At 44.6% G+C, this 67,540-nt stretch overlaps 3 protein-coding genes across 3 annotated transcripts; 2 read left to right on the top strand and 1 right to left on the bottom strand.

Annotated features, from left to right (window-relative positions):
• The first annotated feature begins 11,218 nt into the window (after window positions 1–11,218).
• On the top strand, window positions 11,219–22,061 carry LOC311114655 (myelin expression factor 2-like). The gene is made up of 17 exons (XM_084189897.1): window positions 11,219–11,382; window positions 12,787–13,181; window positions 14,018–14,070; window positions 15,053–15,060; window positions 15,979–16,072; window positions 16,406–16,603; window positions 17,187–17,340; window positions 17,652–17,701; window positions 17,869–17,929; window positions 18,157–18,258; window positions 18,620–18,664; window positions 18,780–18,842; window positions 19,422–19,526; window positions 19,940–19,984; window positions 20,236–20,384; window positions 20,665–20,716; window positions 20,922–22,061. The coding sequence occupies exons 1-17, from the start codon at window positions 11,297–11,299 to the stop codon at window positions 21,083–21,085; spliced, it is 1,824 nt and encodes a 607-aa protein (XP_084046023.1). The 5' UTR covers window positions 11,219–11,296; the 3' UTR covers window positions 21,086–22,061.
• Window positions 22,062–23,674: 1,613 nt separating this feature from the next.
• Window positions 23,675–37,727, bottom strand: LOC311114656 (sodium/potassium/calcium exchanger 5-like; the record flags this gene model as incomplete). Its single annotated transcript, XM_084189898.1, has 9 exons — window positions 23,675–23,997; window positions 25,415–25,516; window positions 33,495–33,701; window positions 33,863–34,134; window positions 34,738–34,838; window positions 36,571–36,674; window positions 36,884–36,967; window positions 37,068–37,247; window positions 37,568–37,727. 9 exons carry the CDS (start codon window positions 37,725–37,727, stop codon window positions 23,675–23,677), a joined length of 1,533 nt encoding a protein of 510 aa, XP_084046024.1.
• A 13,650-nt stretch (window positions 37,728–51,377) lies between these two features.
• Window positions 51,378–52,689, top strand: LOC311114654 (RING finger protein 148-like; the record flags this gene model as incomplete). The annotated part of the gene is made up of 1 exon (XM_084189896.1): window positions 51,378–52,689. The coding sequence occupies exon 1, from the start codon at window positions 51,532–51,534 to the stop codon at window positions 52,687–52,689; it is 1,158 nt and encodes a 385-aa protein (XP_084046022.1). The 5' UTR covers window positions 51,378–51,531.
• Window positions 52,690–67,540: the final 14,851 nt, after the last annotated feature.

The raw sequence follows: 67,540 nt of genomic DNA, 5'->3' as shown, positions 1-67,540 counted from the left end.
CAGACTGTTAAATAGCCATCACTAGCACATTAGACTGCATATTAGCATATTACTGGCCACTTTAAGAAATGGAACACTAGTCACTTAACATACGTTTCCCATGCCAATAAAGCCCTTAAATTGAAATTGAATTGAGAGAGAGAGAGAGAGAGGGAGAGAGAGAGAGAGAGAGAGAGAGAGAGAGAGAGAGAGAGAGAGAGAGAGAGAGAGAGAGAGAGAGAGAGAGAGAGAGAGATGGGGCATACTGTGAGTACAAAGGAGAGCAGGAGAGAGAGACAGAGAGAGAGAGAGAGAGACAGAGAGAGAGAGCGAGAGAGAGAGAGAGAGAGAGAGAGACAGAGACAGAGAGAGAGACAGAGAGAGAGAGAGACAGAGAAAGAGAGAGCGAGACAGAGCGAGAGAGACAGAGCGAGAGGAGAGAGAGAGACAGAGAGAGAGAGACAGAGAGAGAGAAAGAGAGAGAGACAGAGAGAGACAGAGAGAGAGAGAGAGACAGAGAGAGAGACAGAGAGAGAGAGAGAGAGAGACAGAGAGAGAGAGAGAGAGAGAGAGGAGAGAGAGAGAGAGAAGAGAGAGAGAGCAACCCCCCAGTCAGACACCCTGATAGCCCTCATGACGACCCCCCACACCCACTGAGGACATACACAAGCCACAGATTGTACTCCTTATGGACTCAAACGGGAATACATACAAGAAAATAAACTTTTTCCAAAACACACAGTGTCTAAACTCTGGTGTCCAAATACCCAGCGCGCCCTAGACCTTCTGTCTAAGGACCGACTAGGATCACCCAGCCACATAATAATACACACAGGCACAAACGACCTGAGAACACAGCAGGAAAGGGTGGCCACATCACTCAAGGGCGTGATAGAAAAAGCTTCTTCTACTTTCCCCAACGCACAAGTGGTTATCTCAACCCTGTTACCACGAAAAGACTTCCACCCTGCTACCATACAGCGGGTAAACGCAAGTATTTCCCGTGACTGTGCATCAAAACCAAATGTCTTCCTGGCCCACCACTCCACCCTGGACGTGAACAGCCTTTACGACCAGGTCCACCTATACAAGGCAGCAGTGCCCACCTTCGCCCGGACCCTAAAGGATATCGCCCTCAACCGCAGACCCAACACCTCACACAGGAGCAACAGATCAACAGACACCCCGCCCAGACCAGCGAGACACTCTCCCAGACCTGCGGGACCCCCCCCAGGACCTACACATAGAGGACCCCCGCAGAGAGGACCTACATCCAGACCACAGCACCATCAACCACATCTACACCCCCACCCCAACCAATTAACTCCCCCCCAAGTCAACCATGCCCACACCCCATTTAGGCCCACTCAGATCAGACCTATGCCCCTCCTACCCACCCCAAGCCCCCCACTCCCACAAAGAGGGCCTCAACATGAAAGTCACACATACGCCCAGGCCGTGAGCAGGCAAACAGGCCCAACACCCACTCTTACACTAGCCCAAGCCAATGGCATGTACCAGATGCTCAGCAGGCTCTGCTCACAATTACTGGCCTGAGGCCAAACCACACAACCAACAACATTAGACACTTTATGGAACACAAAGCCTTCACTATTTCATCCTGGAATATCCAAGGCCTGAGGTCATCTGCCTTTGGCCTAAAGAGCAGGAATCTGGACTTCACCAAAGAAATCGGAAATACAGACATTGTCATCCTACAAGAAACATGGTATAGAGGAGACGGACCCACTGGTTGCCCTCTAGGTTACAGAGAGCTGGTAGTCCCATCCACCAAACTACCAGGTGTGAAACAGGGAAGGGACTCAGGGGGTATGCTAATTTGGTATAGAGCAGACCTAACTCACTCTATTAAATTAATCAAAACAGGAACATTTTACATTTGGTTAGAAATTCAAAAGGAAATTATCTCAACTGAGAAAAATGTCCTCCTGTGTGCTACCTATATCCCCCCACTAGAATCCCCATACTTTAATGAAGACAGTTTCTCCATCCTGGAGGGGGAAATCAATAATTTCCAGACCCAGGGACATGTGCTAGTCTGTGGCGACCTAAATGCCAGAACTGGACAAGAACCTGACACCCTCAGCACACAGGGGGACAAACACCTACCTGGAGGTGACAGCATTCCCTCCCCCATATGCCCCCCTAGGCACAACTACGACAACATAACCAACAAAAATGGGTCACGACTCCTGCAGCTCTGTCGCACACTGGGTATGTACATAGTCAATGGTAGGCTTCGAGGGGACTCCTATGGTAGGTACACCTATAGCTCATCTCTTGGCAGTAGTACTGTAGACTACTTTATCACTGACCTCAACCCAGAGTCTCTCAGAGCGTTCACAGTCAGCCCACTGACACCCCTATCAGACCACAGCAAAATCACAGTCTACTTGAACAGAGCAATACTCAATCATGAGGCATCAAAGCCAAAAGAACTGAATAATATTAAGAAATGCTATAGATGGAAGGATAGTAGTGTTGAAACCTACCAAAAAACAATTAGGAAACAACAAATTCAATCCATTCTAGACAACTTCCTGGACAAAACGTTCCACTGTAATAGTGAAGGTGTAAACTTGGCAGTAGAAAACCTAAACAGTATATTTGACCTCTCAGCTTCCCTATCAAATCTAAAAATCTCTAACAGAAAACCAAAGAAAAGTAATAACAGTGATAAATGGTTTGATGAAGAATGCAAAAACCTAAGAAAGAAATTGAGAAACCTATCCAACCAAAAACATAGAGACCCAGAAAACCTGAGCCTACGCCTTCACTATGGTGAATCACTAAAACAATACAGAAATACACTACGGAAAAAGAAGGAACAGCATGTCAGAAATCAGCTCAATGTAATTGAAGAATCCATAGACTCTAACCACTTCTGGGAAAATTGGAAAACACTAAACAAACAACAACACGAAGAGCTATCTATCCAAAACGGAGATGTATGGGTAAACCACTTCTCCAATCTTTTTGGCCCTATAACAGAGAACAAACAGCAAAAAAATATACATGATCAAATGCAAATCTTAGAATCAACTATTAAAGACTACCAGAACCCACTGGATTCTCCAATTACATTGAATGAACTACAGGATAAAATACAAACCCTCCAACCCAAAAAGTCCTGTGGTGTTGATGGTATCCTCAATGAAATGATAAAATATACAGACCACAAATTTCAATTAGCTATACTTAAACTCTTTAACATCATCCTTAGCTCTGGCATCTTCCCCAACATCTGGAACCAAGGACTGATCACCCCAATCCACAAAAGTGGAGACAAATTTGACCCCAATAACTACCGTGGGATATGTGTCAACAGCAACCTTGGGAAAATCCTCTGCATTATCATTAACAGCAGACTAGTTCATTTCCTCAGTGAAAACAATGTACTGAGCAAATGTCAAATTGGCTTTTTACCAAATTACCGTACGACAGACCACGTATTCACCCTGCACACCCTAATTGACAAACAAACAAACCAAAACAAAGGCAAAGTCTTCTCATGCTTTGTTGATTTCAAAAAAGCTTTTGACTCAATTTGGCATGAGGGTCTGCTATACAAATTGATGGAAAGTGGGGTTGGGGGAAAAACATACAACATTATAAAATCCATGTACACAAACAACAAGTGTGCGGTTAAAATTGGCAAAAAACACACACATTTCTTTCCACAGGGCCGTGGGGTGAGACAGGGATGCAGTTTAAGCCCCACCCTCTTCAACATATATATCAACGAATTGGCGAGGGCACTAGAACAGTCTGCAGCACCCGGCCTCACCCTACTAGAATCTGAAGTCAAATGTCTTCTGTTTGCTGACGATCTGGTGCTTCTGTCACCAACCAAGGAGGGCCTACAGCAGCACCTAGATCTTCTGCACAGATTCTGTCAGACCTGGGCCCTGACAGTAAATCTCAGTAAGACAAAAATAATGGTGTTCCAAAAAAGGTCCAGTTGCCAGGACCACAAATACAAATTCCATCTAGACACCGTTGCCCTAGAGCACACAAAAAACTATACATACCTCGGCCTAAACATCAGCGCCACAGGTAACTTCCACAAAGCTGTGAACGATCTGAGAGACAAGGCAAGAAGGGCCTTCTATGCCATCAAAAGGAACATAAAATTTGACATACCAATTAGGATCTGGCTAAAAATACTTGAATCAGTTATAGAACCCATTGCCCTTTATGGTTCTGAGGTCTGGGGTCCGCTCACCAACCAAGAATTCACAAAATGGGACAAACACCAAATTGAGACTCTGCATGCAGAATTCTGCAAAAACATCCTCCGTGTACAACGTAAAACACCAAATAATGCATGCAGAGCAGAATTAGGCCAATACCCGCTAATTATCAAAATCCAGAAAAGAGCCGTTAAATTCTATAACCACTTAAAAGGAAGCGATTCCCAAACCTTCCATAACAAAGCCATCACCTACAGAGAGATTAACTTGGAGAAGAGTCCCCTAAGTAAGCTTGTCCTGGGGCTCTGTTCACAAAAACAAACAGACCCCACACAGCCCCAGGACAACAACAACAACAACACAACTAGACCCAACCAAATCATGAGAAAACAAAAAGAGAATTACTTGACACATTGGAAAGAACAAACAAAAAACAGAGCAAACTAGAATGCTATTTGGCCCTAAACAGAGAGTACACAGTGGCAGAATACTTGACCACTGTGACTGACCCAAACTTAAGGAAAGCTTTGACTATGTACAGACTCAGTGAGCATAGCCTTGCTATTGAGAAAGGCCGCCGTAGGCAGACCTGGCTCTCAAGAGAAGACAGGCTATGTGCACACTGCCCACAAAATGAGGTGGAAACTGAGCTGCACTTCCTAACCTCCTGCCAAATGTATGACCATATTAGAGACACATATTTCCCTCAGATTACAGCGATCCACAAAGAATTCGAAAACAAACCCAATTTTGATAAACTCCCTTATCTACTGGGTGAAAAACCACAGTGTGCCATCACAGCTGCAAGATTTGTGACCTGTTGCCACAAGAAAAGGGCAACCAGTGAAGAACAAACACCATTGTAAATACAACCCATATTTATGTTTATTTATTTTCCCATTTGTACTTTAACTATTTGCACATTGTTACAACACTGTATATATACATAATATGACATTTGAAATGTCTTTATTCTTTTGAAACTTCTGAGTGTAATGTTTACTGTTAATATTTATTGTTTATTTCACTTTTGTTTACTATCTACTTCACTTGCTTTGGCAATGTTAACACACGTTTCCCATGCCAATAAAGCCCTTAAATTGAATTGAAATTGAATTGAGAGAGAGAGAGAGAGAGAGAGAGAGAGAGAGAGAGAGAGAGAGAGAGAGAGAGAGAGAGAGAGAGAGAGAGAGAGAGAGAAAGATAGTCTTTATCAGAGAGAGCTGGTCAGCAGGACACTAGAGAACACAAACATAATCAACTGTAAAACAATCACTGCAACATCACCTGCTGCTTCTTACAATACTATGCATATTATCATGCCCTGACTTTCTTCTCTAGGTCATTAGGCTATTGTACGAGAGAATGTGCTCTCACTCAACTTTAACCTAGTAAATTACCTTTGGGGCTTGAGTAGGCTACTGTATTCACATCCTCAATCTGGTGTGTGACCAAAGCTTTACTGCTGTTCCCGTTTTAAGATGTCATTTTTCGATTTTCACTGCATATTGTAGCCTACTCCAGGAAAGTCCAATCCAAAAGTAATTACAATAAAACATTAGTAGATTGAGATTTGATCGTGCCAGACACCTTTGCAGAATGAGCAGATATTATATATACTGTATGCACACATAGCATATTATCAGCAGTGGAAATATTGGGTTGTCATCGACGAGATTAATATCATAATCAGTAGAAGATACACTATATATACAAAGGTATGTGGGCACCCCTTCAAATTAGTGGATTTGGCTATTTCAGTTACACCCGTTGCTGACAGGTGTAGATAATCAAGCACACCGCCATGCAATCTCCATAGACAAACATTGGCAGTAGAATGGCCTTACTGAAGAGCTCAGTGACTATCAACGTGGCACTGTCATAGGATGCCAATTTTCCAACAAGTCAGTTCGTCAAATGTCTGCCCTACTAGAGCTTCCCCGGTCAACTGTAAGTGCTGTTATTGTGAAGTGGAAACGTCTAGGAGCAACAACGGCTCAGCCGCGAAGTGATAAACCACACAAGCTCACAGAACGGGAAGCAACGTCAGCACAACAACTGTTAGTCGGGAGCTTCATGAAATGGGTTTCCATGGCCGCGCAGCCGCACACAAGCCTAAGATCACCATGCGCAATGCCAAGCGTCGGCTGGAGTGGTGTAAATCTCGCTGTCATTGGAGCAGTGGAAACACATTCTCTGGAGTGATTAATCACGCTTCACCACCTGGCAGTCCGACTTACAAATCTGGGTTTGGCAAATGCCAGGAGAATGCTACCTGCCCGAACATATAGTGCCAACTGTAAAGTTTGGTGGAGGAGGAATAATGGTCTGGGGCTGTTTTTCATTGTTCGGGCTAGGCCCCTTAGTTCCAGTGAAGGGAAATCTTAACTCATACAATGCATACAATGACATTCTAGACAATTCTGTGATTCCAACTTTGTGGCAACAGTTTGGGGAAGGCCCTTTCCAGTTTCTAATCGTATAGTATCCACGTTGTGAGCGTCACATGTTGCATTTATATTTTGCTCAGCGGGCCATATGTTTGACACCCCTGCTTTAGCCCCTCTGCGTCTCTCTCTCTCTCTCTCTCTCTCTCTCTCTCTCTCTCCCTTCCTTTTCTCCAGTTTTCTAGAGCTGTGTCATTAGACTATATTCCCGAAAGGGCAGCAGTATCTTCCTTAATTCTCCCTCGAGACATTCTGATTTTTTTCATGATGAATGTAATCACATCATTCTCTGGCCTGTGTCCCGTTGGGCCATTACAGAGAACCCTGGGGTAATGGTTATTTGGTTATTGACTTACAGAGACAGAGACATTAGGAACAGAGACGCAGTCTGCACTCTCTCCAATCAGAGCCCTGTTGCTGAGACATCTTTATTAGGCTGACTGGTGTTATATCTGCAAAATACTGCCACACCCCTCATGCTCCTCTCTGACCACTTACATTCACATTATTCTACAGTGGGCCTTCAGTGGTATCACTTCACTGTTATTAGTGTATGTACAAGGTACATTACACAAGTCACATTCAGACCTCAAAAAGCATATTGCTACTGTGAGAAGTGTCACTGTCACTGAATGTACCTGATCAGGGCAGGACTACCGCATTTAGGGCCCCAGGGCAGCTACCTCCTTTTTCTTTAGGAAAACATATTTTTGGGGTAAAACAGATAACTTCCTGCATTTCAACACATTTTACCATGGGGCAGAGAGAAACATTTGTAGTTTCATTATGCTATTCTACACATTTTGCAATAAGGCTGAGAGATAAGTTAGCAGTTTTAAAGCCTATTTCCTGCATTTCAACACATTTGACCATGGGGCAGAGAGAAACATTACTGTTTTATAGCTCATCTCATGCTATTCTTCACATTTTGCCATTAGGATGAGAGAAAATGTTTTAGTTTTAAAGCAACTTTCCAGATATTCTACAAGCGTGGGGCCCACAACCCTGGAGGTCTGGGGCCCCTGGGCACGTGCCCCACTTGCCAAACATCTCTGGCTCCCTTTCAGAACCCACAGATACCAACTTGATGTCACAAGCACATGGTCAGAGATATATTTGGGCTTCTGACTGTTCAACATGACACTTTGGACCTGGCTAGTTTGATCATTATTACATTATTGATGTTCAGTTAATGAATCATATTTATATGGTTAGATGGATTGGAAATATGTTATCAATTCATAGAAGAAAGAGCTCTTTATGGACTGTTATGGATGTACAAAGTTAAAGGGCCTTAAGTTCAGAGAGAAAGAGAGAGAGAGAGAGCGAGAGAGAGAGAGAGTGTGTGAGAGAGACGCAGTGGGGCAAAAGCAGGGGTGTCAAACATATGGCCCGCTGAACAACATATAAATGTAACATGTGAAGCTCACCATGTGGATCCTATACGATTAGAAAGGTTCAAAATGTATGTAAAACATCACAGCACAGCACAAAGATATATGGCAGTGTTGGTCCCATGTTTCATGAGCTGAAATAAAAGATCCCAGAAATATTCCACACGCACACAAAGCTTATTTCTATCAAATAAGGTGTGGCATATCAAGAAGCTGATTAAGCAGCATGATCATTACACAGGTGCATGTTGTACTGGGGACAATAAAAGACCACTCTAAAATGTGCAGTTTTGTCACACAACACAATGTCACAGATGTCTCAAGCTTTGCGGGAGCGTGCAATTGGCATGCTGACTGCAAGAATGTCCACCAGAGCTGTTGCCAGAGAATTTAATGTTAATTTCTCTACCATAAGCTGCCTCCAACATTGTTTTAGAGAATTTGGCAGTACGTCCAAACGTGGTTACACGTGTTTATAGACCACCTACTCCCAGCTGCCCACTGCACTGAGGCTAGGAAACACTGTCACCACCGATAAATCTACGATAATCGAGAATTTCAACAAGCATTTTGCTACGGCTGGCCATGCTTTCCACCTGGCTACCCCTACCCGGCCACCAGCTCTGCACCCTCTGCTGCAACTTGCCCATGCCCCCCCTTCTCCTTCACCCAAATTCAGACAGCTGATGTTCTGAAAGAGCTGCAAAATATGGACCCCTACAAATCAGCTGGGCTAGACAGCTGGGCTAGACAAAGACCCTTTTAGACAAAGACCCTTTCTTTCTAAAATTAGCCGCCAAAATTGTTGCAACCCCTATTCTTAGCCTGTTCAACCTCTCTTTCGTATTGTCTGAGATCCCCAGAGATTGGAAAGCTGCCGCGGTCATCCCCCTCTTCAAAGGGGGTGACACTCTAGATCCAAACTGTTACAGACCTATATCCATCCTGCCCTGCCTTTCGAAGGTATTTGAAAGCCAAGTTAACAAACAGATCACTGACCATTTCGAATCCCACCGTACCTTCTCCGCTATGCAATCTGGTTTCCGAGCTTGTCATGGCTGCACCTCAGCCACGCTCAAGGTCCTAAACGATATTATAATCGCGATCGATAAAAGACAGTACTGTGCAGCCGTCTTCATTGACCTGGCCAAGGCTTTTGACTCTGTCATCACCGCATTCTTATTGGCAGACAAAATAGCCTTGGTTTCTCAAATGACTGCCTCGCCTGGTTCACCAACTACTTCTCAGATAGAGTTCAATGTGTCAAATCGGAGGGCCTGTTGTCTGGACCTCTGGCAGTCTCTATGGGGGTGCCACAGGGTTCAATTCTCGGGCCGACTCTATTCTCTGTGTATATCAATGATGTCGCTCTTGCTGCTGGTGACTCTCAGATCCACCTCTACGCAGACGACACCATTTTGTATACATCTGGCCCTTCATTGGACACTGTATTAACAAACCTCCAAACGAGCTTCAATGCCATACAACCTCCAACTGCTCTTAAACGCTAGTAAAACTAAATGCATGTTCTTCAATCGAACGCTGCTTGCACCCGCCCGCCTGACTAGAATCACTACTCTCGGCGGGTCTGACTTAGAATATGTGGACAACTACAAATACCTAGGTGTCTGGTTAGACCGTAAACTCTCCTTCCAGACTCACATTAGGCATCTCCAATCCAAAGTTAAATCTAGAATCGGCTTCCTATTTCGCAACAAAGCCTCCTTCACTCATGCTGCCAAACATGCCCTCATAAAACTGACCATCCTACTGATCCTTGACTTTGGCGATGTCATTTACAAAATAGCCTCCAACACTCTACTCAGCAAATTGGATGTAGTCTATCACAGTGCCATCCGTTTTGTCACCAAAGCCTCATATAGTACTAACCATTGTGACCTGTACGCTCTCGTTGGCTGGCCCTCACCACTGGCTCCAGGTCATCTATAAATCACTGCTAGGCAAATCCCCACCTTATCTTAGCTCATTGGTCACCATAGCAACACCCACCCGTAGTATGCGCTCCAGCAGGTATATCTCACTGGTCATCCCCAAAGCCAACACCTCCTTTGGCCGCCATTCCTTCCAGTTCTCTGCTGCCAATGACTGGAACGAACTGCAAAAATCTCTGAAGCTGGATTCTCTTATCTCCCTCACTAACTTTAAGCATCAGTTGTCAGAGCAGCTTACCGATCACTGCACCTGTACACAGCCCATCTGTAATTAGCCCACCCAACTACCTCATCCCCATATTGTTATTTATTTTGCTCATTTGCACCCCAGTATCTCTATTTGCACATCATCTTTTGCACATCTATCACTCCAGTGTTAATCCTAAATTGTAAATATTTTGCACTATGGCCTATTTATTGCCTTACCTCCGTAACTTACTACATTTGCACACACTGTATATAGATTTTCTATTGTGTTTTTGACTGTACGTTTAGTTTACCCCATATGTAACTCTGTGTTGTTGTTGTTTTTATCGCACTGCTTTGCTTTATCTTTGCCAGGTCGCAGTTGTAAATGAGAACTTGTTCTCAACTGGCTTACCTATGTAACCACGCCAGCCCAGGACCTCCACATCCATTTTTATACACCTGCTGGATTGTCTGAGACCAGCCACCCGGGCAGCTGATAAAACTGAGGAGTTTGTGTCTGTAATAAAGCCGTTTTGTGGGGAAAAACTATTTCTGATTGGCTGTGCCTGGCTCCCCAGTGAGTGTGCACGGCTCCCAAGTGGGTGGGCCTATGCCCTCCCAGGCCAAACCATGGCTGCACTCCTGCCCAGTCATGTGAAATCCATAGATTAGGGCCTAATTAATTTAGAAAGTGTATGCACTCACTACTGTAAATTGCTCCGGATAAGAGCGTCTACTAAATGACTCAAATGTACAATTTTAATTGACGCTTTCCTTATATGAACTGTAACTCAGTAAAATCGTTGCGTTTATATTTTTGTTCAGTATATATATATTTTAAAAAATTTGTATTTTATTTAATTTATAAATATATATTTATTTATTTTCGGGGGAAAACAATCTTAGTCGACATTGAAATTACTAAAACCAAATCGAAAATGTGTAGAAATATATCAATTGTATGTAGGAAAACTACAGTTTTTTAGGCTTTAGACATCCAGGCCAAATTCTCGCATTTTCTCGCGTTGGTGGAGGCCTGGAGCGTTACTTATTTTAAACTGCGCAGTGTGAGCGGAGGCGCATCTCTCGATTGAATTAGCTTTCTCTGCAAACAGACGAATATGGCAGATATTGCCCAGGAAACTATTGAACCCATCGAGGCTGAGACCGAGGGAACATCTCAGGATGGCACGAATGGCCTGAAAATGTAACTAAAACATCGTATTTTTCTGGCACAATCTGTGCTGCACTCACCGGCAAGATGGAGGCTAGCTAACGTTAGCAACATTAGCCTAGCATTAACGCTATCATTAAAACTAGCTAACGTTTGCTAGCTAGTTGCTACTTTGCTTGCTAACTAGCTAACTTGTTGGTTATCGTCTTAGTTGGTAATCAAAAAAATTTAAGATTTGTGTAATATGTCGTTATTTTACTAGCTAGTTATGCAGACAACTAAATGGTTTTTAGCCATCCAACCATGTGTAGCTAGCTAAATTTACTATCTGGCTAGTGCGTTTAACTCATAGAATTAGGAAATAGAACACTAGAACGGGCATGAACCTTATGGGGGGATAAAGGTCAGCCATTTTGGGCAGGGAGTTGGTCAACCATGGTTTTCCAGTACTGTGATGAGACATTGTGTAAAATAATGAATTTGAGGAATGTTTTCGCACTGTATGTTAGTTAGCCATTTTTTTTTACTGACAATGACAACATTCCATTCAAACAATGCAGTCAATCCACAGCCAACTGAAATCAGTTGATGATGGGACTTGGACAAGTTGTCAATTCAACAAGTACTAATATTGCTTTCCAAGAAAAGAAACATTTAGACATTTTAAGGTTTATCTATCTATATATATGTCTATTTATACCAAACATTTGTATGAAGTCCATATAAACTGTAATTTTAAGACTATTTTAAGTTGACAATTCTATTACAATATTTCTGATATGTCACATGCCTTTTATTTGACTACATATTTAAAATCAGGATTATGCCTCTACTGCCATCCATTCCAATTAGATTAGTTTTGATTTCTCCCTGACCAATATGGCTGCCATTTTCATCCCATTCTGGGATCCATTCTGGGACTTTGAAGGTTTATGACATTTACATTTTAGTCACTTAGCAGGCGCTCTTATCCAGAGCGACTTACAGTTAGATGGCCCCTCTAGTAATTTAATAAGATTTATATGGTTTAGGTGCACAGTCCCTTAATGGAGATTTAGCTAGCGAACCGTTAGCTAGCCAACAGCAGACAGTTGGTGGTAATGTAAATGTAAATGTAATGTATTGCCAGTGCGGAGCCGACAGTTTGAATGGAGTCAATTTGTAGTTGAATCCAGAGAGTTGCCTACAGTAACTTTCCTCTCCTCTATTTTCCACCCTCCAGTTGGATGAAAATATGACTTTGTAGCTAATTAGCCGTTTGTGTCCATAAATCCATGTTAGTTAGGGGAGATTGAAGTTGCATAAACTGTTATGTGCACGTCTTTATTATTTGGCACATCAGTGAAATTACCATGCCATGTAGGTTTAGGTAACATTAGCTATAACAGACAAGCTAGCTACATCCATTAATACTGTACTCTTCTGTGTTTTCTTCAGAGAGCCAGAAGAAGACGAGGTTCTTGGCGAAGATGCCCCTGCAGAAGAAGAGGACCTAGGCCTGGGTGATGACGAGGTCCTTGGAGATGAGGTCCTTGGTGATGATGATACCCCTGTAGATGGTGACCCTATCGATGACGCCCCTATCAATGATGCCGAAGCCCTCGCAGACGACCCCACTGATGCAACCGCCCCAACCCCGAATACCAAGTCTGAGCTCAAAGAAAAGACGTCTGGAGGAGGCCGCAAAGGGAACCGCTTCCACCCCTACAAAGAGAAGCAGGTCACCGGGGACAAGAAGGGTGGAGGAGGGGGTCACAGGAACCGCGTGTTCATTAGCAATATCCCCTATGACACGAAGTGGCAGGCTATTAAAGATCTGATGAGAGAGAAAGGTAATCCATCCACACACAGGGTCAAGCTGCTTCTCCCTATAGAGATGGGCCCCTTCTCGCCAGCTCAACAGGAGCTTTCTCAGTCCTCTCTTTGTGACCAGAACATAGACCTAGCCACATCTTCTCGTAGTTCCTTCTGAGGCAGAATGTTATTGTATTGCAGATATTACTAAGTCAGTAGAATAGAGACATTTCTGGATTTATTTCATTTTTTACTCCTGGGTGGACACCAATTTAGCTTGGATTGAATTGAAATGTCTGTGCTTGTTAAAGTTGATTTTAGTTATGTAGTTAGCTACTATTGGTTTTATGATATTGACTTATAGCTCCAAAATGTAACCTCAGACAAGTAGTAGTATTGACTACTTGAGCACTTGATTCAGTTGAACCTGTGTTAAGGTGACAAATTATTGTTTTGTATGAATGAAACCATTGTCTTTCTGTGCACTGAACTATTGGGTCTTTAGCTCTTCAAAAAGTGTTTTTTTGCAAGGTGAAAAGGACACCTTTTTAAACTGTAGTGACTTATTGCCATGTTGACAGGAACCGTGTTGACCAAACTGTTCTTTTATACTGAAGTGTGATCTGAATTCCCAGGTTGACAGTAGTTGACTGACTGTGTGTCTGTCTCAGTCGAGCCCAGGAAGGCATTGGAAGGGGGTTGTGTGGTGACTGTTGGTCTGGGCTCACTGTTGACCAATCATGGGGAAGCATCGTAACGGCATAACCAAGGCAACGGCCTGCCCTGGAGCGAGAGAGTGGTGGTTCAACAGTCGACTGGTGATTTTAAATGCCTTTTGTTCTCTTGGTATTTTTCCTTTGTATGTCTCATGAAGTTGGTGAGGTTACATACGTGGAGCTCTTTAAGGATGCTGAAGGAAAGTCAAGGGTAAGTGATGTGGACCAACTCACTGCACGAGGTTTTAAATGCCCTCCACTGCAGTATCTCTTTATTTACCAAGTGTTCTGTAAGGCACTGATCCAAGGGGTTCTCCATGTATGTCTATGGGATGATATGTTGGTGGCTGTTAGCTAGAGCCTGTTATAGCCTAGTTGGCTGTAGAGTGATGATGGAGGATGTCTTCTTGTTGATTCTGGAACACTAACTTGAATTCATCTGAAACTTAGTACACATTTGTTTTTAAGTTGTTGTAGTTTTCTCAATTGGTGTCAAAGTTTGGCAGTTGACCATTTCTCAAAGGGATTTTGTGATGTCTTATTGATTGACATTTGACTTTTTGGTCTTCAAATTTTGTTACCTTTTTATTTGGATCAATGGCACAATTATCTCTTCATGAACAAAACTAATTATTTCTAAAATATTGTAGATATTGTATAAAATAACTTTCTTCTTTTTCCAGCGGCTCACAAGAAAATCTCACCATCGTTTATTAATCTTTAGTATTATGATACATCCAGGAATTTGCAAACTAGGTTGTGAATGCATTCAACTCAACCATTTAATGTAATATGTACTTTAACTCAAACTGACTGTTTAGTGTTAACTCTAAAACAAACGTAGACAGAACGGACATATTTGCTATTTGTAAGTATATCCTGAGTCCTTGTTATTCCACTGAAGATGGTAAGGATACTATGTCTCCACTGAGAACAAGAAAAACGAGTCTATAGCAACCCAAGTCAATGTCTTTTAAATTCACTTAATTTTTTTCCTTGGATACAAACAAAACACACTCCCCACACCAAGGCCTGTTAGCTGGCCCTTCAAGATGGATTATGTAATCCACTAATAGCATGATGTCAGATGTGTAATAATGATGTTAACTGTTGTCAGTCTAATCACTGTCTTTGTTCATTCCCTCTGTTATGGATCTGTGTTGTCTCTGGATCCCCTGGTGTTACCTGTACAGGGATGTGGGTAAGGAACCAGACTTTACCTGTCTAACTTTGCAACATGGTCTCAGTGCATTTCGTATTATTCTGTATGTATAATGGGCTCCCGAGTGGCACAGCGGTCTAAGGCACTGCATCTCAGTGCAAGTGGCGTCACTACAGACCCTGGTTCGATTCCAGGCTGTATCACAATCCAGCCGTGATTGGGAGTCCCATAGGGCGGTGCACAATTGGCCCAGCGTCGTCCGGGTTTGGCCGGGGTAGGCAGTCATTGTAAATAACAATTTGTTCTTAACTGACTTGCCTAGTTAAATAAATAAATGTCAATCACAGACAACTCCCTTTAGTATGACATTTTACGTTTCGTATGGTGTGTATTAATTTCTTATGAAATGTTACTAATTACAATTCGCATATGTTATGAATTGCAGTTTGTACAATATGTTACGAATTTGCAATACGTATGATATGTTACAAATTCCAATTTGTTGTGGCTAACGTTAGCTAGGTGGCTAATGTTAGCTAGGTTTAGGGTTAGGTTAACGTGTTAGATTTAGCTAAGTAGCTGAAAAGTTGTAAGTAGTTGCTAAAGTTGTCCATGATGAGATTCGAACACGCAACCTTTGGGTTGCTAGACGTTCGCATTATATGCCCACCATCTAACCCAACCAACCACCTTTTCGCTTTGGCCTTAAGTAAACTTCTGTTTTATGTAACTATACCAAACTTGACAAGTCATACGAATTTCAGTGTCCCGGATTTACTTTTTAATATTTTAAAAGTACACTACTTTTGACCAGAGCCACATGGGGCTGGCTCATACGGTTCTGGTCAAAAGTAGTGTGCTATTACATGGGGAATAGGGTCCATTTGAGACGCACCTAACTTCCTGAGTCATTGTTATACATGTCTTCATCCACTGACTGTCCTGTCTGTCCTGCAGTGTTGTGGAGTTCAAAGATGAGGAGTTTGTGAAGAAGGCCATAGAAGTCATGAACAAACATGACCTGAATGGAAGACCCCTCAATATTATGGCGGTAAGGACCCATTCACATTCTGTAGGCACCACACGGTGATGAGAGATTAAACTCAGTGGTGTGCTAAATCTGCACTTAAATCCAGCCTGCTGGGAATGTGGTTGCATTAACATGGTTTGTAATGTTTATCCTCTTGAGACTGTCTTAACTGTATTCACTGTGAACTAGACCTAGTTAAAGTCAAAGGTTAGAGTTGTAATTATAGGTCAAAGGTTTGGGGCCATCTGTGTTTAACCCCTTGTTTCCCTGCTCCAGAACCCTGATGTGGAGGGTTAAAGCTCAGAGTTGAAGTTCTAGGTAAACGTTTAGCGGTCATCTGTTTCCATCTTCCAGGATCCTGATGGGGAGCGTGCTCGGCGCGTGCTACAGCGTACAGGGGGGATGTACCCTGGAGGGGGAGGCAGGGGGCAGGAGGGTGGACCGGGGGGTGTAGGTGTACCCCCTTCCATCGCTAACAACCCAAACGTCCCCCATGAGGTCATCAGCTCTCTACGTGTCGGACGCCTAGGGACCACTGTGTTCGTAGCCAACGTGAGGACAAACATACATACTGAACTCTTACATCTCATTCTCCTCTTCTCTCTCCCTAAAATCAAATCACATTTTATTGGTCACATACACGTGTTTAGCAGATGTTATAGCAGGTGTAGCGAAATGCTTGTGTTTCTAGCTCCGACAGTGCAGTAATATCTAACAAGTAATATCTAACAATTTCACAACATATACCCAATACACACAAATCTAAGTAAAGCAATGGAATTAAGAGTATATAAAGAAATATATTGACACGCAATGTCAGAGCGGCATAGACTAAGATACAGTAGAATAGTATAGAATACAGTATATAGATATGAGATGAGTAATATTTATATCTGATGTTTTGAAGTCTCAGAAGTTAACCTACCAATAATTCTGTTCACCAATTGAAGAGAACTTGAGCTGTGCGCTCTAAATCTCAAGTCCAACTGCGTCGTCCTAGAACTTGAAGTACCATGTTAGTTTCGCTGTGCCGAATGCTATTGCTAATTCGGTCCCCTCCTGTCTGTTTAGATGTGTTGTATGGTAATGGTTGTTTCTATGCTAACCCGGTCCCCTCTGTGCTGTCTCCTCCCAGCTGGACTTCAAGGTGGGCTGGAAGAAGCTGAAGGAGGTGTTTGGTATGGCAGGAACAGTGAAGAGGGCTGATGTGAAGGAGGATAAGGATGGGAAGAGTAGAGGGATGGGGACTGTTACCTTCGAACAGGCCCTGGAGGCTGTGCAGGCTATCTGTATCCTTTATATATTATATACTACCACAGAACACGCACACCTTCCAACAGGCTGCACATGCTATCTGTATCCCGCATACGGTTATACTACGGAAGAAGACGCGTAACTTTTTATACCGGCCTAATACACAACTCTTTATACATGTCCTAGCTGTTATTCTTATTCCTTATTCACCATGTATTTATTCATGTCACTTATATTGTTTGAAAAGGACCTGTAATAAGCATTTCACTGTTAGTCTACACCTGTTGTTTAGGAAGCATGTGACAAAAAAATGTAATTGATGGTATTCCTTAACTCTGTTCTCTAGCCATGTTCAATGGCCAAATGCTGTTTGACAGACAGATGCATGTTAAGATGGTAAGTATGCTTTGTTATTGGCATGTTTCTGATTTCTAAACCTCTAACACTGTACACAGTTAATGTGTGTGTGGAAGGTCACAGGTCATAGAGGTTGTTACATGTTGATGTGGTAATATCGGTTGTGTAAGAACCACCTCTTGATATGTTGTTTCTGTGTGTTTCAGGATGACAAGTCTATGCCAGCTGATGATTTCCACCCGGTGGAGAAAGCTCCCCAGTTACCACGTGAGTACACATCCTGTCCCATCCTGACTATCACTAGAACACACCTGTATGTTAAGTTAATGTAATCTGATAGAATGACTTTACTTTAGCATTATCTCTGTAACAGGGTCATGTTGTCACCTGCTCAGTGTTCTTTTCTCCAGTGAACCAAGGCATCTCATAAGGGATGTATACGTTTGTGTGGTCAAACATACTCCAGCCTTCTCCTCTCTGTCCTATGTGTGTAGGGGGTCTGGGAGGGATCGGGATGGGCCTGGGACCAGGAGGACAACCTATCAATGCCAACCGGCTGAGTGGTGGAGGAGGAATGGGCAACATGGGCCCTGCAGGTTAGTACTGACCCCTAACCTCTCCATAATACTCCAGCAAACGCACTGTTACTTTTTAAACCACGCACAGAGACTGCAGGTCAGACGAGGAGCCAGTCAGTTCATAGATAAGATAGTTATCGGTTGTGAAGATTAGCTATTTGTTTTAAATCCTCTACATGTTGTTCCTGGACCTTCTCCAAGCGCTTACATCACACACTGACACCGTTCCCTCCTAGACTGACATGCATCACCCTTCACCCACTGTTGGTGGCTGGAAAGTGTTGTCTAGAGATAATGTAGAATAAGCTTTAGTACAACAACGTGTGAATATGCTCTTAAAAGCAGTGAGACGTGAAGTGTGTGTGACTCTGTCTGTCAGGTATGGAAGGAGGACCTGGATATGGAGGGATGGGCCGACTAGGAGGTAAGGTCCTAGAGAATAGATCTCTGCTGTATCATTCTGTTACATGGCTGGACAACACATGGGTTATTGTGCCAAGACTATCCATTAATATAATAATCCTGTGTGTGTCGTGGAGGAGGGTTCGGGGGCATGGACAGCATGGGGGGATTCGGAGCCAGAGACATGGGACGGATGGGAGGTAAGGACACTCTCTCACACACACACACACACACCTAGGGCTGGAAATTGCCAGGGACCTCACGTTACAATATTGTGCCGATACTATATTCTCATGTAGGTAGATATCGCGATTCGTTACTGGGATTTGATGTTACAAACTCATTGTTCACGATATGTGCTGCAGACAGACGAGACAGCATGAGAAAATGTATCGTTTTAATAGTTTTTTTTAATAGTTTAAATCAGTCAGGGAAATAGAAGTGCTGAAAACATGTAGGCTCACTATTTTTTAAAAAGATGTGAACAAGATATAGGATGAAAAATGCAGCCGTTTTGGCGCAGGTACAGCCGACTAGCGCTAGCTAACGCTACCTAGCAAAAAGCAATATTTTTACAAATAGATAGTATCAATATAATATTGCGATATGTAACTGTATAGATCCCCCCCCCCATCACTACACACAACTAATGTAAGGACAAAATAAGTCAAATTCGCAAACACTGAAGTTTAATGGCAACTTTCCACCGAGTATATTTCTGACTCTGCGCCTTCTCTTCCTCTCTTCCCTTGTCTTTGCTTCTCCCTCCCCCTCTCCAGACATGTCCTACAGGTCAGGGGGGATGGGAGGAGGGATGGACAGAGACTTTGGTCGCAGTGACATGTCCATGAGCAGAGGCTTTGGGGACTCCTTTGGAGGAATGGGTGAGTAGTTTACACACTCACATTCTCACTCACTCTTTCACTCACCTATTCACACTTTCACTCACACTTTCTCTCATTCACAAACACACACTTGTGACTGTCAGTCATCATAATCTATTCCATAGTCCATAGCCCTCATATGTCCATCCGCTAACAGCATGGTCAGTGGTGGCAGTAGACTAGGCATGTTGTAGTGTGGTCGTGGTGTAGCTTGCAACTGGAACCTGTAGGTAGACTGTACTAAGAGCTGAATCACAACTCCTACATGGGTAACACAACACTGGTCAAGTTAGCATTCAGCCCTATGTCTCCAACATGTTACTGACAGAAGTTTGTGCTGTAACTTGTTTGAGTTGTGATGCGCTGATAGGTTGTGGTAACGTGTGTATGATGCTGTGCGTTCTCTCCATCAGGAGGAGGTTATGGAGGAGGCATGGGGCCCGTTGGGGGAGGATTAGGTACACCACCATTACATTAACATCCTTCACATCTGTCTGTCTACTCTCTCTCTCTCTCGGCTCTCACTGTCTGTTAGCACACACATCTCACATGTCAGACTGCCAATGTTTCACTGTGCTTGACCTTGATTTGATGAATGGTAGGTGTGGTAGTGCTTGGCTGGAACTAAAGCCTGCAGAACCCCGAATACCACTGCGGTAGGAATTCCGATCTGAGACACTCACTCATATTCCCTGTGTCCTCTACTAAGGTGGTATGGGCAGCCGGTCCATGGAGCGGATGGGCTCTGGCTACGACCGTATGGGGGGGAGCATGGCCATGAGCCGAGGGTTCGGGGGCTACGGAGGAGGAGCCATGTCTGACAGAGCCAAGGGAGGATGTCAGATCTTTGTCAGAAATGTATGTTTAATAAATGAATACTGTATAAATGTGCATTATATGACATGATGTGCACTTCCCTTTTTAAGCACATTAAAGCACCAAGTGCATGTTTTAATAAGGTTGATCAAATCACCTATATGATGTGTACTCCTGTATGGATATTTACATCATGGACACAGATTAAGTAGCGTGAATTGGAAGCGCTTTTAGACGGAGGAGTAGGCATCATCTAGCTCTGTGAAAATGCCCCTAAAGTATTTTAGGCTTCTATGTTCTAATGTCCTGTGTTGTGTTGTAGCTGTCCTATGACCTGACCTGGCAGAAACTGAAGGAGAAGTTCAGTGTCTGTGGTAAGCCTCTTCAATCAGTCTACTGTACTGAACAACCTGCAGATGGATTGAATGTAGCTTTGAGCTGCAGTACTGTCATGGCTTTAGCAGTGTCAGTGCTTAAACACTCTACTGCTCTTTCTCTCTCTCTCTCTCTCTCTCTCTCTCTCTCTCTCTCTCTCTCTCTCTCTCTCTCTCTCTCTCTCTCTGTGCCCTCCCTCTCCAGGCCAGGTGATGTTTGCAGAGATCAAGATGGAGGGAGGAAAGTCTAAGGGCTGTGGTACGGTCAGGTTTGACTCGCCAGAGAGCGCTAACCAGGCCTGCAGGATGATGAACGGAACCAAGATCAACGGTCGCGAGGTTGACGTCCGCATCGACCGCAACGCCTAGAGCCTCACACACCATACACACACGGTCACCACAACCGCTCGTTCCATCGCCAATCGCTTTTGTTTTGTTTTAAAAACACATTTTCCATGTCTCCCCGTTTCCATAACTACTGGATGTGTATACGGTCTGTTTTTCTTTTTAATCTTTACTTTTTTTTGTAAGCCTTTTTTTTTTGTGGGTCATAAGTTTATTTGAATGAATAAACGTTTTAATTTTTTTACTTAGTAGTTGTAAATGTTATTATGGGATCAAAGGCTACTGGCCAGTTCACAGCAGGGTTGTGTGGGTGCGTTTTAATTGAATACAAAGGTTCATTGCAGGTAAAACACCACAAATAAATTGCAAGTGTCATTGTACTTGTACACCATTGTAACACTGTGTCCTCTGGGGCTAGCCAAAATAGCACTGAAGATTACCTTTTCTACACCGTAGGTAACTAGACCACAATGGTGTAGGAGAATCAACCAGTCAAGTTAACTGGTATAATGGCTCACTTTGACAAAAGATGTGAGAAACTAGTGTCCATAAATGTTTAGTTTGCTAGTATCATAGAACTAGAATACTACTAATAATGTAATAGGATCTTTGGCTAGTATACACTGGGAGTCTTCATGAAGTGGACAACTGAATGGATACTTTCTTGCCTTTAACTTGAACAGTAGTTTCAGGCTCCGTCTCTCTGTCCTGACTGAGTCATCGTTAATGTTTGTCCCCTCTCAGGCCATATAGACTTTCGAGTGGGCTCCCGAGTGGCGCAGCAGTCTAAGGCACTGCATCTCAGTGCTAGAGGATTCACTATAGACCCTGGTTCAATTCCAGACTGTATCACAATCTGCCGGTGATTGGGAGTTTCATAGGGCGGCGCACAATTGGCCCGGGGTAAGCCGTCATTGTAATTAAGAATTTGTTCTTAACTGACTTGCCTAGTTAAATAAAAATAAGAAGACCAGTGGAAACTTTTGGGTTTCTTCTCTTTACGATCCTGTCCTCACTCTCCTTACTGTTGCGCAACACAGGCTGCTTGTTAACGCTTATCTGTTCTGCCTGGACAACACCCCCTCCCTCCTTCCCTTCCTCGTTCACCAGCGTTGAGTAATGACAGATTATCCATTATATTGACCAGACTCTAGTGGCTGCTCTAACAATTAAAAATGCAAGGCAGTCGGAGGAGGCAAGATCAGGTGGGACCATTCTAGCAAATGAGAGGGCAGAAATGTGGGTGTACAGACGCAACATCCCCCTTATAAAGTTTTTTTTTTTCTCAAAGTTGCTGGGAAGTCACGTGTCCTACTTATATCAGTACACTCATAACCTAAGCATAGGCCATTCAATTTTTTTGGGTGACCAAATATGAAACTCATTGACCTCCATACAAAAACTGCTTGTTGAGCAAAAAACAACATTTGGGCCCAGTTATCGCTCTTGCTTCGCCTCTTCCTCTCTGCTAGTATGCACTCACTAACTGTAAGTCGCTCTGGATAAGAGCTTCTGCTAAATGACTAAAATGTAAATGCTATCCTTATCTTGTCATTACCAGAGTCCCATAGAATATTAAAGGGCAGCTTTATTTCCTGAGTTAGAGGTCAAAGGCAGTGTTGCTGGATCATTCTCACTCAGCAGGTAGTATGGAGTCTGCGTGGGGCTGCATCTCAAATCACACCCTGCACCCCTCAAACTCAACTCTGGACTTTGAAGCCAGTTCCACTGCATTTTTTAATTGTTCCCCTCTAATCAGGAAGTGATTTAGGCATGGCTGCAATATATTATCAGGTAGAACAGAAAACCAGCAGGCTCCAGACCTCGTAGGGTAAGAGTTGAATACCCCTGCCCTACATACATTTAAGTGCACTTCTTTTGACCAGAGACCTAAGTTGGGGAAGGTGTCATTTGAGATGTAGCCATTATCTTGGTCTTGGCACCCAAAGTCCTGGGCCTGTATTCATAAAGCGTGTCAGAGTAGGAGTGTTGGTCTAGGATCAGTGGTATTCAAACCTTTTCAGCGGGGATCCCATTTCTTTCACCAGAATTTCTCGCAACCCCACCTTAATATCTGTACATTTAGATTTTTACATCAACAAATAACCTTAAATTCATTGCATTTTATCTCTTATCGAAACGAAAAGAAACCAATAAATACATTTACTCAATACTATTTTATTTTTCAAATTATCTTTCTCAAAAATGTTTGTATAGTTTCCCATATAATATGTGCTGTTAAGTTTTTGTAAAAAAACAAACATTTTATTTCTTTGAATTTGGTGATCTAACACTCCTACTCTGACCGTGTCCACAAACTCCACTGCAAGTGGGGTCGTGACCCGACTTCGAATACCACTGATTTAGATCATAATGAATAAGATGACATGGACAGGGTGGACCTGATCCTATATCAGCACTCTGAGACTGGGAATCTGGGCCCTGTATCTGGGTTTTGTATAAATGGTCAAGTGTCAAGAGGTTGGTTCTGGGTAGCCTGGTTCTGGGGGAGGGCTGGAGTGTGGACTCCATCTCTGCCACTCAGCCACTACACAGTCTGATGAGTGCGGCCTGCAGCAGCCCTGTGTGTTATTGTATGTCTCTGTGTGTGCATCAGTCGCCGCACAGTCTGACAGGGTTGTTCCCAATGATGCCCAGTTCGTAGAGGATGGCCACAGTGGCAAAAACGACGTAGCAGAACAGAGAGACGATCCCCAGCTTCCAGTCCAGCTTCCAGCCGTTTATATGGACCGCCACGAAGAGAAAGACGATTGAGAGGAGGAGGGTGGCGGAGATGAAGACCAGACCGGTGCTGTTGACCTCCACAGGGTTGACCGTGTCCACAAACACCGTCTTGATGAACCAGGGAAGACCCAGACACAGCATGTCAAACACATTGGAGCCCACGATGTTGGACATGGCCATGTCGGCTTTACCTGGAATAGAGCGAGAGAGAGAGGGGAGGAAAGAGGAGAGGTAAGATGACATATATCCCAATGTTGTACCTACACTACATGACTGAAAGTATATGGACACCTGCTCGGCGAACATCTCATTACAAAATCATGGGCATTCATATGGAGTTGGTCCCCCTTTTGCTGCTATAACAGCCTCCACTCTTCTGGGAAGGCTTTCCACTAGATGTTGGAACATTGCTGCGGGGACTTGCTTCCATTCAATCACAAGCATTAGTGAGGTCGGGCACTGATATTAGGCAATTAGGCCTGGCTCACAGTCGGCTTTCCAATTAATCTGAAAGGTGTTCGATAGGTTTGAGGTCAGGGCTCTGTGCAGGCCAGTCAAGTTCTTCCACACTGATCTTGACAAACCATTTCTGTATGGACCTCGCTTTGTGCACGGGCCATTGTCATGCTGAAAAAGGAAAGGGCCTTCCACAAACTGTTGCCACAAAGTTGGAAGAATCGTCTAGAATGTCATTGTATGCTGTAGCGTTAAGATTTCCGTTCACTGGAACTAAGGGGCCTAGCACGACATGGAAAATCAGCCCCAGACCATTATTCTTCCTCCACCAAACTTTACAGTTGGCACCATGCAATGGGGCAGGTAGCGTTCTCCCGGCATCCGCCAAACCCAGATTAGTCCATCAGACTGCCAGTTGGTGTAGCGTGATTCATCACTCCAGAGAACGCGTTTCCACTGCTCCAGAGTCCAATGGCAGAGAGCTTTACACCACTCCAGCCGACGCTTGGCATTATGCATGGTAATCTTAGGCTTCTGTGCGGCTGCTCGGCCACGGAAACCCATTTCATGAAGCTCCCGACAAACAGTTCTTGTGCTGACGTTGCTTCCAGAGGCAGTTTGGAACTAGGTAGTGAGTGTTGCAACCGAGGACAGACAATCTTTACTAGGCGCTTCAGCACTTGGCGGTCCCGTTCTGTGAGCTTGTGTGGCCCACCACTTCGCGGCTGAGCCGTTGTTGCTCCTAGATGTTTCCACTTCACAATAACAGCACTTACAGTTGACAAGGGCAGCTCTAGCAGGGCAGAAATTTGACGAACTTACTTGTTGGAAAGGTGTCATCCTATGACGATGCCACGTTGAAAGTCACTGAGCTCTTCAGTAAGGCCATTCTACTGCCAATGTTTGTCTATGGAGATTGCAGGGCTGTGTGCTCGATTTTGTACACCTGTCAGCAACGGGCTGTCCACATACTTTTGTGTATATAGTGTAAGAGAGAGATAGGACTTATGTGACTTGCACGATTATTATAAGGGGGACATCTAGTGGAAGAAGTTGCAGCTGTGGGCTCCGTCTACTGTCCTGGAAAGGAGATGTATCTCAGGGGGACTAAAGGTCAGAAAGGATCAGAAATGAAGCTACAGTAGTAGTTACCTTCTCTGGCGACCATGACACTAGACACTGTGTCTGGTATACTGGTCCCTGCAGCTAACAGAGTCAGGCCCATTACTGTGTCTGGGATACCCAGGGTCTCTCCTGTTACATACAACACAGAGAACGCACAGTCAAATACACAGGACATAGAGTCAGACCCATTACTGTATGGGATACTCTCTACTGTTACAACGTAGACATACCACAGGGTCAAATACAACACAACACAGGGTCAGATACAACACAACACGGGGTCAGATACAACACAACACAGGGTCAGATATGTCATACAACACAGTCAGGCCCATCACTGTGTCTGGGACACCCAGGCCAGGGTCTCTCCTAACATAGAGAGCACAGGTAGATATAACACACAGGAAACAGGTAGATATAACACACAGGATACAGGCAGATATAACACACATGATACAGGCAGATATAACACACAGGAAACAGACAGATATAACACACAGGATACAGGCAGATATAACACACAGGATACAGGCAGATATAACACACAGGAAACAGGCAGATATAACACACAGGATACAGGCAGATATAACACACAGGATACAGGCAGATATAACACACAGGATACAGGCAGATATAACACACAGGATACAGGCAGATATAACACACAGGATACAGGCAGATATAACACACAGGATACAGGCAGATATAACACACAGGATACAGGCAGATATAACACACAGGATACAGGCAGATATAACACACAGGAAACAGACAGATATAACACACAGGATACAGGCAGATATAACACACAGGATACAGGCAGATATAACACACAGGAAACAGGCAGATATAACACACAGGATACAGGCAGATATAACACACAGGATACAGGCAGATATAACACACAGGATACAGGCAGATATAACACACAGGATACAGGAAGATATAACACACAGGATACAGGCAGATATAACACACAGGATACAGGCAGATATAACACACAGGATACAGGCAGATATAACACACAGGATACAGGCAGATATAACACACAGGATACAGGCAGATATAACAAGGGAAACACAATAAGGTGGACAACAGTGCAAAATGTTTTAGAAACACTACTTTAAAGGAGTCCTCGATCCCCCATCCATCCCTCCATCCCTTCTTTCATCTTTCCCCCCTGCACCTCCTCAGGAATCCCAAGCCTAACTGGTCACGTTGCAAAGTTCAGACGACAGAGAGACACCGCAGGGAAATACACACCAATGCCCCCATTGACCGCACACTTTATTTTCTCTCTCTCTCCGTTCTCTGCTCTCCAGCCTCTCTTTCTTGGTTTCTCTTTCTCGCTCCCTCTCTCTCTCTCCCCCATAAGGCCATCTCTCTCGCTCTGCCTCTCTCTCCCCATCCCTCTCTCTTCTCTCCCCATCTCCCTCTTTCTTTCTCTCCCTCCCCCTCCCTCTCTCTCACCCCTTCCTCCCCTCCCTCTCTCTCTCTCATGTGAGTTGTTCTGAAGGTTAAAGGATAATAATCCCATTATACTCTCATGTCTACCAACATCACATGACAACATCAGTCCTCAACGCTGATGTAAGGTCAGTTCTTTGTGTTTTCTCTGTAATGGTAAAGCTTGGGGATAGCTGATCCTAGATCTGTGCCTAGAGGCTACTCCCACCCAAAGCTCACATGACGTCTCCTGGCAGCCATGCAGTGTCTGAGGTGAAGCAGGCGGTAATCCTACTGCTGTGTGTGTGCGTCTGTGTGTGTGTGTGTGCGCGCGCGTTGTGTGTTTGTACATGTTGTGTATGTACGTGCGTCAGTCCATGTTTGCGTCTGTGTTTAAGTGTGCCTGTGTTTGTGTGCCTTCATTTGCATGCGTCTGCATCCGTGAGTGTGTGTGTGTGTGATCCCGGTGCTGGCTGGGCTAGTGTCTGGCCACCATTGGAGCTCCACTAGTGTCTGGCCACCATTGGAGCTCCACTAAGCCTGTAGGACCTGGGTCTGCTCTGGCATCCCAGGAATCAGCATGTGACTCGACTCTAACATCTGACATGTTCTCACACACTTTCTAAACCTCCTCGCTTGGACTTCCTTAACTCTCTGATTGAGGAACATGAAAGGGGTTTAAACTAATGTGCTTTCTTCTTTTCATGTAAAACTTGCAAATGTTTTGCTCAATAACACCTGCAGTCTGCTGCAGGCAGTAAGGCCTCATACATACACAAGTTATACATTTACATTTACGACATTTAGCAGACGCTCTTATCCAGAGCGACTTACAAATTGGACCACTGATATACGACACATTTGCACAAAAATAATTACAGAAGTGTTGTGGAGACACAACAATGGTTCAGGCAAACTCAAACATTGTGTCAAATCAGTTGTAGACTGTACATGGGGGCCTAAGGTAATATATTGAGGAAGGATGTATTGTGTATTGAGGATGTACTGTGAAGAGTATTGAGAAACACTACATTGTTTTCCAACAGGTGGCGTCACTCCTACGCAAAACTTGTTCCTTAACCAGACAGTGCAGAAAACTGTGGAAAAAGTCAAGGGGTCTGAATACTTTCTGAATGGACTGTATATACACTACCAATTAAAAAATTTGGACACCTACTCATTCAAGTGTTGTTCTTTATTTTTTACTATTTTTTACATCGTAGAAAAATAGTGAAGACATCAAAACGATTAAATAACACATATGGAATCATGTAGTAACCAAAAAAGTGTTAAACAAATCAAAATATATACCTCATGAAGCTGGTTGAGATTCTTCAAATAGCCACCCTTTGCCTTGATGACAGCTTTGCACACTCTTGGCATTCTCTCAACCAGCTTCATGAGGTAGTCACCTGGAATGAATTTCAATTAACAGGTGTTCCTTCTTACAAGTTTATTTGTGGAATTTCTTTCCTTCTTCATGTGTTTGAGCCAATCAGTTGTGTTGTGACAAGGTAGTGGGGTATACAGAAGATAGCCCTATTTGGTAAAAGACCAAATCCATATTATGGCAAGAACAGCTCAAATAAGCAAAGTGAAACGACAGTCCATCATTACTTTAAGACATGAAGGTCAGTCAATACGAAATATTTCAAGAACTTTGAACGTTTCTTCAAGTGCAGTCGCAAAATCCATCAAGCGCTATGATGAAACTGGCTCTCATGAGGACCGCCACAGGAATGGAAGACCCAGAGTTACCGCTACTGCAGAGGATACGTTTATTAGAGTTACCAGCCTCAGAAATTGCAGCCCAAATAAATGCTTCACTGAGTTCAAGTCACAGACACAGAGGGGACTATGTGAATCAGGCCTTCATGGTCGAATTGCTGCAAATAAACCACTACTAAAGGACACCAATAAGAAGAAGAGACCTGTTTGGGCCAAGAAACACAAGCAATGGACATTAGACCGGTGGAAATTTGTCCTTTGGTCTGGAGTCCAAATTTGAGATTTTTGGTTCCAACCGCCGTGTCTTTGTGAGACACGGTATGGGTGAACGGATGATCTCCGCATTTGCAGTTCCCACCGTAAAGCATGGAGGAGGAGGTGTTATGATGTGGGGGTGCTTTGCTGGGACACTGTCTGTGATTTATTTAGAATTCAAGGCACACTTAACCAGTATGGCTACCACAGCATTCTGCAGCGATACGCCATTCCATCTGGTTTGGGCTTAGTGGGACTATCATTTGTTTTTCAACAGGACAATGACCCAACACACCTCCAGGCTGTGTAAGGGCTATTTGACCAAGAAGGATGGTGATGGAGTGCTGCATCAGATGACCTGGCCTCCACAATCCCCCGACCTCAACCCAATTGAGATGGTTTAGGATGAGTCGGACCGCAGAGTGAAGGAAAAGCATCCAACAAATGCTCAGCGTATGTGGGAACTCCTTCAAGACTGTTGGAAAAGCATTCCAGGTGAAGCTAGTTGAGAGAATGCCAAGAGTGTGCAAAGCTGTCATCAAGGCAAAGGGTGTCTATTTGAAGAATCTAAAATATATTTTTATTTATTTAACGCTTTTTTGGTTACTACAGTGGGGAAAAAAAGTATTTAGTCAGCCACCAATTGTGCAAGTTCTCCCACTTAAAAAGATGAGAGAGGCCTGTAATTTTCATCATAGGTACACGTCAACTATGACAGACAAAATGAGGAAAAAAAATCCAGAAAATCACATTGTAGGATTTTTTTATGAATTTATTTGCAAATTATGGTGGAAAATAAGTATTTGGTCAATAACAAAAGTTTCTCAATACTTTGTTATATACCCTTTGTTGGCAATGACACAGGTCAAACGTTTTCTGTAAGTCTTCACAAGGTTTTCACACACTGTTGCTGGTATTTGGCCCATTCCTCCATGCAGATCTCCTCTAGAGCAGTGATGTTTTGGGGCTGTCGCTGGGCAACACAGACATTCAACTCCCTCCAAAGATTTTCTATGGGGTTGAGATCTGGAGACTGGCTAGGCCACTCCAGGACCTTGAAATGCTTCTTACGAAGCCACTCCTTCGTTGCCCGGGCGGTGTGTTTGGGATCATTGTCATGCTGAAAGACCCAGCCACGTTTCATCTTCAATGCCCTTGATGATGGAAGGAGGTTTTCACTCAAAATCTCACGATACATGGCCCCATTCATTCTTTCCTTTACACGGATCAGTCGTCCTGGTCCCTTTGCAGAAAAACAGCCCCAAAGCATGATGTTTCCACCCCCATGCTTCACAGTAGGTATGGTGTTCTTTGGATGCAACTCAGCATTCTTTGTCCTCCAAACACGACGAGTTGAGTTTTTACCAAAAAGTTCTATTTTGGTTTCATCTGACCATATGACATTCTCCCAATCCTCTTCTGGATCATCCAAATGCACTCTAGCAAACTTCAGACGGGCCTGGACATGTACTGGCTTAAGCAGGGGGACACGTCTGGCACTGCAGGATTTGAGTCCCTGGCGGCGTAGTGTGTTACTGATGGTAGGCTTTGTTACTTTGGTCCCAGCTCTCTGCAGGTCATTCACTAGGTCCCCCTGTGTGGTTCGCTGATTTTTGCTCACCGTTCTTGTGATCATTTTGACCCCATGGGGTGAGATCTTGCGTGGAGCCCCAAATCGAGGGAGATTATCAGTGGTCTTGTATGTCTTCCATTTCCTAATAATTGCTCCCACAGTTGATTTCTTCAAACCAAGCTGCTTACCTATTGCAGATTCAGTCTTCCCAGCCTGGTGCAGGTTTACAATTTTGTTTCTGGTGTCCTTTGACAGCTCTTTGGTCTTGGCCATAGTGGAGTTTGGAGTGTGACTGTTTGAGGTTGTGGACAGGTGTCTTTTATACTGATAACAAGTTCAAACAGGTGCCATTAATACAGGTAACGAGTGGGGGACAGAGGAGCCTCTTAATGAAGAAGTTACAGGTCTGTGAGAGCCAGAAATCTTGCTTGTTTGTAGGTGACCAAATACTTATTTTCCACCATAATTTGCAAATAAATTCATTAAAAATCCTACAATGTGATTTTCAGGATTTTTTTTTCTCAATTTGTCTGTCATAGTTGACGTGTACCTATGATGAAAATTACAGGCCTCTCTCATCTTTTTAAGTGGGAGAACTTGCACAATTGGTGGCTGACTAAATACTTTTTTTCCCCACTGTACATGATTCCATATGTGTTATTTCATAGTTTTGATGTATTCACTATTATTCTACAATGTAAAAATAAAGAAAAACCCTTGAATGAGTAGCTGTGTCCAAACTTTTGACTAGTTGTGTATGTGTATATACAGTTGAAGTCGGAAGTTTACATACACTTAGGTTGGAGTCATTAAAACTTGTTTTTCAACCACTCCACAAATTTCTTGTTAACAAACTATAGTTTTGGTAAGTTAGTTAGGACATCTACTTTGTGCATGACACAAGTAATTTTTCCAACAATTGTTTACAGACAGATTATTTCACTTATAATTAACTGTATCACAATTCCAGTGGGTCAAAAGTTTACATACACTAAGTACCTTCAAACTCAGTGCCTCTTTGCTTGACATCATGGGAAAATCAAAAGAAAGACCTCAGAAAAAATGGTAGACCTCCACAAGTCTGGTTCATTCTTGGGAGCAATTTCCAAACGCCTGAAGGTACCACGTTCATCTGTACAAACAATAGTACGCAAGTATAAACACCATGGGACCACGCAGCAGTCATACCGCTCAGGAAGGAGACACGTTCTGTCTCCTAGAGATGAACGTACTTTGGTGCGAAAAGTGCAAATAAATTCCAGAACAACAGCAAAGGACCTTGTGAAGATGCTGGAGGAAACAGGTACAAAAGTATCTATATCCACAGTAAAACGAGTCCTATATCGACATAAACTGAAAGGCCGCTCAGCAAGGAAGAAGCCACTGCTCCAAAACTGCCATAAAAAAGCCAGACTATGGTTTGCATCTGCACAGGGGGACAAAGATCGAACTTTTTGGAGAAATGTCCTCTGGTCTGATGAAACAAAAATAGAACTGTTTGGCCATAATGACCATCGTTATGTTTGGAGGAAAAAGGGGGTTGCTTGCAAGCCGAAGAACACCATCCAACCGTGAAGCACGGGGGTGGCAGCATCATGCTGTGGGGGTTCTTTGCTGCAGGAGGGACTGGTGCACTTCACAAAATAGATGGCATCATGAGGAAGGAAAATTATGTGGATATATTGAAGCAACATCTCAAGACATCAGTCAGGAAGTTAAAGCTTGGTCGCAAATGGGTCTTCCAAATGGACAATGACCCCAAGCATACTTCCAGAGTTGTGGCAAAATGGCTTAAGGACAACATAGTCAAGGTATTGGAGTGGCCATCACAAAGCCCTGACCTCAATCCTATAGGAAATGTGTGGGCTGAACTGAAAAAGTGTGTGCGAGCAAGGAGGCCTACAAACCTGACTCAGTTACACCAGCTCTGTCAGGAGGAATGGGCCAAAATTCACCCAACTTATTGTGGGAAGCTTGTGGAAGGCTACCCGAAACGTTTGACCCAAGTTAAACAATTTAAAGGCAATGCTACCAAATACTAATTGAATGTATGTAAACTTCTGACCCACTGGGAATGTGATAAAAGAAATAAAAGCTGAAATAAATCATTCTCTCTACTATTATTCTGACATTTCACATTCTTAAAATAAAGTGGTGATCCTAACTGACCTAAGACAGGGAATTTTTACTAGGATTAGAAGTCAGGAATTGTGAAAAACTGAGTTTAAATGTATTTGGCTAAGGTGTATGTAAACTTCCGACTTCAACTGTATATATATATATATATATATATGTATACCTACGATAGTGACCCTCCAGACCTGTATATATATTTACCTACGATAGTGACTATCCAGACCAGTGTACATATATTTACCTACGATAGTGACCATCCAGACCAGTGTATATATATTTAACTACGATAGTGACTATCCAGACCAGTGTATATATATTTACCTACGATAGTGACCATCCAGACCAGTGTATATATATTTACCTACGATAGTGACCATCCAGACCAGTGTATATATATTTACCTACGATAGTGACCATCCAGACCACCAGTGTATATATATTTACCTACGATAGTGACCATCCAGACTAGTGTATATATATTTAACTACGATAGTGACTATCCAGACCAGTGTATATATATTTACCTACGATAGTGACCATCCAGACCAGTGTATATATATTTACCTACGATAGTGACCATCCAGACCAGTGTATATATATTTACCTACGATAGTGACCATCCAGACCACCAGTGTATATATATTTACCTACGATAGTGACCATCCAGACCAGTGTATATATATTTACCTACGATAGTGACTATCCAGACCAGTGTATATATATTTACCTACGATAGTGACTATCCAGACCAGTGTATATATATTTACCTACGATAGTGACTATCCAGACTAGTGTATATATATTTATCTACGATAGTGACTATCCAGACCAGTGTATATTTATTGACCTACGATAGTGACCATCCAGACCAGTGTATATATATATTTACCTATGATAGTGACCACCCAGACCAGTGTATATATATTTACCTACGATAGTGACCATCCAGACCGGTGTACATATATTTACCTACGATAGTGACCATCCAGACCAGTACGTATGTGAAGGCTGAGATCCAGACAGCGGACATAAAGAAGGTGAACATGAACCATTTCTTCCAGAACCGTCTCCTGCAGTCTGGAACCGTCAGGTATAGAATCACGATTGCCGGGAGGGACAGCACCCACAGGATCCGCTTCAGGTCGTTCTCTGGCATCGAGAACACACTCTGGTGGTCTGGAATACACACACACACACACACACACACACCTTTCTCAGTCTGCATGGCATCAATGTGTCATCTACCAGAGGGATGTGTGTGTGTGTGTGTGTGTGTGTGTGTGTGTGTGTGTGTGTGTGTGTGTGTGTGTGAGTGAGTGACAGATCGAATCAGCTACCCTCTGGTATCTCATTGAGGCCGTGCAGACTGAGGGAAAGGTGTGAGTATCCTGAATCATCCTGGAAGATTCCGCTGTCGCTTCTAGAACGTCTGTGGACCCTCAGAGTGGTGTCGACCAATGGCTGTGTCTCGCTGTGCTCCTCGGAACCTTTCCCCAGGCAGGTACAGCAGGGGCTGAACCTCCTCAGAACACACTCACTGATCCTCAGGTCAAAACACAACACTACGATGTACACCCCATAGACCAACAACAGACAGGCCGCATCATACCTGAGGAGAGGGGAGGGGAGGTGGAGAGGAGAAGATTAGAGCGGTGAGCAGATTTGAGGAAAGGAGAAGAGAGGAGGGGAGAGGAGAGTTAAATGCTAATAAAAATCTAATACAATCACTTGTACATTAGAACTGATTGTGACTCTGTAACCGGCAGTAATAAAATAGGACGTTTGTGTACCCAGGATGATTGTTTAGATTATTAGTATCACACCGCTGGGCTTTGAAGTGTTACTATGTGCTGAGATTGAGGAAGTGGAGTTGAACACAGATACTCACCAGTACACACAGGGCACTTTAACTTTATTGTATAATACATTATGTTCTCATTGACTTCCTCATGTAAAAATTCCACTGTCCTGGAAAAGTTATACTGTTGCAAACACACACACAAGGCACTCCCTACAACACACCTACACCACACAGACACACACACACAGTCTTGTATAACTAACCTTGTGGGGACACACAATTTAGTCCCATTCAAAATCCTATTTTCCCCAACCCTAACCTTAACCTTAACCCTAAACCCAACCCTAGCTCCTAAACCTAACCCTAAAACTAACCCTAGCTCCTAACACTAACACACACACACACACTCACCAGTAGACTTTGTTGTCTGAGATGATGGCTATAACAGCAGAGACAGAGATGGCGTAAGCTAGACAGTCCCTGAACAGAGGCCAACAGGTCAGACGACCCACCTAGGACAGAAAACACACTGTTTACAGCGTATAGTACACACACACAGGGCCGCCACGCTGAGCTAAACTGACAAAGACCCACCTTGAGCAACACATAAAACCTCACATAATTCTGCCCAAAAACAATGACAATTTCTCTCAACCAGTGGCATATGGGCGTTTTTGGTGAGTGCTGATGTGGTGTACAGTTTTTCAAAGACAGGGACGCAAAATATGTATTTTGTCAATTCCCAGCGCGCCTCTCCAGGGAGCTGTTGGAGAGACGCATCGCTGCGGCGCTCCACTAACATTCCGTTCAAAAAATCATCTAGCATAAATCATGTAGCTGATATAGGATATGGTAGAAAGAATATGTGGCCTTTTCTGTAGACTACAGGCTGGAGATAAAATGTATGACAATGTAATGAGACAGAAACTTTTTACATTTAGGTCATTTAGCAGACGCTCTTATCCAGAGCTACTTACAGTAGGTGAGTGCATACATTATTATTTTTTTCATACTGGCCCCCCGTGGGAATCGAACCCACAACCCTGGCGTTGCAAACGCCATGCTCTACCAACTGAGCTACATCCCTGCCGGCCATTCCCACCCCTACCCTGGACGACGTTGTGCCAATTGTGCGCCGCCCCATGGGTCTCCCGGTCGCGGCCGGCTACGACAGAGCCTGGATTCGAACCAGGATCTCTAGTGGCACAGCTAGCACTGCGATCAAACAACATATCCTAAAAACAGGACAGGTCAAAGTAAAATGGACAATATGGTGTGGACAATCAGGCTACTCACAACTGCTGTCCAGGAGATTCATCCCGTGGGCTAAATTGTCATGATCAGTGGTTTCAAGTTCGGATCCGTACACTTTTGACGAGCTGATCATAGCGAAAAATAAAATACTTCTGCATTTCCCGCTGTGTAAACACATTGCAAATAGGTTCAAGATAACTCCTGATAAAGTTAGGTAGCTGATATTCAGAGCTTAAATAGCCAAATCACAGGAATCAGGACTAATAAAGCCAATGCAATGACCTGTTTTACAAACGGTAGGTCTACCACATAGATGGCATTCCTAAAATGTAATTTCAGGCGACACTGTAGGCTATACTCAGTAAGCCTTTTAGACGTCTGTTTTTGCTCCATGTCCATGGACATTCGTTTTTGGTCCGCTCTGGACCAGCCTTGATATGGCCCAAACATAGACGTCTATAAATGACGTATTTTGAACTTTCATTCAGAATCGAAAATGAACCTGATTTCAACATGGGCTATTTTTTGGTCTCGCCTAGGGTGGCAGAACGGCCAGGACCGGCCCTACACACACACGCGCACACACACACACACACACACACACACACACACACACACACACACACACACACACACACACACACACACACACACACACACACACACACACACACACACACACACACACACACACACACACACACACACACACACACACACACACACACACACACACACACACACACACACACACACACACACACACACACACACACACACACACACACACACACACACACACACACACACACACACACACACACACACACACACACACACACACACACACACACACACCATAACAGTTTACACGACCCCTCCTTGACCTACTAAAGCTTCCCCTGGCTGGAATGGATGCTTATTATACCACACAGCTCTTTATGGTTAGGTAAGGCTTCCCATAATCTCTCTGTGTGTGTGTACACATACCACTTTGGTCAGGAGTCCGCAAGCAGCACAGATCCCCAGGAGGTTGTAGACAGCTGATCCTACGATGGTGCTCACACCGATGTCTCCCTTTGTCACAAACACACCTGGGTAAGACCACACACACACACACACACACACACACACACACACACACACACACATACACACACACACACACACACACACACACACACACAGCTGTTAACACTTGATGATGATGACGATTATGATTGTAGTGATGTGCAGTTCCTATGGTATTCTCAGCAATCATAGTAATTGTATGTTGTGCATATGTTTCAGATGCCTTATGTACCCAGAAAGGCAGTGACCAGTTCAGGAGCAGAGCTGCCTGCTGCCATAAAGGTGGCTCCTGCTACATCTTGAGACAGACCCAGACCTGGAAAGAAGACCAAGAGATGTTGCCATTAACACACAGACACACTTGCACACTTGCACACACACACACACATTAATACATACACACACAGATAACTTACGGTCACTGATAAGTTCTAGGGAAGGTAGAAAGTAGTCGTCACAGACTATAGCAACTGCCAGCAGCATGTAAAATATGATCATAAAGTGTATGACAAGTCCTCCATCCTTCCTCTCCTGTAGTGTGAAGAACCCCTCTGGAAACTCAGACGACTGGGTTGTAATACACTCTGTCTCATTCTCTGGAACACCACACACAGAGTTGTCTAAGTTACAGAAAGTAACAGTCTACAAACTCAGTAAAAAACAACAACATATACAATAAAAATAAACATTTGAAGTGAAAAAAAAGTAACAGTCTACACTAACATAATGATAGGCTTTTTGAATAAATGTAACATTACTGAATGATCATTGTGGCAACATTGTGCCTATTCTTATGAGGAACGCTATGGAAATTTGTTCTCAATTAGTTACCGCTATTAGCTGCGCAAACATTGCCACCATTTATTGGCTTGAAATCATTGATTATCACGGTTGATGGAGAGATAGAAACACTGACCCAGCGCCCGGCGCTTTCTGTTGGAATGGGAGTCCTCCTGAGCTGCTGCTGCAGTGAAAGACACAAGATGAACCGTGCAATATAAAACTAAAACTATTCCTAGAAAATAAGGTATAAAATCTTTTCTGTTCTTCTTGTCCACCACTCCGTCTTTATACATGGTTTTAGAATAGAAAGCGGTTAAAAAAAAACTGTTTTATTAACTACTGCTGCAGTGCGTCATGAGCTCACTAATAATCCAGTCAGTATACAACAAGCCTCTTACTAACTCACATCTACCACAACCTACTCTATTAGGGCTGAAAATAGATCATGGGGGAGAAAAGCATATTTTAAGGCCTGTGTTCAGAGAGAGAGAGAGAAAGCGAGATCACGGGATGAAGTTATTCTAGCTGAACGCACCCCAGCCCCCTGTAACCCCCTCCCTCCTCCCCCATTACAGCACCCTCTACCCGGGGGAATTAGAAGGGTTCAACCCCCATAGAAAAGTCTCAGGATAGGAAAGAGATTTCCTGGAAATAAACATTTACACTAATTTAATATTATTAGAAAGGCCTCACTCATGGTGCACATATAGGCCTAGGCTCCCATACGGAACAATTATATATTGGAATATATTTAAATAAAAATAGACATGTATTTAAATATATTGGGGACATTTATTTATCCAATATATAAATAAATAAAATATACGTAAATATATATTTTTAATATATGTGTAAAATACACACTACCACCTCACAACCTTCTCTACCCCGATGATAATGTTGAGTCTCTATTGACTTCTGGTACCTTAACATTATTTTCCCGAAGTGACATTTTGCATGCAAAAGTTGGATAATTGAGTTGTAGTTGAAAATGCATTCTGCAGCTATTGAGGTGTAGCCTACCTGCCACTTATGAAACGTAGTAAAAAAATAAATGAGGTGTTTATTTCAAAAAGACACTTGAACGTAGAACATATCTGTACAAATATGTTTAAATATATTACAATATCTTTCACCTAAGCTGTCAATCACAATTTCAAATGTTCCCGAGCCCCGAGCCCAGCCTCACCTCCAACTGACAGAGCACCCATTACAATTTAGAATTTATTCTTCAGAAGAAGAGAGCAGCTGTCACCGCCACAAAGCTTTCTCGTGGATATTGGCATTTTAGTTGATTATACATTCATAACATTTAATATGTTTTTAACCTGGTGGGTAATAATTTCTTCAACTGCAAGCAATGGTTTTTATCGAGCTTGCTAACACAGCTAGCTAGATAGCTAACGTTAGCTCCTCCTTTAGCTTGCCAACAGCATGCAGTGTGACTGACCAAGGTAAGAATTGTTTTGAAAAATTAAGTTCAGTAGAGTTAATGTCATGTATGTATTAGATATAATTTAATGGCCAAAGCTATTGTTAAATGTTATTGGCTAGCCAAGTAATGTGTTGCTTGCTAACTAGCTAATTTAGCTAGCTTTAGTGAGGGTTGGGTTTCTTTCCCTCCTGCAGTGGATCCTTCTGGTCTGGAGTCTCAGCTGCCTATGGACAGACCCCAGCCAATGGAAGTAGACTTTTGTATCATTTAGCTAGTTAGTTCCCAATTAAATTAAAATGTCTTCATGAACATTAACCCCTTATTTATTCTTCATCTTGTGTGGAATTGTTTCACTGACTCTGTCTCTGCATTATCCACAGGGTAACTGTCAACTTGTGAGTCTGAATATGGACACTGGAGGTGAAGGAATCTGCATTGTAAGGATACATTTGATGTTCAAAGACATCATTTTCAAATACAGATGTTAAGGTCACAGATGTAATTTGTACATTATATTTTGTGTTTCAGATGCGACCTTCCAGTGACTCCCATGCCACAATTCAACAATGGAGCAAGTTATTTGAGAAAAAAATAAAGATAATTGAAAACACTCTTAGTTGTCAGTCATGTGGGGATCCATTTTCTTGTAACTACATGTGATGACTAGCTTAGAAAGAATGCATTAATGATTAAACATAAAAGGTTTGTACTGTACTGATATAAATTGTTTCACATAACAAGCTGTGATTCATGTGAGGAACGTTAGGGGGTAGTGTCACGATCGTCATGATAAGGAGTGGACCAAAGCGCAGCGTTAGTAGCGAACATAATACTTTAATGGTGAATAAACGAAAATACAAAACACGACTCGTGACGTCCTTAGTAACAATAACCAATACGGAACATGGAACAAAAACCCACAACCACAAGGTGAACACAGACAGTTTAAATATGGCTCCCAATCAGAGATAACGAGCCGACAGCTGACACTCGTTACCTCCGATTGGGAGTCACTTGACCAAACATAGAACTAGAACACCTAGACACTAAACACAGTACAAAACACACGGAAATCTACACACCCTGACTCAACATAAAAAGTCCCGGAGCCAGAGTGTGACAGTACCCCCCCCTAAAGGCGCGGACTCCGACCGCGCCTACACCCCAAATAGGGGAGGGCTGGGTGGGTGTTGCTCCTCGGAGGCGGCTCCGGCTCCTGAACACGCTGCTTGGTCTGTTTAAGGTGGGTTTTTCTGTCACGATCGTCATGATAAGGAGTGGACCAAAGCGCAGCGTTAGTAAGGAACATAATACTTTAATGGTGAATAAACGAAAATACAAAACACGACTCGTGACGTCCTTAGTAACAATAACCAATACGGAACATGGAACAAAAACCCACAACCACAAGGTGAACACAGACAGTTTAAATATGGCTCCCAATCAGAGATAACGAGCCGACAGCTGACACTCGTTACCTCCGATTGGGAGTCACTTGACCAAACATAGAACTAGAACACCTAGACACTAAACACAGTACAAAACACACGGAAATCTACACACCCTGACTCAACATAAAAAGTCCCGGAGCCAGAGTGTGACAGTACCCCCCCCTAAAGGCGCGGACTCCGACCGCGCCTACACCCCAAATAGGGGAGGGCTGGGTGGGTGTTGCTCCTCGGAGGCGGCTCCGGCTCCTGAACACGCTGCTTGGTCTGGTTAAGGTGGGTTTTTCTGTCACGATCGTCATGATAAGGAGTGGACCAAAGCGCAGCGTTAGTAAGGAACATAATACTTTAATGGTGAATAAACGAAAATACAAAACACGACTCGTGACGTCCTTAGTAACAATAACCAATACGGAACATGGAACAAAAACCCACAACCACAAGGTGAACACAGACAGTTTAAATATGGCTCCCAATCAGAGATAACGAGCCGACAGCTGACACTCGTTACCTCCGATTGGGAGTCACTTGACCAAACATAGAACTAGAACACCTAGACACTAAACACAGTACAAAACACACGGAAATCTACACACCCTGACTCAACATAAAAAGTCCCGGAGCCAGAGTGTGACAGGTAGGATGAGATAAGAACTTGTATTTCTCACAGACACATACACACTGCCTCTTTGTTAAACCATCATACTCAAGGACGTGTACTGCAAAAGTGCTGACTTTCTGGATAAGTTGCAAAACAACTAGACAACTGGCAACAGTGGAGCGCCAAGGGGCTGGGACCAGCCTGTGCGCCAACGATTGGCTGAGTAAGTCTAAACCACGCTCAGTCTCTACCCTGATAGGCCCAGCAGAGAACGGGAACTATCTGTCAGAGTATTTGAAGAAGAACCTGTAACAATGGATCAGTTCTCTGTCTGCCCTGTGTAGTATTTCAGTGAGCCCGTATACGAACCATCATACTTATCATACATACATTTTGCATATAATAAATTTAGCTTGGATTGAATATCTTGATTATGTTTTCTCTTATTCCAATACCAGATTTGAATTACGCAATTTCTAACAGTCATGAGTCATTCATTCAAACTTTTCAAAGTGTACCACAGCATGCTATTGTGATTTAGTGCTGAACTTTATATGAAAACGGCCAATTTTGTAATACGTACATATCTTTTTGTACATATAGCCTATTTAAATATATGTATATATAAGGCTTAAATGCATGTTAAAATATATATGTAAATATATTGTTTTTCCATATGGGCTACCTAGAGAGTAGAGTAGCCTAAATCCAAATGGTCGGTGAAAAAAAAGTATAGTAGACCTATAGAGAATGTGAGTATGAGACAGTAAGCCATTATTTTAGGCATAAATAATGCCTCTCTACCGCACTTGCTGTCTCAACCTCTGAATGCTTGGCTATGAAAAGGCAACTAACATTTACTCCTGATGTGCTGACCTGTTGCACCTTCTGTGATTATTATTTGACCCTGCTGGACATCTTGAAGAACAATCTGGCCTAAATGGCCATGTACTCCTATAATCTCCACTGGCACAGCCAGAAGAGGACTGGCCACCCCTCAGAGCCTGGTTCTTCTAGGTTTCTTCCTAGGTTCCTGCCTTTCTAGGGAGTTTTTCCTAGCCACCATTCTACATCTGCAATGCTTGCTCTTTGGGGTTTTAGGCTGGGTTTCTGTATAAGCACTTTGTGACATCTGCTGATGTAAAAAGGGCTTTATAAATACATGTAATTGATTGATGGGGGGTCTCTACTCTCTAGAGACCCTGTGGCAGTTAGCAGTGATACTGGCTCTGTTTATCAACTGTGCACGCGTTTGCTCCATGTGATGCAAAGCCTGTGTGAGCATCGTGAGCAAGATGAAAGATTGAACGCCTCGCACACCAGAGAGAAGTGGCGTCAAAATGGTAAGATGGAGATGCCATTTCATTTATTTTCAGTGTTGATGTAATTTACAGATTTGCCTATCTGAATAAAGCGGGAGCTCTGCTCAAGTCAAAGTAGCCATGCTTTAACCCACTGGTGGGCAGAACTATAACATCCCATTTTTTAAAAACTATTTATATAGGCCTATGATATAGGCTAATATATAATAGCTTCCCGCTGGTAGTTGTAAACTTCTTATCAGTTAATTTTCTGTGGATAACTTGTAAGTTCACATGTTGACCAACAGGCCTTTGCAATGTTTCTGTGTAATTTTCTTGGCCACATACTACATTGTCTAATGTCTAGCCCACAATATAGCTGAACACTGCGTGTGTGTAAACAAATCTTGGGTTCTGAGAAGGAAGAAGGAAAACTTCCATCGACACTGCCCTTTCGGTCCCGCTTTAAATTATGTTAAACTTATAAAGGCTTCATAAAGCCTTTACAATGCCTTTATAAGCACTACATACATGTGTTACAAAGCTTCTATAACCATATGTCATGCTTTATTAAGGGTTCATAAATGTGGCATAACTGTGTGACATAATCACCAATTTCAAAGGTGACGTAACCCACTATGTCGAAACAGTGGAGGCTGCTGAGGGGAGGACGGCTCATAATTATGGCTGGAACGGAGTCAATGGAATGGCATCAAACACATGGAAACCATGGAAACCATGTGTTTGATGTATTTGATACCATTCCACTTATTCCGCTCCAGCCATTACCATGAGCCCGTTCTCCCCAATTAAGGTGCCACCAACCGCCTGTGGTCGAATATGATATAAACATGTGCTTTATAAAGGGTGACATACGCTCTAAAGTGATGTCATGTTAGTCACATTACACCTAATCTCGTTTCCAGACACTTCCGCCCAAATGTGCGGAAGGTCTGGTGGACCAACGCATCAAATTAGGCCATCATTAGTTAGGGTTAGGTTTAAAATCAAATTTTATGAAGATAAATTGTGGAAATGGGCAGGGTTTAGCCATAATTATGACTTTTTGACTGTGTTAAGTGGTGACCATGACAAACACTTTACTCAGTAAGGTCACTCCTATAGAATTCTATGGTCACTCCCACTAAGGCCAACCATGAATGGTTGATATCCCAGGCTTATATGTGCTGTGTGTACTTCCGGGTCACGGAATTTCGGAAAACTTCAAAATAAAAGTCAATCACGTAATTGTAGAAAAGTGTCAATAACCATTCATGATATATAAAACTAATAACTGTCTAAACATTAACAATGATTCATATTTGTTCATATTTAAGTGGCATTTGTATTATATGTGGCTCTAAAAACATGTTCCAAGGTCAAATAAATGCCCCCAATGCGAATCACTTGCTCTGAGCCAATACAGTGGCTTAGAGCAAGAACTATTCTAGGTGCCGCAGTAAAGGGATTGATGGGAATATTCAGTAGGGTCTGTAGAATGTTTATATGGTGTCATTTCATGGGGCTCTGAATAATACGGAGTGTTGCTGGCCTTTTACTCCACCCATTCCATTGGCGGCCGAATCACATCATGTGCGATTACTGCACTACAGAAAACCTGCTAACTAAACAACAGTGCAGGGGATGCCCACTGAATTAAAGGGCAACTACACTAAAAAATCTCAGTTTCTTAGATTTTTTCCCAGACCTCAATAGTCATCCCCTGATGTGGTTTAAGCATTGTTGTGAACACAGAAAATCTAATTCTGTTGTGTTTCTAATAAAAAAAGTGTGAAAAAAAATGGGATAAACCAGGAGAAATTGGGGAAACCGGGAAAAACTAAACAAAGAAAATGGAATTTGGGAAAATAACAGTAGGATAAAAACAGATTTTAAAAGGCCCTACAAATGTTTTTTTTGCTGTGCATGATTGGACTTTAGAGTGTGTGTCATCCTGCAGCACAGCATTTTGGGGGAAGTTGAGGTCAGATCCAATATTGATTATATTATTATGTATTATATCATATTGACTATGCACCCAAGAGGGAAAGAGGTTGGGCCATCCTAGAAATGTTTTAGTGAAATATAATATAATATATAACATTTAGCAGATGCTTTTATCCAAAGCGACTTACAGTCATGCGTGAATACATTTTTACGTATGGGTGGTCCCAGGAATCGAACCCAATATCCTGCCGTTGCAATGCTCTACCAAGATGCATGACAGCATTATAAATGCGTTGTGAAGCCTCAATTTAATATGATTTATAAGGCCTTTATTAAGCGGTGCTTATGGCACCTTTTACAAAGCAGGTTTATGTCATATTTGACATAGTGGGTTATGTCACATTTGACATTGGTGGTTATGTCACACAGTTATGCCACATTTATGAACCCTTTATAAAGCATGACATACAGTTATAGATGATTCATAACACAGTTATATAGTGTTTATGAAGGCTTTATGAAGGCTTTATAAGCTGCACCTAATTTAAAGCAGGACCGTACTGGGTCCATAGGCCTACATTATGACATTAGAATTGGGTGGAAAATTACTGCAGGCATACATACCTGTTGCAGACTGCTAACAGTTCTATACAATGGTTCTACGGCTGTGGTAGGCTATCGCCATATTGGGTTACGGCGCCCCCATGTGATGGTTTCAGAAATAAACAATTTTCTGATCTAGGCCTCCCCTGTCACAGTAATACAACGGACTGTAGCTCTCATAGACCACTAGAGGACAGACTTGGTTCATGTGGAATAATATCTATTAGTTGGTTAAACCTGTTGACTAATGGCCCTTGTACTGTGCCTCAATTCAAACTCAGACCATACAGTTTTAAGAAGATAATTATTTCAAACAGCTGTTGTTATAGTTTATTCTGTGATGTATATTTTTGTGCAATATGATAGCAACATAATTATAGGCCTATGTAAGTTGATCATCAAAGTAACATAGTTTTAGGAAGGTCCTTGGATGGAAATGATGCTGCAAACTAATCTGCTTCAAATAGAATGTGGTATCTGAATGCAGTAGAGTTGGCCAGTAGTAGCCTAGAGTTGATCCAGTAGAATTACATTATTTTATTTTATTGATTCAGTTTATCAGCTGATCCTACTGAAGGGTCGTGCATAACCACAGAAACATACCAGAGATACATCCATTTCTGATACCTTATCCAAACCATAACCTCTCTTCACACCAACTTCCTTCACTCTCTCCATCCCAACTTCCTTCTCTCTCTCCATCCCTTTAGCTCACCGCAATTAAGCTAATATGTCATTAATTAGAGTTAGAGGCAACAGGAGGCAGTATGACTAACAAGGATGGATAGAAGGATAGAGGAATGGATAGATGGAGGGATGGAGGAAAGGAGGGAGGGATGGAGGAAAGGAGGGAGGGATGGAGGAAAGGAGGGAGGGATGATAGATAGATAGATAGATAGATAGAGAGATGCAGAACAGTGTTTTATTCTGACACTATCGACATCTCTACGAGCTGATCATCTATTTCAGGGCTTTTAGTACATCTAAATGAAATGTTGTTTTTACTAAGTCATGTGACTAAAGATCCAGCCTCTTAATGGATGTAGGGTGCTGAGTATAACCCTCCAGCCTCTTTTGATGATCAGTAGATTTAAAGCCACACACACACACACACACACACACACACAAAGTGACTGAGACAGAGGGTGCTTGTGAATGCAGGCAGGTCTTCAGACCTTTTCAGCTCTAAAGGTGAATCTACTACAGACAGATACTCCACTTATATGCCCCTATATGCCCCTGTGTGTGTGTGTGTGTGTGTGTGTGTGTGCGCGTGTGTCATAGTGTCCAATTCAATATTATTTATCTCAAATTTTGTGAGCATTTCTCCTTTGCCAAGATAATTCATCCACCTGACAGGTGTGGCTGTCACGCCCTGGCTCTGGGGACTCTTAAAAGTTGAGCCAGGGTGTGTAGTGTCTATGTTGTAGTTTCTATGTTTTTGTTCTAGTTCGTGTTTTCTATGTTGGCCAGGGTGGTCCCAATCAGAGGCAGCTGATTCTCGTTGTCTCTGATTGGGAACCATACTTAGGCAGCCTGTTGGCACTAGTTAATTGTGGGATCTTGTTCTGTATAGGTTTGTGTTGGTGAACCTTTAGACTTCACGTATCGTTTAGTTGTTTTGTTATTGTGTAAAGTACTCATTAAAAGATGTACGCCTATCACGCTGCGCCTTGGTCTCCCTCTTACAACGATCGTGACAGAAGATCCCACCAAAATAGGACCAAGCAGCGTGTGCAGGAGCAAATGCCGGGTATGGAACAGGAGGTTACTCTGGTAGATGTCCTCCTCGGTTGGGGGAGAATCACAGAGGAGGAGGCCGTCCGCTACCGGAGGGCGATGAGGGAGGATGCCCAGGCAGGAGAGGAGAAGCGGCGCCAACCGGGTCGTCGTCGGACAGGCGAGAGGCAACCCCAATAAATGTTTTGGGGGGGGCACACGGCATGGACGACGGGGATGCTGGAGGCAGCTACAGGACGTATCGGCGGATTGGGAGAGGAGGCCACCAGGTTTGGGGGGCTGGAGTGGTCCGGCACAGTCCTGTACGTCCTGTGCTAGCACCACGCACGTGTCGTGCTAAGGTGGGCATGCAGCCAGGACGGAGTGTGCCGGCTCAACGCTCGTGGCCTCCAGTACCCCTCCTCGGTCCCGGATATGCTGCGCCAGTGCCACGTGCTGTAGTGCCAGTACGAGTGCACAGCCCTGTACGTCCTGTGCTGATGCCTCACACAGAGTGTGTAGAAATAGGCATTCAGCCAGGACGGGTTGTGTCAGCTCTTCGCTCCAGACCTCCAGTCCGTCTCCACAGCCCGGTCCGGCCAAGCCAGTGGTGCGCGTCGTCAGTCCGGCACAGCCCGTGCCTGTTCCACCTGGTCAGGCACCGGTCAGCTGCTCCACACCGGAGCCTGAGCAATCCGCTCCACCGGTGTCCAGTCCAGCTCCGGCCAGCGGGGCCAGACCAGACCAGGGGCGCTACGGGGGGGTAGCGAGAGAGTGGTGGTCACACCCGGCCCCTCCCCTGTTGTGTTTGGTTGGCGCGGTCGCAGTCCGCGCCTTTGGGGGGGGGGGTACTGTCACACCCTGGCTCTGGGGACTCTTAAAAGTTGAGCCAGGGTGTTAGTTTCCATGTTGTAGTTTCTATGTTTTTGTTCTAGTTCGTGTTTTCTATGTTGGCCAGGGTGGTTCCCAATCAGAGGCAGCTGATTCTCGTTGTCTCTGATTGGGAACCATACTTAGGCAGCCTGTTGGCACTAGTTAATTGTGGGATCTTGTTCTGTATAGGTTTGTGTTGGTGAACCTTTAGACTTCACGTATCGTTTTGTTGTTTTGTTATTGTGTAAAGTACTCATTAAAAGATGTACGCCTATCACGCTGCGCCTTGGTCTGCCTCTTACAACGATCGTGACAGTGGCATATCAAGAAGCTGATTAAACAGCATGATCATTACACAGGTGCACCTTGTGCTGGGGACAGTTTTGAGGGAGTATGCAATGCTGAATGCAGGCATGTCCAGCAGAGCTGCTGCCAGAGAATTTGATGTTAATTTCTCTACCATAAGCCGCCTCCAACGTAATTTTAGAGAATTTGGCAGTGCGTCCAACCGGCCTCACAACAGCAGACCAAATGTAACCACGTCAGCCAAGGACCTCCACATCCGGCTTCTTCACCTGCGGGATTGTCTGAGACTAGCCACCCAGGCAGCTGATGAAACTGTGGGTTTGCATAACTGAAGAATGTCTGCACAAACTGTCAGAAACCATCTCAGGGAAGCTCATCTGCGTGCTCGTCATCCTCATCAGGGTCTTGACCTGATTGCAGTTCAGCGTCGTAACTGACTTCAGTGAGCAAATACTCACCTTCGATGGCCACTGGCAAGCTGGAGAAGTGTACTCTTCACGGTGAATCCCTGGTTTCAACTGTACCGGGCAGATGGCAGACAGCGTGTATGGCATTGTGTGGTCGAGCGGTTTGCTGATGTCAGCATTGTGAACAGAGTGCCCCATGGTGGCGGTGGGTTTATGGTATGGGCAGACATAAGATACGTACAACGAACACAATTGCATTTTATTGATGGCAATTCTAATGCACAGAGATACCGTAACGAGATCCTGAGGCCCATTGTCGTGCTATTCATCCGCCACCATCACCTCATGTTTCAGCATGATAATGGGCAGCCCCATGTCGCAAAGATCTGTACACAATTCCTGGAAGCTGAAAATGTCCCAGTTCTTCCATGGCCTGCATGGTCACCAGACATGTCACCCATTGAGCTTGTTTAAAAAACATACAGTGGCTTGCGAAAGTATTCACCCCCTTGGCATTTTTCCTATTTTGTTAACTTACAACCTGGAATTAAAATTGATTTTTTGAGGGTTTGTATCATTTTATTTACACAACATGCCTACCACTTTGAAGATGCAAAATACTTTTTATTGTGAAACAAACAAGAAATAATACAAAAAAACAGAAAACTTGAGCGTGCATAACTATTCACCACCCCAAAGTCAATACTTTGTAGAGCCACCTTTTGCAGCAATTACAGCTGCAAGTCTCTTGGGGTATGTCTCTATAAGCTTGGCACATCTAGCCACTGGGACTTTTGCCCATTCTTCAAGGCAAAACTGCTCCAGCTCCTTCAAGTTGGATGGGTTCCGCTGGTGTACAGCAATCTTTAAGTCATACCACAGATTCTCAATTGGATTGAGGTCTGGGCTTTGACTATTCCAAGACATTTAAATGTTTCCCCTTAAACCATTTGAGTGTTGCTTTAGCAGTATGCTTAGGGTCATTTTCCTGCTGGAAGGTGAACCTCTGTCCCAGTCTCAAATCTCTGGAAGACTGAAACAGGTTTCCCTCAAGAATTTCCCTGTATTTAGCGCCATCCCATCATTCCTTCAATTCTGACCAGTTTCCCAGTCCCTGCCGATGAAAAACCTCCCCACAGCATGATGCTGCCACCACCATGCTTCACTGTGGGGATGGTGTTCTCGGGGTGATGAGAGGTGTTGGGTTTGCGCCAGACATAGCGTTTTTCCTTGATGGCCAAAAAGCTTAATTTTAGTCTCATCTGACCAGAGTCCCTTCTTCCATATGTTTAGGGAGTTTCCCACATGCCTTTTGGTGAACACCAAATGTGTTTGCTTATTCTTTTCTTTAAGCGAAGGCTTTTTTCTGGCCACTCTTCCGTAAAGCCCAGCTCTGTCGAGTGTACGGCTTAAGGTGGTCCTATGGACAGATACTCCAATCTCCGCTGTGGAGCTTTGCAGCTCCTTCAGGGTTATCTTTGGTCTCTTTGTTGCCTCTCTGATTAATGCCTTCCTTGCCTGGTCTGTGAGTTTTGGTGGGCAGCCCTCTCTTGGCAGGTTTGTTGTGGTGCCATATTCTTTCAATTTTTTAATAATGGATTTAATGGTGCTCCGTGGGATGTTCAACGTTTCAGATATTTTTTTATAACCCAACCCTGATCTGTACTTCTCCACAACTTTGTCCCTGACCTGTTTGGAGAGCTCCTTGGTCTTCTTGGTGGTGCCCCTTGCTTAGTGGTGTTGCAGACTCTGGGGCCTTTCAGAACAGGTGTATATATACTGAGATCATGTGACACTTAGATTGCACACAGGTGGACTTTATTTAACTAATTATGTGACTTCTGAAGGTAATTGGTTGCACCAGATCTTATTTAGGGGCTTCATAGCAAAGGGGGTGAATACATATGCACGCACCACTTTTCCGTTATTTAGTTTTTAGAAAAAGATTTAACAAGTTTCTTTCATTTCACTTCACCAATTTGGTCTATTTTGTGTATGTCCATTACATAAAATCAAAATATAAATCCATTTAAATTATAGGTTGTAATGCAACAAAATAGGAAAAACGTCAAGGGGGATGAATACCTTTGCAAGGCACTGTACCATATTTATCATTATCACTGACGTTGCTGTTTGACTCAATGAAACTGTGTTCAAAACTGCCATCAAGTCTATGTGTGTGTCTGTTGTGTAAACAAATCTTGGTTCTGAGAAGGAGTAGGGTAAACTTCCATTGAGCCCTGGTGTTTGTGTGTGTGTGTGTGTGACACTAGGAGAAAAAAACAGAAACAAACATGGCCATATACGCTGAGTATACCAAACATTAGGAACACCTTCCTAATATTGAGTTGCCCTCAGAACAGCCTCAATTGTCGGGGCATGGACTCTACAAGGTGTCATAAGCGTTCCATAGGGATGCTGGCCCATGTTGACTCCAATGCTTCTCACAGTTGTGTCAAGTTGGCTGGATGTCCTATTGGTGGTGGACCATTCTTGATACACACGGGAAACTATTGAGCATGAAAAGCCCAGCAGCGTTGCAGTTCTTGACACAAACCGGTGCGCCTGGCACCTACTACCATACCCCGTTCAAAGGCACTTAAATGTTTTGTCTTGCCCATTCACCCTCTGAATGGCACATGTACACAATCCATGTCTGAATTGTCTCAAGGCTTAAAAATCCTTCTTTAACCTGTCTCCTCCCCTTTATCTACACTGATTGGAGTGGATTTAACAAGTGACATCAATAAGGGATCATAGCTTTCACCTGGATTCACCTGGTCAGTCTGACATGGAAAGAGCGGGTTTAGTGTACTCAGTGTATTGCCACCTGGTTTGTGTGACTCATGGAAACAACATAATGTATTCTTAGAAGTAAGAAGATAAAGTGCCAACGTTAGTTATAAAAACCTCTGTTATAACTGTGGGCGTATCCTCTCAGCAGCGTGACACATCTAAAACTAACAGTTTCACAACCGCCCTTTGTCACAGTTCCTTTGGAATTCTCCTTTATGGCGTTCTTATCTCTTTGTTTGCTTATGTCCTTATGGCTGTGTGCTGTGCTGTGCTGTTCCTTACCGTAGCCGGTACCTGGACCCTGTGGCCTTAGACCTGTACCAGGTAGACCACAAGCCCTCCTGCCTGGCTGTATAGCTGGTCTCTACCCAACAGTCCAAGGTCCATTTAGATAATTAGTCTGAAGGGCTGACGCAGAGAGAGGCAGGGTTACAGCAGGCTGGTATCTGATTACTATCAACACACAGGTCACAAACACAGGTAGAGAGAGAGAGAGAGAGGCAGAGGCAGAAACAGACAGGTAGAGAGACGCCGAACGCAGTGAGAACAACAACTAACTAACTAACAACTGTGGAACTGAACTGAACAGCAGACAAACAGAAGACTGAAGTCCTAACAGAGAGAGAGACTGGTCCATGTGCTAGTGTTGAAGTGAGCCACCATGGCTAAACAGACAGATATGTTTGTCCTGTTCTTCGTCTGTCTGTCCTTGCTGGTCCAGTCTACGACAGCGATGATATTATGGACGGCGTACGTGGGGATACATTTCTATGACAGCAGCACTAACCAGACGGAGACCAGGTTCTGTGAGTGTGGGTGGTACGGGCGTTCCTCCCCTCTAGAGAGTGCTGCCGGGATGGTGGTCCTCCCTGCCTCAGACCCCCAGGGGTGCAGCCTGAACCCCTACCCCTCCAACGACAACACCACCTCCCAGGGGCCCTGGATCGCTCTGGTCAAGAGGGGAAACTGTACCTTCAGTGAGAAGATCAAGGCAGCGTGGGCCAGGGGGGCAGCGGCCGTAGTGGTCTATAACCTGGACGGGACCGGTAACAGCTCAGATTACATGAGTCACAGCAACACTCCTGGCACCGTGGCCATTATGATCGGTAACCTCCAGGGGGTAGAGATCGCCAACATAGTGCGGGGCGGTCTGGCCGTCTCCATGGTGATCGAGGTGGGCAAAGCCCATGGGCCCTGGATGGACACCTATTGGCTCTACTTCCTGTCTATTGCCTTCTTCATCATGACGGGCGCCTCCATTGTCTACTTCGGGTTTGTCTCCGCCCACCGACTGCACAGTCTCAGGGCGATCCGTCACGCCGATCGGCGGTTGAGGAATGAGGCCAAGAAAGCGATTGGTCGACTGGAGGTGCGTACGCTGAAGCGCGGGGACGAGGAGACAAAGTCGGACAGCCACACCTGTGCCGTGTGTATCGAGTCGTACCGCCCAGGAGATGTAGTGACCGTTCTGACCTGTGGTCATCTGTTCCACAAGGCTTGTATCGAGCCCTGGCTGCTGGACAAGAGGACCTGCCCCATGTGTAAGGCTGACATCCTGAAGGCCTTAGGAGTGGAGGGGCCCGGGGAGGAGGAGGAGAGCAGCAGTTCCTCTATCCCACCACCAGATGTCCCTATCGTCACAGTGTCTGGAGGATCAGGCGGAGAGCTGCTGTATGAGGTCCCTCTCAACGACAAACATCCACCGACCCCCACCCTGACCCCTCGACCCCCCACCGAGGCCTGGCAACCACATCACTATGACAATATGGCCTTCGAGGGAGAGACACGCCATCAGGGGAACGTGGCCACCAGAGGATAAACGACAACAACAACACTGGATAATGGTAATTTCTACCTGGAGCATGAACAACAACCCATAGACAACTTCACACAGCTACAACAGTGGCTTGTGATATACTGTACTATCACTGTTAGCTAAACCATATCTACTGTACTGCTAGGAAAATATCTCCCTGGATTCAAACACGGTTTACTGATGATCAAATAACTACTTGTGCTATCAACACACTATCATGACAATAGTTTCTAGCTCTACTTATCTGCATAGAGAGCTGTAGCCTAAACCCTGGTCCAGGAAAGCTGCTGGTGTGCAGGCTTCTCTTTTAACTTCTCTTTGAGATCAAAGCTACTTCTTTATAATTTGTTAAATGAACAAATGATCACTTTTATTATGATGAGAAATGCTGAATATATTTGTATATTAAATTGATATCACTGCTGTATTTTTAAAAGTAGATATTCTAAGGGTAAACAAAAAAAAATCTGTATATAAGAATGAATCAAACTACAGTATACTGTAATGGTTCACATTGAAACATATGAAATGAAATGATTAACCAACAAAACAGAATATGTACTAATTTACGTACTAATCTGGTTTAGTATCGCTAGAGATGTACTGTACATGTGTCTGTGGCAGGGTAGGTGTCAATTTAATTTCAAATCAGTCAATTCAGAAAGTGAATTAAATTCATGAATTGATCAAATCTTCATTAAAAACAAATGGCACTTTTGAATACAATTTCAATGAATATCCTGAAGTGACAATGGAAGCCATGTTGAGTTTTCTTAACCTGGACTGGTCATGTGGTGAGGAAGGACGCCTGGGCCTAATGATGAGAGCCCTGCCAGTCTGAGACCAGGAGAGGGGAGGATGAGAGGAGGGAAGGATGAGAGGAGGGGAGGGGAGGGGAGGAGGGGAGGGGAGGGGAGGAGGAGAGGAGAGAGGAGAGGAGGGGAGGGGAGGAGAGGAGGGGAGGAGAGGAGGATGAGAGGAGAGGAGGGGAGGAGGAGAGGGGAGGATGAGAGGGGAGGATAGGATGAGAGGAGGAGAGGAGGAGAGGGGAGGATGAGAGGAGAGGATGAGAGGAGAGGAGAGGATGAGAGGAGAGGAGAGGAGGGGAGGATGAGAGGAGAGGAGAGGAGAGGATGAGAGGATTGAGAGGAGAAGAGATGATGAGAGGAGAGGAGAGGATGAGAAAGTCTATTATTACCTCCTTCTAGCAGTAGGACTCCACTCACCTCACACCTACTGATCAGCCATAATCACCTCCCTCCCACTCAGGGGCCTGTAGTGTGTGTTATTGTGTGTGTGTGGAAGCTCCCCAGGATGTGGCTAATAGAACTTGGTCATTAATTAGCAGGAAACAACCCAGCTGAATGACTGCTGCTCTCTTCTGCCTAGGGTTGAATGGCGGGTGTCACGATCGTCGGAAGAAGCGGACCAAGGCGCAGCGTGATATGCGTACATCTTTTAATGAGTACTTTACAAATATACAAAACAACAAAACGATACGTGAAGTCCTAGGCTAATACACCAACACAAACCTTACGGAACAAGATCCCACCATGAACTGTGCAAAACAAATGATTGTCCCAATCAGAGACAACGAGCCACAGCTGCCTCTGATTGGGAACCACCCCGGCCAACATAGAAATACACTAACTAGAACATGAACATAGAAAACACAACACAGACACTACACACCCTGGCTCAACTTTTAAGAGTCCCCAGAGCCAGGGCGTGACAGCGGGAACCCGGTTACCGAGATTTACAGGGATTTACCCCCCAAACATCTCCCTTTTCCCGGGATAACAGAGGGAACCCGGTAAATTATAATAAATTATTTATATGAACAGCAAGGCGTGAAATGGAACTGTTAAACGCCTCCGTTCGGTACATTACCTTGGAAATAATGGACGACGCAGAGTTCATTTTTCCAACGTAATGTACAGAATGGAGGCGTTTATCCCACTCATACCACAGTTGCAAAAGAAAACAATACGAAAGCACACATTTACCGGTAGAAATAAAAACATTTGTTGATATTTCAATTTTGATTAGCAAATTCATACTTTCTCATCTTTTGGTTGCTAGAGACGCGACCCAGTCATTTGTTCGATTAGTTTGATATTTACGGACGTGACCCAGTCATTAGTTCTTTATAGCATGGCAACATGCTTATAACCCTTGCTTGCTGCTAGCGGGCCAACTAGCTATGGCTACACAGTTATGACCTCTGCAGCCAGAATAACAGCTAAGTGTATTGCGTTGTGTTTGGTTAAGCTGTTTATCCTGCTTATACCACAGTTGCCAAAGAAAACAATACTAAGCACACATTTACCGGTAGAAAAAAAAGAGTTAATATTTTCATTTATATAAGCAAATTCACTGTCTCATCTTTTGGTTGCTAGAGACGCGACCCAGCCGTTCGTTCTTTATGTTCCGTTGCCAGGCTCGTTGGCAATGTCCTTATCCCTTACTTGTTAGCTAGCCAGCTAGCTATGGCTAAAACAGTCATGACCTCTGCAGCCAGAATAACAGCAAGGTAGCTGTTTTCTATTGACATTCATTTGGATACATCCACAACAATGAGCTAATAATGCCCGATTTCGCTGGCATAACTAGAAAAGTTTGCCTTCTTGTCAGGACACTCGTCAATACTGACTGTTAATTACGAGGAGATCGCATTGCATATCAAACTCTAGTCTAGAAGCTAGCTAAATAGTTTGTTGCTAGCAAACCTGCCAATATGACAACCAAATTCAAAAATATCAGTTGCTGAAAACAGCTGGTCAAACTAGAAACATGTGGAAGGATTGGACAGCTTTAGTGGCGGAGGGGACCGGAGAAATTCATGTTCATCACTCAAATGCTCAAAAAAAAGTATTTATCTGCAAAAACAAATCAATGCTAGCTAGCTACAGTAATTATTTTCCTTGTTGGACCTGCGTTTACAATGTATCCCATTTCAGTTTGTATAGTTGTTGGTTTAGGGTTCTGTAACTTTGTAGGAAGTGCGGCCTGCATGTGTAGATGCATATTGTGTCATGATTGCAAGGTGTCCTGATATCTTTTCCAACTGTCCTGATATATTTTCCAACTGTCCCATTGTCTGGTTCTAATGTCCATTCTAGAATGCCCTTCTAGTCATTCAGAAACAAGTATTCAACAATTCTGTAGTATAATGTACTATCCTGTACTATACTATACTATACTGTAGTGTAGTGTACTATACTGTACTATATTGTACTATACTGTACTGTACTATACTGTACTGTATTGTATTGAACCAGAGTAGAGTCAACATGCTGTGTGGTGGTCAGAGCAGGGAACCAGATTAGAGTCCTCATGCTGTGTGGTGGTCAGAGCAGGGAACCAGATTAGAGTCCTAGTGTTGTATGGTGGTCAGAGTAGGGAACCAGATTAGAGTCCTCATGCTGTGTGGTGGTCAGAGCAGGGAACCAGATTAGAGTCCTAGTGTTGTGTGGTGGTCAGAGTAGGGAACCAGATTAAAGTCCTCATGCTGTGTGGTGGTCAGAGCAGGGAACCAGATTAGAGTCCTAGTGTTGTGTGGTGGTCAGAGTAGGGAACCAGATTAGAGTCCTCATGCTGTGTGGTGGTCAGAGCAGGGAACCAGATTAGAGTCCTAGTGTTGTGTGGTGGTCAGAGCAGGGAACCAGATTAGTGTCCTCATGCTGTGTGGTGGTCAGAGCAGGGAACCAGATTAGAGTCCTAGTGTTGTGTGGTGGTCAGAGTAGGGAACCAGATTAGAGTCCTCATGCTGTGTGGTGGTCAGAGCAGGGAACCAGATTAGAGTCCTAGTGTTGTGTGGTGGTCAGAGCAGGGAACCAGATTAGAGTCCTCATGCTGTGTGGTGGTCAGAGCAGGGAACCAGATTAGAGTCCTAGTGTTGTGTGGTGGTCAGAGCAGGGAACCAGATTAGAGTCCTAGTGTTGTGTGGTGGTCAGAGTAGGGAACCAGATTAGAGTCCTCATGCTGTGTGGTGGTCAGAGCAGGGAACCAGATTAGAGTCCTAGTGTTGTGTGGTGGTCAGAGCAGGGAACCAGATTAGAGTCCTCATGCTGTGTGGTGGTCAGAGCAGGGAACCAGATTAGAGTCATAGTGTTGTGTGGTGGTCAGAGTAGGGAACCAGATTAGAGTCCTCATGTTGTGTGGTGGTCAGAGCAGGGAACCAGATTAGAGTCCTAGTGTTGTGTGGTGGTCAGAGCAGGGAACCAGATTAGAGTCCTAGTGTTGTGTGGTGGTCAGAGTAGGGAACCAGATTAGAGTCCTAGTGTTGTGTGGTGGTCAGAGCAGGGAACCAGATTAGAGTCCTCATGCTGTGTGGTGGTCAGAGCAGGGAACCAGATTAGAGTCATAGTGTTGTGTGGTGGTCAGAGCAGGGAACCAGATTAGAGTCCTCATGCTGTGTGGTGGTCAGAGCAGGGAACCAGATTAGAGTCATAGTGTTGTGTGGTGGTCAGAGCAGGGAACCCGATTAGAGTCCTCATGCTGTGTGGTGGTCAGAGCAGGGAACCAGATTAGAGTCCTAGTGTTGTGTGGTGGTCAGAGTAGGGAACCAGATTAGAGTCCTAGTGTTGTGTGGTGGTCAGAGCAGGGAACCAGATTAGAGTCCTAGTGTTGTGTGGTGGTCAGAGTAGGGAACCAGATTAGAGTCCTAGTGTTGTGTGGTGGTCAGAGCTGGGAACCAGATTAGAGTCCTCATGCTGTGTGGTGGTCAGAGCAGGGAACCAGATTAGAGTCCTAGTGTTGTGTGGTGGTCAGAGCAGGGAACCCGATTAGAGTCCTCATGCTGTGTGGTGGTCAGAGCAGGGAACCAGATTAGAGTCCTCATGCTGTGTGGTGGTCAGAGCAGGGAACCAGATTAGAGTCCTCATGCTGTGTGGTGGTCAGAGCAGGGAACCAGATTAGAGTCCTAGTGTTGTGTGGTGGTCAGAGTAGGGAACCAGATTAGAGTCCTAGTGTTGTGTGGTGGTCAGAGCTGGGAACCAGATTAGAGTCCTCATGCTGTGTGGTGGTCAGAGCAGGGAACCAGATTAGAGTCCTAGTGTTGTGTGGTGGTCAGAGCAGGGAACCCGATTAGAGTCCTCATGCTGTGTGGTGGTCAGAGCAGGGAACCAGATTAGAGTCCTCATGCTGTGTGGTGGTCAGAGCAGGGAACCAGATTAGAGTCCTCATGCTGTGTGGTGGTCAGAGCAGGGAACCAGATTAGAGTCCTAGTGTTGTGTGGTGGTCAGAGGTTATGAAGGTATAAGAGAGACACAGAAAATCGATAAACACCTAACTGGCTGAACAGGTATTAACGGAGAAAGAGAGCGAGAGATTAGAGAGAAAGGAGAGAGAGAGAAAGGATAGAGAGAGAGAAAGAGAGCGAACGAGCGAGCGAACGAGAAGAGAGCGGAGAAAGAGAGTGTGAGAGAGAGAGGGAGGGAGAGGATGGAGAGAGAAAAATCTAAGAGAGAGAGCAACGAGGGAGAGAGAGAGAGAGGCAGGTGATAATGAACTGGAGTCATTCAGACTGTTACTGTGGTGGGTGATTGATAACAGCCGTAGAAGGGAAAAGATTGGGACACGTTCGTGGTGTAGGTGGCTTTAGCCCCATTCCTGTGTTGACCTTCAGTGCTAGACATCCATCCAACAGTCAAACTCATTAGAGCTAGCTGGACCACCAATACAATACTGTAGCTTAGCTCTTACACATTGGTAAAGCTAGTCTGGTTTTATGTGTGTGTTAAACCAGTGGATGGTAGCTAAAGTTGAGTGTGAGGAACATATTACTTTTGAATGTGAGTATTGTTTTGGATACTCTTACTCTGCTGTGGTCCTGTGTGGCTCAGTTGGTATAGCATGGTGTTTGCAACGCTTGGGTTCGATTCCCACGGGGAACCAGTATTAAAAAGAATGAAAATGTATGCACTCACTGTACTGTAAGTCGCTCTGGCTAAGAGTGTCTGCTAAATGATGTAAATCTGTGGTGTAATAAGCATCTCAATATGGTTAATACTGCACTGCCATCTAGTGGAATAGATTAGCAACTTCACTTGAATCTCATTCATGATTATGAATATAATACATGCAGACTACTGTATCATTTCTGCATTCCTTGTCATACAAAGCTCACCTATAAAGATGACTGTACTCATTCAGTATTTACTGTGGTGGCCACAGCAAGGCTTTAGCTGACACCTCCAGGCTGTTTCAGTGTGGACATATTCTTCCTCATTCACTTAATGTTATTTAAAACCACTTTAAATCAGTCTGTCTTAACTGAAAGGCCCATCTATCAGAGGATGAAGAGTTCAGAAGTCCTCCTCTTCCTCTCAATCAGCAAACTGGAGGTTTTAACTGTAGCAGCACCATCACTCACTCTCTGACAGTCTGCAAGTGTGTGTGTGTGTTTGTGTGTGTGTTCTGTCCGAAGTGCTGCCTCAGAGGAAAGCTTCTGTAATGAAGTCTGACACACACACACACACACACACACACACACACACACACACACACACACACACACACACACACACACACACACACACACACACACACACACACACACACACACACACACACTCTGGCTCTCTACTCTGGGTCATTAGCTAGATGAAGGAGGAGATTTCATTAGATCAGAGAAATATAGGACCGGAGTCAGATGAATCCATTTGCTGGATAAGTGGGTTTGGTCTGTCCTCTGCAGTACTTATTAACTAGAAAGCTGCTGTGCTGTGTGTTTTCTGGGAACCAGCACAGTATTCTCCACTACCCATCTTTATAACTGAATACATGGGTAGATATGTAAGGGTTTGGACATTAACAATATGTTTTAATACATTATGTTTAATACATTGAAAATATGTTAATACATTGTCAATAAGTTAATACATCATCTAATGTTTGAGTATTTGGCTAGATCTTGTTCTTTACCAGGTAAATGTCCCTTCAGGTGTTTTCTGTGTGTGTCTTTACCACTGGTCTTAACTCCCAGGAGGTGTGTTGTAGGTTCATTGTTTGGTTCCTGATAGACTATCATCAGCTCAGTCCTCTTGACCCTCTGTGTTCTGTACCTCAGGCTGTTCCTGTTGGTACGATGGCTACAACCTCACTTACCCCAACACACAGCAGACCGCCTCTAACCTTACCCCCTCTACAACCCCACCAAACCCCAACACACAGCAGACCGCCTCTAACCTTACCCCCTCTACAACCCCACCAAACCCCAACACACAGCAGACCCCCTCTAACCTTACCCCCTCTACAACCCCACCAAACCCCAACACACAGCAGACCGCCTCTAACCTTACCCCCTCTACAACCCCACCAACCCCCAACACACAGCAGACCCCCTCTAACCTTACCCCCTCTACAACCCCACTTAACCCCAACACACAGCAGACCCCCTCTAACCTGACCCCCTCTACAACCCCACCAAACCCCAACACACAGCAGACCCCCTCTAACCTGACCCCCTCTACAACCCCACCAAACCCCAACACACAGCAGACCCGCTCTAACCTGACCCCCTCTACAACCCCACCAAACCCCAACACACAGCAGACCCCCTCTAACCTTACCCCCTCTACAACCCCACCAAACCCCAACACACAGCAGACCCCCTCTAACCTTACCCCCTCTACAACCCCACCAAACCCCAACACACAGCAGACCGCCTCTAACCTTACCCCCTCTACAACCCCACCAACCCCCAACACACAGCAGACCCCCTCTAACCTTACCCCCTCTACAACCCCACCAAACCCCAACACACAGCAGACCCCCTCTAACCTGACCCCCTCTACAACCCCACCAAACCCCAACACACAGCAGACCCGCTCTAACCTGACCCCCTCTACAACCCCACCAAACCCCAACACACAGCAGACCCCCTCTAACCTTACCCCCTCTACAACCCCACCAAACCCCAACACACAGCAGACCCCCTCTAACCTGACCCCCTCTACAACCCCACTTAACCCCAACACACAGCAGACCCCCTCTAACCTGACCCCCTCTACAACCCCACCAAACCCCAACACACAGCAGACCCCCTCTAACCTGACCCCCTCTACAACCCCACCAAACCCCAACACACAGCAGATCACAACATGATAACATGCTGATGAGATAGTGATGATCAATAGACACAGCCCACGAGGAGGAACAATACAGTCAACTGTCATCTTGTCTCTTTGTCCCTCATTGTCCACTATGTCTTTCCTGCTACTACCAACCAGCCAGGTCTTAAGGCGTCAGCATGCTTCAGTTCGGCTGGCACCTAGCTAGGCGAAGTGAATGAGTGTGCTCGCATACTCCCTTAAAAGACCTTCACTTGAAAAATTAGAAAAAAGCGGCAATAGTCCATCTTGAGACGCCGTAGCCAGTATACACTTCCTCAAAATAGTCAGAATGAATCTAAGATAACTCAAGAAATCTGTCATTAATTTTGACGTTTTTACCGAGGAGATCTTAGTCTTGCAATGTTACATCTAACTAAGATGTTTGGTGCAGTATTTCTCAATGAAAAAATTTGCATGAAAATGAGTCGTCTCTCGTTGAATGACAACAAAGACTTTACTGAAGATCCCTACTGTTGACCAATCACCGACGAAGGGTTGCAAGCCAAAGTCGGCTACCAACTACGGCTTGCCTCCAGAAAAAATTTTGTGTGCCCGAACAAAAATGTCACAAAATGTCGTCATAATATATGCACAAACTCTTCCAAACTGTTTCGGCTGGGAAGCATGTGGACGCATATAGGGTGAGGGATATAGGCAGGGAGGAGGAGTGAGGAGAGGGAGGCAGAGAGGAGGAGGGAACAGGGGTGAGGCAGAGAGAAGGGGTGAGGAGGGAAGAGGAGGGGTAAGGAGGGTTGGTTGAGGTAGAGTGGAGGAGGGAGGAGGGGTAAGTAGGGAGGGAGGAGGGATGAGGAGTGTTCAAGCAGAGAGGAGGAGGGGTAAGTAGGGAGGGAGGAGGGATGAGGAGTGTTAAAGCAGAGAGGAGGAGGGGTAAGTAGGGAGGGAGGAGGGATGAGGAGTGTTAAAGCAGAGAGGAGGAGGGGTAAGTAGGGAGTGAGGAGGGATGAGGAGTGTTAAAGCAGAGAGGAGGAGGGGTAAGTAGGGTTGAGGTAGAGAGGAGGAGGGAGCAGGGGTGAGGCAGATAGAAGGGGTGAGGAGGGAAGAGGAGGGGTAAGGAGGGTTGAGGCAGAGAGGAGAGAGGAGGGGTGAGAGAGAGAGGAGGAGAGAGGAGGGGTAAGGAGGGTTGAGGCAGAGAGGAGAGAGGTGGGGTGAGAGAGTGTGTGTATATCCAATAAGAGGGTATTTGGATGATGTGAGGCCACAGTGACCATATAAGTAATAGGAAGTACTCATCACTGTCAACACTTGTCAGCAGTCATTGGATCGTTCACGCAGTTATAGCCTACTGACAAACTTTTTAAAAGTTTATAAAATGTGTTGATAATATAATGCAACACATTTCAATCTGAATAGAACTCATTAGTATCTGAGCTGAACACTGCCTCCTGTTGGTGAGATGTTGATATTACACATGTAACATGGCATGTGGAGCCTATGGGAGTTACTTCTCTCTCTCCTTCCTTTTCTCTCTCTCTCTCTCTCTCTCTCTCTCTCTCTCTCTTCCTCTGTTCTCTCCCAGTCAGACACAGATTTGCCAGCTTCACTACGAGCTTCGCTGCCCACAATAGACAGATTAAAGAGAGTCTGAGAAGGCCATTTGTGAGCCATAAGAGTTTGCGTGTACTTCTCAGCAGTGGTACTAGTCTGTGGCTGTGTGTGTGTGTGTGTGTTTGTGTGTGATTCTCAGATCTGCGTTTTGATCAGTGGCACCTCTCGCTGTGTTGTTGCTTGGCAGGAAAAATGCTGCAATTTGTTCCACTCTACCCCCGCAGACTCCCCACTGCAGTCACACACAGACACACACACACACACACACGCACGCACACAGACGCACGCACACACACACACAGGGGTGTATACGTAGAGCAGGGGTGTCAAACGTCCGGCCCGTGGGCCGGATCAGGCCCGCAAACGGGTTTAATCCGGCCCGCGCTGCAATTTTTCAATAAAATAAACTGCTGTTCCAATTGCGTCCACTGGATGGCGCAATAGCAATTGTGTTAAGCAAGCAAACTGTTTATACCGGGGCAGAGCAAGTAGGTCAAGCACGTGCAGCCAATGAGCTACTTTGTTTTGCCCGCAATATTTATTACGGCTTCTACTTTTAACATTATGTGCTTTGGCACCCTCATTGCCCCAATATGTCTCTGTCAAAAAAGAGAAAAGTGGACGCAGAGTGCAGAGTGTTCCAAGAAAAATGGTCATCCTATTTATTCACGGAATTTAATGGGAAAGCTGTATGTTTGGTGTGTTCAGAGCATGTTGCAGTGCTGAAAGAATATAACCTTCGTCGCCACTATGTGAGTCTTCATGCCGACAAATATGACAACTTTCAAGGACAGCGGAGATGAGAGAAGGTGAATGAACTGTTGGCGGGTCTGAAGAAACAGCAGTCTGTGTTTACTCACAGCCGAGACATCAGTGACACTGCAGTGAAAGCTAGCTACCTCATTGCTAATGAAATCGCAGTGGCTTCAAAACCATTTAGTGAGGGTGAATTTGTAAAAACATGCATGATGAAGGCAGCGGAGATTGTGTGCCCTGAAAAGCGGCAGGCTTTTGCAAATATCAGCCTGACAAGAAACACAGTTGCAGACAGGATTTCCGATCTTTCAGTGGATTTGGACAGCCAGTTGAAGCAAAAAGTTAAGTCATTTATTGCGTTTTCGGTTGCAATTGATGAAAGCACAGACATTACAGATGTTGCACAACTGGCCATTTTCATCCGCGGAGTTGATGACACATTGACCGTCACCGAGGAGTTCGTGGAGTTGGTGCCGATGACAGATACAACGACAGCAGCTGATATTTTTACCGCACTCGTCGGCGCGCTGGACAGGGTCGGAGTGGACTGGTCCCGCGCTGTCAGCCTGGCTACAGATGGTGCACCCTCAATGATCGGGAAAAAAGCAGGCGTTGTGACAAAGTTCAGAGAGAAAGTGCAATCTGCAAATGGAGGACGTAATTTTTTGACTTTTCACTGTATTTTGCACCAGGAGGCTTTGTGTTGCAAGTCATTAAAGATGGATAACGTCATGAAGGTGGTCATCCAAACTGTTAATTTCATCCGATCCAGAAGCCTGAATCACCGTCAGTTTGACAGCCTTCTCAGAGAGAAAGACCACATCTATGGCCTGCCATACCACACTGAGGTAAGATGGTTAAGCCGAGGTGCTGTGCTGAGGCGTTTCTTTGATTTACGAGAAGAAATTGAACAGTTCATGGAAGAAAAGGGCAAACCAGTGTTAGAATTTCATTCCGCAGAATGGATGCAGGACCTTGCATTTATGGTGGATGTTACAGAGCACCTGAATAACTTGAACAAACAGCTGCAAGGGCGCAACAAAGTTGTCACGCAGTATTATGACAGCATACGTTCTTTCAAGTTGAAGCTGTCATTGTGGGAGACGCAACTTGCCGGTGGTGATGCAGCTCACTTCCCCTGTCTGAAAAATGTGTGCGCGACCCAACATGTGGCAGACATGAAGCGGTTCAAAGATAAAATAACGGGACTGTTACGGGAGTTTGAGCAACGCTTTCAGATTTATGTTTATATGTTTTTATGTTGATGTGCTATTGTTTTTAATTGATTTTATTTTATTTGTATATTTAACCTATTCTTGACTCTGTGGTTCTTGCACTTGTTTGGGGAACAGAATTTCATTATTTTTATCTACATTTCTGCCTGAGAAATGACACCCTGATATAGTTATGTGATCTGTGATATACTTCTGTGAATCACTGAGGCATTGTGTGTTTGTGTGTTCTTTGTCCTCAGAACTTTCAAATAACTTGAGGTGTTTTATGATTAATAGTGATGTTGTGCTTTTGGACACTGTCCTCAGGCTCCAGCTTTATGTTTATATGTTTTTATGTTGATGTGCTATTGTTTTTAATTGTTTTTATTTTATTTGTATATTTAACCTATTCTTGACTCTGTGGTTCTTGCACTTGTTTGGGGAACAGGATTTCATTATTTTTATCTACATTTCTGCCTGAGAAATGACACCCTGATATAGTTCTGTGATCTGTGAAACAGTTCTGTTAATCACTGAGGCATTGTGTGTTTGTGTGTTCTTTGTCCTCAGAACTTTCAAATAACCTGAGGTGTTTTATGATTAATAGTGATGTGTCACGGTTTCGGCCGAGGCTGCTCCTCTTCCTTGTTCGGGCGGACTTCGGCGGTCGTCGTCTCCGGAGTACTAGCTGCCACCGTTCGATGTTTCTTGTTCTTTTGGTTTTGTCTGTTCATAACACCTGTCCCTTATTTGTGTCTTGATTGTTCCCCTTATTTAGTTTGTTTGTTTGGGTCAGGTGTTATGCGTGATTGTTTATGTCAGCCTGCCTCTTCGAGTTTGTTCTCTCGTTGTGTTGTATTACGAGAGCTCGCACTGTGTGCGCTTTTCCTTGTTTTCTCGCACTGGTTATTTCGTGCGTAATTGTTCGCGCCACCCGGTTGGGTTGGCGACTTATACTTGTGTTTGGACTTAGTAAAGTTCTGTTGACGTCCTCCTGGTTTCCTGCGCCTGATTCCTATCATCCACCTACACCATTCTGACAGAATCACGCATCACAATGGAATCAGCAGGAGCGACCGCGCCGACCGCCGATATGGACGAACGTCTTCGTGGTCAGGAGGACCGAATGAACCAGGTCTGTCACGCCCTGGAGAGGGTGATGAACACTCTACACCGATGGGAGACCAGCGGGGTGCCCACACCTCCAACCACCGACCCAGCTCCAGCGGTCAGCCCTCCGGTTTCATCTCCGGAACCCAGTGGGATTCGGCTCTCGCTCCCGAGGGCGTACGACGGCTCCACCGCCGGGTGTCAAGGGTTCCTGCTGCAGGTGGAGCTCTACCTCGCCACCGTACACCCGGCGCCCTCGGGACACGAGAGCGTCTCAGCCCTCATCTCCTGTCTCACCGGCAAGGCGTTGGAGTGGGCCAACGCCGAGTGGAGGAGAATGGACGCCGCAACCACGAACTATGCGGAGTTCTCCCGCCGCTTCCGTGCTGTATTCGACCATCCACCAGAAGGGAAGGCGGCGGGGGAACGTCTGTTCTACCTCCGACAGGGGATGAGGAGCGCACAGGACTTTGCCTTAGAGTTCCGGACCCTAGCGGCGGATGCAGGGTGGAATGAGCGGGCCCATATTGACCATTTCCGCTGCAGCCTCCGAGAGGACGTCCAGCGAGAGTTGGCGTGCAGGGACACGTCGTTAACTTTCGACCAACTGGTCGACATGGCCATCCGGCTGGATACCCTGCTCGCCACCCGTGGGCGTCCCGGAGGGGGGGGTTCGCCCATTCCACTCTCCAGCGCCTCCGAGCCGAGTCCTATGGAGCTCGGGGGTGCTGGCGCTAGGGAAAGGAGGAGGAGGAGCCCACGGGGACCCGGCCCTTGCACCAACTGTGGTCGTGGAGGGCACACTGCGGCTAGGTGCTGGGGCGGGTCCTCCAGGGGAGGAGATGGCAGGTCTAGCATTGGGGGGTCCCCCCAGGTGAGTAGGCGCCCTGCTTACCCAGAGCTTTCTGTCGTGCACCTAACCTTGCCTGTTTGTTTCCCACAGGTTGCACCTCGTTCCCAGCATAAGGCGCTGGTAGATTCAGGCGCAGCTGGGAATTTTATAGATCGCCAGTTCTGTTTAGAGTTAGGGATTCCCCTTCTTCCAGTGGATAAGCCTTTCCCCGTCCATGCCCTAGATAGCCGTCCGTTAGGGTCTGGGTTGATTAGGGAGGTCACAGCACCACTTCAGATGATGGCGCAGGAGGGTCATGAGGAGAGAATTCAGCTTTATCTGATTGACTCTCCTGCGTATCCGGTGGTGCTGGGTCTTCCCTGGTTGATGACTCATGACCCTATTATTGGGTGGCGAGAGAAAGCTCTTAAAGGGTGGTCTGCTCAATGTGAGGGGCGGTGTCTGGGTGTTTCCATAGGGGCGACCTCGGTGGAGAGTCCGAATCTAATGCCAGCACTGCAGATTCCCCCCGAGTATGAGGATTTGGCATTGGCGTTCAGTAAGACTAGGGCTGCGCAGCTGCCGCCTCATAGACGGGGGGATTGTGCGATAGATCTCCAGTCAGGCGCAGCTCTCCCGCGGAGCCATGTGTATCCCTTGTCTCAAGAGGAGAAAAAATCTATGGAGACATACATCTCTGAGTCTCTTAGACAGGGATACATACGGCCCTCCGTTTCACCCGTTTCCTCAAGTTTCTTTTTTGTGAAGAAGAAGGATGGAGGTCTGCGGCCGTGTATTGATTACCGCGGTCTCAATCAGATCACAGTGAAGTACAGCTATCCACTTCCTCTGATTGCGACTATGACGGAGTCACTGCACGGTGCGCAGTTCTTTACAAAATTGGATCTTAGGAGCGCATATAACTTGGTGCGCATCCGAAAGGGCGATGAATGGAAGACAGCGTTTAGCACGACTTCCGGGCACTACGAGTATCTAGTCATGCCATATGGGTTGATGAATGCTCCCTCAGTCTTCCAAGCCTTCGTTGATGAGATTTTCCGGGACATGCAGGGACAGGGAGTGGTTGTGTACATCGACGACATTCTGGTGTATAGTCCTACCCGTGCTGAGCATGTAGCCCTGGTGCGCCGAGTATTGCGGAGGCTGTTGGAGCATGACCTATATGTCAAGGCAGAGAAATGTCTGTTTTTTCAGAAGTCGGTCTCCTTTCTGGGTTACCAGTTATCTGCGTCAGGGGT

This window comes from Coregonus lavaretus (assembly GCF_964263955.1).
Source record: "Coregonus lavaretus genome assembly, contig: HAP1_SCAFFOLD_2577, whole genome shotgun sequence".
Taxonomy (NCBI): Eukaryota; Metazoa; Chordata; class Actinopteri; order Salmoniformes; family Salmonidae; genus Coregonus; species Coregonus lavaretus.
Note: the sequence above shows the minus strand (reverse complement) of the source record. Positions and strands in the feature narration are given on the sequence as shown.

Bases quoted from the DNA above. Each gene is read 5' to 3' on its own strand.
- LOC311114655 (XM_084189897.1), top strand. From the start codon at position 11,297: ATGGCAGATATTGCCCAGGAAACTATTGAACCCATCGAGGCTGAGACC. The intron at 13,182-14,017 runs GTAATCCATCCA...TGTCTCATGAAG, and splicing joins AGATCTGATGAGAGAGAAAG to TTGGTGAGGTTACATACGTG. The intron at 20,717-20,921 runs GTAAGCCTCTTC...CTCCCTCTCCAG, and splicing joins GGAGAAGTTCAGTGTCTGTG to GCCAGGTGATGTTTGCAGAG.